The sequence below is a fragment of the Panthera uncia genome, chromosome A2, assembly GCF_023721935.1.
Source record: "Panthera uncia isolate 11264 chromosome A2, Puncia_PCG_1.0, whole genome shotgun sequence".
In the NCBI taxonomy this organism is placed as follows: domain Eukaryota; kingdom Metazoa; phylum Chordata; class Mammalia; order Carnivora; family Felidae; genus Panthera; species Panthera uncia.
The window spans coordinates 25,356,872-25,427,378 of NC_064816.1; the positions used below are offsets into that span (position 1 = coordinate 25,356,872).

General features: G+C 48.3%; 2 protein-coding genes across 3 annotated transcripts in view; both read right to left on the reverse strand.

The window, feature by feature from the left end:
• ACOX2 (acyl-CoA oxidase 2) overlaps nt 1–8,622 on the reverse strand; it is a 28,192-nt gene extending 19,570 nt beyond the window's left edge. The window contains exons 1-9 of the mRNA XM_049640826.1: nt 8,436–8,622; nt 7,875–8,037; nt 7,509–7,660; nt 6,987–7,094; nt 4,862–4,981; nt 4,433–4,548; nt 3,591–3,763; nt 1,199–1,361; nt 1–42 (exon numbers count right to left, since the gene is read on the reverse strand). The exon at nt 1–42 is cut by the window's left edge and continues 149 nt beyond it. Coding sequence (XP_049496783.1) covers nt 1–42; nt 1,199–1,361; nt 3,591–3,763; nt 4,433–4,548; nt 4,862–4,981; nt 6,987–7,094; nt 7,509–7,660; nt 7,875–8,037; nt 8,436–8,595 — 1,197 coding nt within the window. The 5' untranslated portion in view covers nt 8,596–8,622. The remainder of the gene's footprint in view (nt 43–1,198; nt 1,362–3,590; nt 3,764–4,432; nt 4,549–4,861; nt 4,982–6,986; nt 7,095–7,508; nt 7,661–7,874; nt 8,038–8,435) is intronic.
• A 14,058-nt stretch (nt 8,623–22,680) lies between these two features.
• Nucleotides 22,681–43,566, reverse strand: FAM107A (family with sequence similarity 107 member A). 2 transcript variants are annotated; one of them, XM_049640828.1, is made up of 4 exons: nt 43,311–43,566; nt 26,487–26,661; nt 24,762–24,918; nt 22,681–24,241 (listed from the first exon to the last, which is right to left on the reverse strand). In XM_049640828.1, exons 1-4 carry the CDS (start codon nt 43,387–43,389, stop codon nt 24,134–24,136), a joined length of 519 nt encoding a protein of 172 aa, XP_049496785.1. In that variant the 5' UTR covers nt 43,390–43,566; the 3' UTR covers nt 22,681–24,133. The 2 variants fall into 2 exon arrangements, with proteins under 2 accessions (XP_049496785.1, XP_049496784.1); XM_049640827.1 differs by lacking the exon at nt 43,311–43,566 and adding an exon at nt 34,911–35,096.
• Between the last annotated feature and the right edge of the window lie 26,941 nt (nt 43,567–70,507).

Below are 70,507 nucleotides of genomic sequence, written 5' to 3' on the forward strand. Positions count from 1 at the left end.
GTCTGACACCATGGCCTTGATTCCTGAGCTCAGTGCGTGAAGCTGTGAGAACAGGGGGTCAGGGCAAGTAAGGGGGCCCTCCGGTAACAACCATGCTTACCGCTCATACAACCTGCTATATGTCCATGACAACCCCGTGACATAAGATTGTTTCCTCAGCTCTCAACTTTATGACTGAGAAGGCTGAGACTCAGGGATGTTATGTGACTTGCCCAAGATCACACAATGACGCAATGTAGCTGTAGTAAAGACAAAGGAAAACTGTCCAGGCCAGTGTCTCCAGGATCCCTGGAAGAGGGTGCTTCCAGGACTGGGCTCACCATCATCCAGGAGTTGCAGATTTTGCTGGTCAAGTGGGGTTGTTGGAGAGCTGTCCTGTGAGAGTGGAGGTCCACCACCAGCCCACTGGCCTGGGTTGTACGAGGAGCTTCCAGGCTGCAGACCTGGTTTGAGCTTTTGGTTCTTGAAAGCCTTTAACCTATCTTTCAGACTTTTAAGTCCTTGGGAGGAAGGTTATGTTCCTTAACCTCTCTGTGCTTCACTTTCCTAATCTGTAAAATGGGAATATAAAATGCTGCCTGCTCTACAATTGAGAATTAATGAAGCTATGCTTATGAAGCCCAGGGTCTGGTGGACTAAATGTTACAGTATATCTAAGTCCTTGGTCCTTTATCTGAGACCCTTGGGGCCGGATGTATTTTGGAATCAATGTTTTTTGAATTTTAGAAAGCTAAAGCAGGGCATTTAAGGTAGATTATATATAATACCCAGAAGAGTCTGGGGCAGCCTTAGTGATCAAACTCATTAATATTTCTGCTGCAAAATGTATATACGTCCAGTGGGATAAATCAGATCAATTCAGGTCAAATTGTGCCACCAAATGTGTTCTCAATGACTGTAATTTTGGGGGGCTTTTTAGATTTCAAATACACACCAGGGATTGTGCTCCTGTGTTGTATGTATTATGTGTGATTATTCCCTCTAACATTTTTGGAGCTTTCTGGAGGCCAGATGTAGGTGGATTTATATGTCGAGGTACAGTTCACCCTGGGTGCCCTGGGATGTTGGAAGGCTGAGAGGAGATAGTAGAAGGAGCCTGTGGGAACAGGGCTGTGGCTGCATCCCAGTGATGAGAACAATTTCAGCCATTTCCCAGCTCCTGCACCCCACCCCTCCACCCCCAGCAGACAGCAGGTACCTCAGGCAGGACGCTGAAGTCTCTGTTCAGAATGGCATCATAGGAGCTGTGGAAGAATTCCAAGAGGTTGTTTGTCAGGAAATGGAATGCATAGACTGTGGCCAGCTGAGGAAAGAGTTTCTGCTGCTGTGTCTGGTGGTCCAGGACTTTTGCCTCTGGGTCACTGAGTGGAAGAAAAGAAGAAGGTTTAGAAGATTGCTACATGCCACCTCCCCACTTCCCATATCCCCAGTCCCATAAAATACTTAAAAACTGATAGCTTTTGTGGGGGGGCACCTGTTGGTTAAACATCTGATTCTTGATTTCAGCTCAGGTCATGATCTCATGGTTCAAGCCCCACATGTGGCTGACAGTGCAGAGCCTGCTTGAGGTTTTCTCTCTCCTACTCCCTCCCTGCCTCTCTCCCTCGCTCGCTTTTGCTCTCTCAAATAAATTTTAAAAACCTGATAGTTTTTTATAACTCACTGCAAAACTTGACCTGAACTGACATGAAGTTATTAATGATCTTAAAATTCTATCTAACATGAATATCCACAAAATTCTCTGCAGAAATATTGACATGTTTGCTTATGGATGTTGCCCCTTATGGGGGAAGTTTACAAAATTACAGCATATGCACCATATTATCCTGCTAAAATCTGAAAGTTATGAATTCCAACATATTTGGTCCCAAGGATTTCAAGTAAAGGGTTGTGGTCTTGTACCCCTGATGATTTGAAACTTGACCTTTCAAAGTCCAGGTACACATTGTATGTGCTGGGAGGTACATCGAGCCTAATCAGTAACTCTGAGGATGTGAACTTGGGTCTGATGGAATCCTAAGGTAGGGACTGTATTTGCCTTGTCTGTTGCTGTGTCTTCAGTGCCCGAGACTGTATCCAGCATGAAGGGGCCTGGAGTAACTATTTTGTGGATTAAAAGAAAGCATGAATGTGAGGAGCCTCCCATGGCTCTCTGGGAGGAACCCAGGTCAGCAACCCCTCACTTAGACACATACTATTATAACCATACTTGGGACACTTCTGCAACCCAGAAAACTGAAGTCTGGATGGGACGGCAGCAGCACCTTTCCCTGGCACCCCTGTCCTCCAGAGAAGACTCCCTAACCCCAGGAATCTGAAGCCCGGGCCAGCACAGGGACCCTGGGTTTGCCAGAGGAAAGGGTCCTGGGCTACGGGCCTGGCATGCTTTGTTGCTTTTTACTCTTAGCACTGCCCTGAAAGATTGCTCTTGTCACCCTGTGTCGTAGGTGAGGAAGTTGAGGGACAAAGAGGTGGGGTGACTAGCATAAGCTCCCACAGCTGGCAAGTGGCCTAGCTGTGGTCCACCCAGGTCTGCCTGGCATCTGACCTGCAGTCCATTTTGCTTAGACTGCTGGATCCTTCAGTCCATGGCATGAAACATCGCCAGGTTCTTGGGCTGGAAGTTCTCTCATCTTCACATTACAGGTGAAAAAAATGAGGCCCAGAGAGGGCAAAGGACTTGCCCAGGGTCACTTGGCAGAGTTGGGACAAGAACTGGCAGGTTGAAGCCCATCCCTCAGCACCACTAGTTGAATCAGTTATGGCTGTACCTCCCCTGCCATGCTCACTGGGGCACCATATGCTCAGCTCCATGTTGCCACATCCTGGGTGCATGTCCCCATGTGGGACATAGTGGTTGTATATTATTTTCTGTTTACAGCAAAATTGTTTGCCGTTTACAGGCAGTCCTGTATTTTCTTTTGCTGAATCTGGCAATTGTGTGCATTTCCACAGGCATGCATATGCATGGGTACACATACACATGTTAAAAAACAGAGAGTAGTTGGCTATTTGGTCCCATAGGGCAGAGGGAGGATTAGCTTGACACAGTCACATACAACAAAATGGATCCAGACTTGGACATACCACAGGATGCTGACAGTTCCAGCCAGACAGAACCGACTTCAGCCGTATACTGTCTGGTATGACAGTTGGGCTTTTCCAGACACAATCACTCACATCCTGACAGAACAAACTCAGGAGCCACAGTCACCTGCAGTTTGGCAAGCAGCTGACCCAGACACACTCAGCTGGTCATAGCCGGGTAGGACCCAGTTGGACTTGGACAGACAGACTGAGTTAGATCTGATGGTCCAGGCCAAAGACAAATGATCTCACAGAAACCCCATGGGGTCAGACACTGACAGACACAGGATGGGCAGCCAATCAGCCAGGGGTTAGAGGGAGCCAACAGAGACCCTACAGACATGGCCAGATGGGCTAGGTCTGGGCAGGTGTTGCGTGTGTGTTACGGGGGTGATGTGTATTCCCAGCACCCCACTCTGGCAGAGGGGTGGCAGCAGGGGGCAGGTGCTGTGGGAATCAGAGCTAGTTCTGTCTGTAGTGGTCAGCCTGTGGGTGCATCTTGCCTGGGCCGGAGGCAGGACTGCCGGCGGATGACCGAGTAGCGAATGGCGATGACACAGGCCTTCTGCAGAATGGGTAGTACCTCGCCCCAGAGCAGATTCACCCGTGTTATCACCATGGAAAGGTAGTTGATCTGCAATTTTCCGAGCTTGAGGTAGGTGCCATCTGGCAAGACCTGGTGGGCCAAAGGCAGGTGTTGAGTCTGAGCCAAGACTCCCCAGACTGTCCTATACCCATAACTATGGGCTGCATGCCCTGCAGGCACCACAGTCCTCAAACCGCTCACCTGGGACAGATGGCCGACTACCAGCCAGAGCGTGCTGGTGTGGCCGCGCTGATTGTTAAACACACCCGTGCTTTTTGCGAAACAGCCACTGCCCTAAGTGCCTTGGTTCACAGCTCCTCACCTTGGACACCTAGGACCTCCCCCACATCCACAGCTTAAAGGTAATGCCTGGCAAGATGGGGACCTCCAGAACTTCCTCTAACACCTGGCCAGTGTCCGGTCTGTGATTGGCTGTGTCTAGGCCTCACTGCAGGTAAATACGCTTTCACTCTCAGCCCTTCCCTCTTCCCACATTGCTTTGCCACCCTACCCCATGACTGCTCTACCTTCCCATTTACCCGTGGTAACTCTGAGGCTCAGGTAGGCCAAGTGACTTGCCCAATATCACACTGCTTCTAAACTGGGTTTTTACACAGATCTGTGGGATACCAGAGCCTCTCTGAGGTGGGGTCTGCTTCTCTGCCCTATGGGGGAGGACCCAGAGACAGCAGCAATCTGCAGGGGGCCACCATCCCCTCTCCAGGCAGCATAAGTTTGCAGCATCTCCAGGACCCCCACCTGTGTAAAGCGACTCAGCATGTTGTCTCTGGGGATCCGCACATGGTCCAGTCGCAAGAAGCCATGGTCTGTATAGTCAAAGCCCATCTTGGGCCCGATGTCTCCAACAGTGATTCCTAGAAGGAGATGGAGACGGGAACATCTATCAGCCAAGTACTTTGTGTGGGGTACCACACACACGTTCCAGTTCCTCTGAGCCTCACGGCAGCCTGTGACATTGGGGTTTTATACCTGTTTTGCAGGGGACCACGCTGAGGTCAGATTGGGTGCTGATTCTTGCTTAAGTTCACCCAGCCAGTTAGCATGAGGGCTGTCCAACCGGACTCCTCCCTGACCAAGGGAGACATGTTCTAGCTTCTCCCATGACCTCTGGGGCCTTAGGACAGGGAGGCCGTCCTGGCAGGGGTCCTGGGAGTCACATGGGCTTACCTGGCAGTGGGGTGTGGTCCTCAAGGCTCCGGATGGGCACAATAAAGGCGTGCATTCCCTGCCGGGCTCCTGAGCAGATCAGCTGGGCCTGGACCAAGGCGTGGGTGGCTGACCGTCCCACTGAGGGCAGAAACACGAGAGGCCCAGCATGATCTCTGGTGTAGGAGGACTTGGTGTACAGAGCAGGCAGGCTGACTCTCCTCATCAGGAGCCTGGATGTGGGTCCAGTCTGTAATGGGTTAGGAGGACCAGTGTGGTGGCATGGGGCAGGGCAGGGCACTCTATGAGGCCAGGATAGGGTTTGATCTGCCTTCACAAATGGTGTGGGTCAGAGGAGGATGCACAAGGAGCCTGAAGGGTAAGGGGTATTTTCCAGGGGAGGAGGGCACACAGGGCAGGGAGGGCAAGGCAAAGGGAGCGGTGTGCTCAGAAGCTTGAGGGCTGGCTTGGCTTTGTGGGGCCAGGAAGAGGAAGAGATAGCATCTAGGGTAGCAAAGCAATGCTTTTTTGGGATATCCCTTGACTCACCCTGACTCCTCCTTGGAAGTGACTGGAACAGTCCAGAGCACTTTAATGGGATTGTCTGGCTCTAGAGTGCACTGGGTTGGACAGCCATTCGGTGGCTGGAGGTTCAGGGGTTCTAAGTGTCAGGTTTGTGGAGCAACCACCCCACAGTACACAGGCACAGTACACAGGGTCGGGAGGCTCAAGGAGGCTGCTGGAGATATTGAGTCATTTTCTTGGGAATCTGGGAGATAGGGTCTATACATCAGAGCTGCAGGAGTGCGCATGTCAGGATCCGTGGTGAGAAAACTGGTCCCTTACCACAGGGAGAGGTGTGCTCTGTTTCCCTCTCCCCATCCCAGCCGATGGGCGCCTTTGTGGCCTCAAAAAGTCACTGATCCCAGAGAAGGGGAACTGCCCCCCAAAGAGCCAGATAAATCCAGCAGTGTTTTGCAAAAGGCACTGTGGAATGAGCAAGCTTTTTGTTTTTTCTGTCCTCAAAAGTCTATAAATGAATCTATCATCCACCTAATAATAATGAATACAGATAATTGCCATTTCTCAATATCCAGGTGGTGCCGGACCCTGTGCTGATGCTTTCCAGTTCTTGCAGGGCAGGTATTACCGATGAGCCCCATTTTCCAGGTCAGGAAACTGAAGCTCAGAGAGGAGAGTGATGTGCTCAAGGTCACTGGCCAGGAGGGGGCAGAATTGGGATTTCAACCTAGCCTGATTGCAAATGTGGTTTCTTTTTTTCTGTGGCTCTGACATCAGACATCTGACATCCATTCCCTCCCTCTCTCTCATTGCGCTCTCCTGTAGCTCCCTTATTTCTCGGAATTCTCTCTGTCTCAATCTTTCTCCCTCTCTGCTGATCTCTCACCTGTCTCTTTGTGTTTAGTTGTATTCCTCATATTCATTGTGTTTTCTTCCCCATGTAAGTGTTCATCAAATGGGTCTGGAAGTGCCATCGGAGGTGTGTTGTCACATCTGGGGAAGAGGGCTTTGGTGGTGCCCCCTCTCAGGAAATCAGAGCTTCAGGGAAGCAAGGTGTGGTCGCCACCTGGTGGCCACCGGGGGCAGTGTGGTGCCAGTGACCCGGCTCTGAGCCTGCCTTCCTCCGTGTCTGGAGCAGCGGCAGGGAGCGATGTTTTTCTCTCTAACTGTGTGATCGAATGGAAGCCTAATCATTAACCTGGGCGATGAGAGGACCTGGGGTTGTGGAGAGTGCCTGGGACTAGGCTGTGGTTCTGTGATGTGTGTGTGTGTGTGTGTGTGTGTGTGTGTGTGTGTGCGCGCGCATGCGTGGCGTCTGTGTGGGGGCAGCATGCTTGTGAGAGAGGCCTTAGCCCTCATTCCCCACAGTTGAGTTGGTTTCCTCAGCTACTTCAAAGTTCCCTTGGAGGCCTCTCAGCTGCTCGCTGATGAAATTATTCACATCCCACCTGTTTAAAGTGAGACCCTGAAGTTCAAGAAAGTGAATTGATTTGCTCAAGGTCACTAGCCTAGACCAGGGCATCAATCCAAGGTGCACTGGAATCAGAGCCAGTGCTATTCTGCTGTCCAACTTTGTTCTCACTGGGGACGGATGGGGCTGGCGGGGGGGGCGATGGATACTCACGGTCCCCAGGCCACCATTTGGTGGCAGTCATCGTGGGGCTGTGTATCACAAACTCCTGGGTGGCTGCATCATAGGTGGCTTCAGTCTCCAGGCCCTGAAGATATGTCCCTTGGAATCAAGGAGGGGAGTTAGACATGGGGCCAGGGTAGGCATCTCACCTGGGGAGGAGTGTCCTGGTGGGCCTGGAACTGCCAGGCACCCGCCTAGTCTGGGGTGGGGGGAGCTCCCCGCTGTACCCTCAGGCATCTCTCCTCTTTCACCCGTGGGCTGTGAGGGGGACACATGGCCAGCCCATGACAAGGGATGGTCGCTGACATTTCCAGAAGGAATGACTTGCCCATTGCTAGCTCATACAACCTGTTTGTGTAAATTAGAAAAAGGTACCTCCTCCTTCAAGACCCTTGCCTGCCACCCGCTGGAATGTTTTCACATGAAATCTGTACAATGTCTGACCACTGAGATGTGAATGGGCTCTCTGGAACCTTGCACAACCTGTACACGGCGTCAGGAGCCCTGGCTCACCGTGTCCCAGTTCTGTCTGGGCGTATGTTGTGATGATCTGGAAATTATTGCAGAGTGGGGCCCATTTGGCAATCTGCTCCTCTGAGCCCAGGCTCCTGAGGGCTTTCAGGAAAAGGCTGTGTATATTTAAGGCCACTTCTCCAGAAACGGCTCTGTTGGGGAGAGATGCAGTGGTTGAGTAGTGCCTTGGAGACAGGGACCCGGTACCATCAGCCTGGCAGCATGCAGGAGGGAAGGGGCACCTGCCATCCTGCTTTCCTGACAGCCACTGCCTTTAAAGTAGGGGAAAATCACTCATGGGGTTAAGGGTTTCCAGGTGATCCCAGGTAGATTCCTCTCTGGTGGGGCTACCCTGGGAGTGAGTACCTGTAAGCGTAAAATAATTCAGGACTGTTTTCCGACCAGCCCAGGCACTTTGCTATTGTCTGGATGTGGAATTTCCTCTGAACGGCGGCCTCATAACATTCATTCTGGGTCATGAAATAATTATCCTTCAGGCTGCATTTTGGATCACTGTGGATGATGCTCTCTTCCAAAAAACAAAGAACAGAAGGCTTAGAGATCTGGGTGAGGTTCCTGGCACCTTCAGATCTTCCCACCCGCTTGCCTCATGGACGTGGAAAGGAAGTCAGACATTACTATCATTTTACAGACACAATGACCAAGCACCCAAGGAGGGAAAGTGACTTGCCCAAGATTACAAAGCTATGCAGTGGCAGAATAAGGACCAGCACCCAGGTCTTCTGCTGCCTAGGACTCTTCTATCCTTCAGGTGGGCTCAGGGAATACGAACAGGTTTAAGACGTCTTTAGAGCCCAAAGGAATGAATCTCTAACGGTGAGATTTTGAGATCAAATTTGTTATTTGAAGTTGGGACTGCTAGCGAAGGGCTCTTCTTCCAAGAAAAGCATCCCAGCCTCTTCTTACCAACTTTCCTCCGGAGTGCAGTGTTCTCGGCTCCGCCATCAAGGATGTTGGTGAGCCGTTCCACGTTGAAAGACTGTATGTTCCTCTCACACTCTATGTCGGGGTGCACTTGCCTGCTCCAGGTATCCCCCAGGGACACTCGGTGCACTGGGCTGCCCATCCTAGCTGGGATCTGCTTGGTGCCTGAGGAGAGATACTTCTGGCCTCGCTGCTCTGAGCCTTGGTGGTTGTGGAGGCGGTGGGGGGGGGGGGGGTTGCTAAGAATGTGTGCAGGGTTTGCTGCGAAGAATACAGGTTCAGCCTGGCTGTGGGGGATGCACAGGGGTCCCAGGGGGAACACAGGAAGTGTCCAGAGCTTAGTGTCCGTCAGGGGCTGCTTAGCATAGGGAACTAACCCCCCTTAAGTATTTGAGTGCCACCGTACCCTACTGTGCTGCATGCGAGCACTTGGCTGGAATTGCATGCAATAATTGCTCAGTAAATGGTAGTTCAGTACCTGTTTGTCGAGATTTGGGCAAGATCTGATCACAGAGCTCATGCTCTATCCACTGCAATGTGTGTTCACAAGAATTGGCTGGGGGAGTTCTCACAAAAAGTCAGTTAACTTCACACATGTAAAAAATATTTTGGTGAGCTTGAGCGTGTGGCCTCTAGCCACACAGCGGGAGGTGGCCAAGAGTTGGACAGGGTCTGACCACAGAGCACATGCTCTGTCTGTGCTATGGCCCTGCCAAGGGGACTCACTGTAGGGAGGGACCTGTGGTCGTATAAGTCTTGGGCTCATTTGGCCCATTTCTGTGAGTTTTGAGGGGAGGAAGCTTGCCTCTGACCTGGGAAGTGTTCCCCCTGGGACCCTGTGCGTCCCCCACAGCCAGGCTGAACCTGTATTCTTTGCAGCAAACCCTCAGACTCTCAGAAGCTCCTCTCACCCCACTGTAAGACAACCACCGGATATGGTCCATTCTGCTTCTTAGGTATCTCAAATCCATTTGTTCCATCCCCATGTCTATCCCCCAGGCCGCCATCACCTCTCACCTGGCCTCAGTGTCTTGACTGTCTGTTCTCCTGGCTGCCAGGCTGAGCTCTTAAACTGTAGTCACGTTGTTTCCCTCTGCTGCTTGGAATTTGTCCCTTAGTGTCTACTGCTTGTAGAAGAGAGTCCATGCTCCCTGGACTGCCCTTTGTCCTGTTTCAGCTTACCTCCACACCTGGGTGGGGACTACCCCTCTCCTCCTGCCCTGTGCCTCTGCTATTTCCCCCAGTGTTTTTTTTTTAAAGGACTATTTTGTTTTTTAAATAATTTTTAATGTTTATTTAGTTTTGAGAGAGAGACAGAGTGTGAACAGGGGAGGGCAGAGAGAGAGCGAGATAAAGAATCTGAATCAGGCTCCAGGCTCTGAGCTGTGAGCACAGAGCCCAATGGGGGCCTCAAACTCACAAACTGAACCCTGAGATCATGACCTGAGCCAAAGTTGGTGGCTTAACGGACTGAGCCACCCAGGCATCCTCCCCCTGGTGTTCCTGGTGAGACCCAGCCTCTAAGGACCCTTCCTCTAAGAAGTCTTCCTGGTGACAGCAGCACCCCTGGAAGAACTGAGTGCCCCTTTGCTGTCCCCTGGGGGCTATTAGAGTAGACAATATGGCTTATTTACTCGAATGTCCCCCTTCCAAGGCAGGGAGTGCCTGGGTGACCACTTCTGCTTTTCCTTGGATCCCATGAGCTTAGCTCTCATGTGGCTTGCTGTAACTCCTTCCTGCAGGCAGCCACTATTTTGATTCCCTTTCTTCTTCACCACAACCCTACAGATAAGGTATTGTTTTTACCATTTTACAGAGAGGTCAGGAAGGGAAGGAAGGAGACCCTGTAAGGTCACGCAGCACATACGGCAAATGGGATTCGTATGCAGGCTTCCAAATCAAAACTCCTGAGTAGATGGCAGGGCCATGGGGGGTCTGACAGGGGGCCTGGAGGGTTCAAGGAGCCCCTATCATCTGCCCCCACAGAACCCCTGCAAGGTTGCCTCAATGGTCTCCTGTCTTCCTGCTCTACACCCTAACGGCTGCTCTCTCTTCGCTGTGCTTGAACAGCCCAGGCCTCCCCAAAACCAGCCTCTGCCAGGCTGTATCCTCTGCCTGGAACTCTTCTTCTGGAACACTCTTTCCACAAATGTCCTCTTGGCTCTCTCATTACATCCTTCAAGTCTTTGCTCAATATCACCTTCTCAGTGGGGCCCACCTGACTGCCCTCTTTAAAATCCCACGCCTCCTCTCCCTGCTCTACTTTTTCTTCTAACATACAAGGTAATTTACTCACTTATGTTCTTGTTTATTGCTGCCTTCCCTATTACAGGGTCAAGTCCAAGGGGGCAGGGGCCATTGTCACATTACCCTAGCATCCTAGGGCCTGGCCTACAGGCAGGGTCTAGGAAATAGGGGTAGAAATGAAATGAAAGCAGTGCTCAGAGTCATTAGGAGTGCGGGAAGGGTCATTACTCAGGTGGGACAGTCCTTAGTCCCCAGTACTCAGGCTCCCAGTCCCTCCCCTGTCTCTCGGCCCAGCTCACCTGTGTCCTGTGTCTGTCCTTCAGGCTTGACCTGGCCTCTCTAGCGAAAGGCCTAGGTTTCCTATGGGTGGCCCAGCCCCTTTCTCCTCCCCTAGGATGAGCTGGAACAGGAAACACTGAAGGCAACACTTGGCAGGCTGTCCACTCTCAGTTGCCCCGGGTTCACTGTTGCCAAGCTCAAGTTTTTCCCCTGCCCCTCTGTCTTCAAGTGGGTGTGACCATGCTGTGCCAGAGCCAGAGCTGTCCAGGAGGATTTCTCCATGGAGCATCAGCCGCTGAGCCTCATCTTCCTCTTCCTCTCTCCACCTGCCTGGCCCTATGTCTCAGAGCCAGTTCCCAGGAACATGCAGAGATTTGCATTCTGTGCAAGGAAACACCACCGCCCTCCGCTGGAGTCCAGAGGCCTGGGTTCAAATCCTGAAGATTTGACTCTGAGTTACTTCACCTCTCTGAGCTTCCCTTCCCTCGTCTATAATTCACGGGGTATAAAGGAAAGCTCTTGGTAAACTGTGAAGCACCAGGATTTGTAACTTGAGACTATTACTGTTTTCTTGGTTCCCCAGGAGAGAATTTCTTAATTTCCAGGAGTGATGTTGAATGGTGGAACTTCTGATTCGCTGGCAGTCTGCTGGTGAGATATTCCATGGGCAGGCGTGTGAGCGCTTGGGTTGTACCAGAAGCATTGAGTTGATTTATTATCTATACATCTTTTTAAGTGCCCACAGTGATCTAAGCACTGGAGCATGGCAGGAAGCAAAAACAAAACAAAACAAACCTGTACCCGTCCCCTGACCTTGTGAAAACTTGGGACTAGGGGGCTGTTGGGAGACAGTAATCACAGTAGGAATGAGCAGGAAAACCTACATGGGACGCACACAGTCACTTCTAATGAGTTTATAACTTTTTTGAACTTAAAGCTTTATCGCCCTCTCCTCCTGCTCCCGCTGTTCCCCAGGCCTGTCCAGCACTACCTGTCTGGCTCCTCTTTATCTTTTCATCTCACCACACTGTTTTAGGAAGTCACCCTGGTCTGGATTAGAAGTTCCTGGACCTGCTTTCTTACCTCCAAGTTTTGGGTCTTTGTGATATATGTATATATTCGGTCTTTGTCCCCAGTTCCTGGCACAGAGCCCCCCAAACCCTTGCAGTCTCCTGAGTGATAAGGACTGTCTTTTGTGTCTATGGATGGGGGCCCATAGGCAGCTTCAGGGTGGGGCCTGGTTGCTGGAAAGAGCAAATCTTAAAATTACAGCATTGGAATTTTTAGTCCTCCCCAGCACACCCTCCCCACCCAAACTCCAGGGAGGGGAGAGGATGCAGATTGAGCTAATCGCCAGTGGCCAATGACCCAATCGATTATGCCTGTGTAATGAAACCTTGGTAAAAATCCCTAAGCAACATGGTTTGGGGAGAGTTGGTGGACACGGAGGTGTTGGGAGGTGGCCCAGAAAGCTCTGTGCTGCCTCCCTTCCAAGACCTCGTCCTCTGCATCCCTTCCAATAGGCTGTTCCCAAGTTGCATCCTTTATAACCAACCAATAACCGTAAGTAAAGTGCTTCCCTGAGTTCTGTGAGTCATTCTAGCAAATTACTGAACCCGGGGTGGGGGGTTGTGGGAACCCCTGAATTTATAGCCAGCAGGTCAAAAGTACAGGTGGCCCCTGGGATTTGCACTTGTTGTCTGACATGGGAGCAGTCTTGTGGGACTGATCCTTAAACCTGTGGGGCCTACACTAACCCCAGGAGTTGGTGTCAGAATTGAACTGAATTGTCGAACACACAATTGTGTTGGAGGATTGGTTGTTGGTGTGGAAAAACCACATGTTGGTGTTAGAAAAAGACACCACACCCTTGGTACACCCACTACAGTGGTGGGTATTTTGTCTTTAGCTATTGGTTTTTGTGTAAATCACTAATGAAAGCAAGCACTATGTTGTTCTTGGTCACCAATACAGTCCCAGCCCCAGGGACCCAGACCAGGTCTAGCCCAGGGTAGGTGCTCAACAAATATTTGGTAGGTGAATGAATGAACAAAAGTTGACAGAAGCCATCCAGATTCTCTACCCCAAAGGCACAGCCAAACTTAGTGAAGGACTTTGGAGCTTTGACGTTTTTGGTTTTTTTTTAAGGTGGAAATGGGTGTGTGTGTGTGTGTGTGTGTGTGTCCACCCTATTTGTACACAATTGTACACTTTGACCTGAGATCCAGCCCTGCAATCTCAAAGCTGGGGATTCTTCTGGGACTACTTGTACCAAAAATCTGTGTACCCAGCTGGGTTCCCAAGGTGATCCTAGTCTTTCTGCAGCCTTTCCTGATCTTTCCTGATGGACCTTTATCCTATGTGCTTCAGGAGCATAGTTGTTAATATCCAAGGAGCTCCCCACAGGTGGTCCTTATGTGAAAGGGTAGCTCTGCAAGGTGAATGATTTTTCTCTTTCCCTATGTTTCTGCCCTAAAATTTGGCTTCTCTTATGCTTAGCATTAATATTAGTATTCATTAGTATTCATACACCTCTGACCATCATTCCCTGAACGAATATTTTTGGAGCATGGGGCACTGCTTGTGGTGGGACCCAGAGTGGAGCCAGGTCTCTGTGAGTGGGGTGGGATGTTTACAGGTTCCCTCACTTCCACTGCATAGACAACCCTGGAAAGTGAGATGACTCTTTTCATTTTGCAGAAGTGGAGACAAGCCCAGAGAGGTGTTGTCATTTGACCAGGTTTGCATAGTAAGTAGGATGCAGAACTGGAATTTGGACCAGCTTTGCTGGCTCTTTATATTTTCACAAGGTTGGGAAAGAAGTCAAGAGACCCAAGTACCTGTTCTGGCAGGACTTCTGAGGTGTAGTGACTCTGGACAGGTGCCCTCTTCTTCTGGATCTTGGCTTCCCCCCCTGTGGTGTGCGGTATCTTCTCTTTGAGGGGTCTCATCCCTCCCCACCATGTACTCGAGGTAGTGTCAAGCTTGTGTCTTGAGGAAGAGACTGACCCCAAGCTTTGAGATGTTACTCAGCAGATCCTGCTGGGACTGGGAGGCCTGGACGCTGGATTCCCTGTTGCTGTTAGCAGTGGCTTTACACAAGGTAGTGGCTCCAGGGAAGGTGGCCTTGACCCTACTATTTGGAGGTGAAAGTTCTGGGTCCCAAACTGGCCTCTGCCAAGAACTTGTGCTGGCTCTTTTTTTTTTTTTTTTTTTTTAATGTTGATTTATTTATTTTTGAGAGTGGGGAGGGGCAGAAAGAGGGAGAGAGAGAATCTCAAGCAGGCTCTGTGCCGACACAAACAGTGAGATCATGACCCGAAATCAAGAGGTGGATGCTTAACTGACTTAAGCCACCCAGGTGCCCCTGGGCTGCCTCTTATGATGGGCAGTTACTTATTTTTTCTTGGCCATAGTTTCCACATCTTGATTGTTTTGAGATTAAACTCAATGTTCTTTTAAGATTTGATAAATTCCATGTTTAAAAAGTTTCTTCATCAACCTTGGAGCTGACCCTGCTCTAAATGTTTTGGATGTGATTATTTTATTTTATTTTTTAAAGTTTTAAAATTTATTTTGACAAAGAGAGAGAGAGCACACGCACAGCAAGCTGGAGAGGGGCAGCGAGAGAGAGAGAGAGAGAGAGAGAGAGAGATAGAGAGAGATCGGAATCCCAAGCAGGCTCTGTGCTGTCAGCATAGATGGGCCCAACTTGGGCCTTGAAGCAGCGCTCTAGGGAGGACTTGAACTCACAAACTGTGAGATCATAACCTGAGCTGAAATCAAGAGTCTGACACTTAATTGACTAAGCCACCCAGGTGCCCCATGATGTGATTATTTTAATTTGTTGCACCAAACTATTCAATTCTCTAGCTAAAATTTTTTTATTTTGAAAAATTTCAAACCCATATAAAACAATATAACGAATCCATATGTACTTAACACCCAGCTTTAACAATTATCATCTCATCTTTCCCTATTCTTTGTGTTTTAACTTTTATTTTGAAATAACTTTAAGCGTGCCTGGGTGGCTCAATTGGTTAAGCATCCAACACTTGATATCAGCTCAGGTCATGATCTCATGGTTGGTGAGTTTAAGCCCTGCATCAGGCTCTGTGCTGAAAGTGTGGAGTCTGCTTGGGATTCTGTCTTTTCCCTCTCAAAATAAATAAACTTACTTTTTTTTTTTAAAAAAGAAATAACTTTAGACTTTCAGAAAGTTGCAAAAAAATAGTAGTTTCCATATAACTTCCCTCAGCCTCCTCCAGTGTTAAATCTTACATAACCATAGTGTAGTTATTGAACCCAATAAATTAACACTGATCCAATACTATTAACTAATCTTCAAAAGTTATTTGAGTGTATTGGAGGGTCCCCAAGATCAATCTCAGGTTCAATGCTTTGCAAGAAGGACTCTCAGAACTCAGGAAAACTTTTATACTCGTGGTTATGGCTTAGTACAGCAAAATGATACAGATTAAAATCAGCAAAGGAAAAAAAGTATGTAAGGTAGAGTCCAGGAGGGACCAGATATGAGGTCCCAGTTATCCTCTCCCAGTGGTGTTGTAGGGATAGTTTTTAATTCTCCCTCCATGAGAGCACACATGAAATGCTGATAACCAGGGAAGCTCATCCCAGACTCAATGTCCATGGTTATGGGCATCGGTCACAGAGGAATGGAATGCTGGTTACTCAGTCACTTAGTTACTTAGTACCTCAGTTACTCAACCCCTAGCCCTCCAGAGGTCAGACTGACATAGCGTGGCCCCATGAATCACATTGTTAGTGTAAACTGCCTGGCAAGGCCCAAGGCCCTGGGTAGACAGAGACACTGTTCAGACAGGCCATTCCAAGAGCATAGAGCTTATCTCACGGGGGCTGTGAAGGGTCAGTCCCTTCTTTGGAATGTGCAGGGTTTGAAGTCCTGCTGAGCTAGCCATTTACTGTACATTGAGTTTTACCACTTTTGCCACTAATGTCCTTTTTCTGGTTCAGGATCCAGTCCAGGATCTTTCATTGCCTTTAATTGTCTTATCTTCTCCAACTTGTACAGCTCCTCAATCTTTGTCTTTTATGACCTTGACATTTGATGAGTACTGGTCAGGTCTTTCCTTAGAATATCCCTCAATTTGGACTGGGGTGTGAGAAGGTATGGGGTGACACCTCCCCAAAAAGGGGGGTACTGGGAGAAGCAACGGCACTTTGGTTAGCCAGCCACGAGGGAGGGATGGATGCTAGACACGCTTAGGGACTAAGAGAAATGAATGAGTGGAGACATGGCTCGAAGATCAGTGACAGATATGACCAAGTAAGCTAGCAGGGAAATGGAAGATGAAAATGAACTTTTATTTTTTATTTTATTTTATTTTATTTCATTTCATTTTATTTTATTTTATTTTTACCAATGGAATTTATTGTTATTTTTGTTATTTTCAGCAATATAAGTAGCTTTGATATTTTCTGACAAACAGATCACACTTCAAGTGTCTCCTTTTGATAAAGCTCTTCTGTATCTTTCTTTTTTTTTCTTTTTAATATAACTTATGGTCAAATTGGTTTACATACAACACCCAGTGCTCATCCCAACAAGTGCCCTCCTCCATGCCCATCACCCATTTTCCCCTCTCCCCCACCCTCCCATCAACCCTCAGTTTGTTCTCTGTATTTAAGAGTCTCCTATGGTTTGCCTCCTTCTCTGTTTGTAACTATTTTTTTCCCTTCCCTTCCCCCGTGGTCTTCTGAAGTTTCTCAAGATCCACATATGAGTGAAAACATATGGTATCTGTCTTTCTCTGACTGTCTTATTTCACTTAGCATGATACCCTCCAGTTCCATCCATGAATACCTTCCAGTATTCCATTGTATATATAAACCACATCTTCTTTATCCATTCATCAGTTGATGGACAGAAAATGAACTTTTATTGAGTGCTGGCCATGTGCCTGCACTTGCCAAATATTTTTTAAAATTTTTATTTATTTATTTACTCATTCATACAGTCATTCATTCATTCATTTAGTAATCTCCGCACTCAATGTGGGGCTCAAACTCATGACTGTAAGATCAAGAGTCACATGCTCTATCGACTGAGGCAGCCAGGTGCCCCGTCAGACATCTTATATTTGTTAACCCAGTCCTGTCAGCGACCCATGAGGCTGGCACTATTGGAACCCTTGTTTAACAGACAAGAAACTCAGAGATGTTAAATAACTTGTCCAAGGTCACCCATCTGGCAAGTGGCAGACATGGATCCCCCACGTGCCAATTTGAAGTCTGACTTTGTAGCTTGGACTCTTAACCAGTCATGCTGTGCCACCTGTCAAGATATCCTTAACGGGGAGAGTGAGAGAGAGGAAGAAGGAACTTCCATCCCTTGAAATGAGCCAGGCCCTGGGCTAGGCACTTTGTGTCTGGTCTCTCACATTTTAGGACCTGCCGGGCATACGGTCAATGCTCAATGCGTGTTTCTCTCTTTCCTGCTCCTTCACTGAACTTCTTGGGCCAAAGGCAGGCATGTGAGCCCCTGTATCCCATTGGCCACTGTCTTTTCTCTGAGCTGTGAGTGGGGTAGGCCTGGATTCTTGTTCCTGGGGCCCTGTCTGCCAGATTGGTGCGGGCTGGGCTACCTGCTGTCAGGGAAGGAGAAGGAGGAAGGCCACAGGGCCTCAGCATGCTTGCAGAATGTTTCTAGCGACAGATGGGAAAACTTGAACGTGGGTGCTTTGCAAAACATCCTCTGCAGCCTCCACCAGAAAATGCTGCCAAGATAAATGTGCAGACTCTGGTCAGGCAGACGTGGGTTCACATCTCGCTTCCACCACCCGCTGATTGTGCGCCTTTGGGAGGTGGTTTTGCCTCTCTAAATTGTGGGATTCTTCACCTGTAAAATGGAGTAATGACAGTCCTGGGGGATTAAATGAGAGAATTTATATGAAGTACTTATCCTACTCCCTGGCACAGACACTGAGTATTCAAGAAGTGTAGATACCATTACCTTTGTCACAGATGTGGAAAATGTGGTCCAGCAAGTTGTCCAGGCTTGTGACAAGTAGGGATTGTCACAGCTGGGGCTTGAATATGGGTCTGGGCACAGGATTAACCTTTTTTTTTTTTTTTAATTTTTTTTAGTGTTTATTTTTGAAACAGAGAGACAGAGCATGTGTGGGGAAGGGCAGAGAGAGAGGGAGACACAGGATCTGAAGCAGGCTCCAGGCTCTGAGCTGTCAGCAGAGAGACCGATGCGGGGCTTAAACCCACAGATCATGAGATCATCAGCTGAGCCAAAGTTGGACGCTTAACTGACTGAGCCACCCAGGTGCCCCAGGATTAACCTTCTTTACAGGGCAAGCCTGGGTCCATCCTGGGAGGGGGAGCCCTAGCTCGCTTGACTGTTGCTAGGCAGCCCAGGAGAGTTATCAGGGTCCTTCATTAGGAAATCCTGCTCATCTCTCTATGAGTCCTTTCTGAGAAGCAGGTGGGCACTCAGTGACCTTTCTGGGTAAATGCCCCCTAATTGTCAACTCAGATCATCATTTGACAGCTGAGATGAGGGCAAGTAGCCATTGGGAGGTACAGGCTTCTGTTCTTACAATGCCAGCAAAAGGGGCACTGTGAGGCAAGGTCCAGGTGGGAGCAGGGCAGCTGGGGGTTAATGGGTCTGGGGTCGGGTCAGGGACACTGAAATTGGCTACTCCTCAACCATTGGTCCGGTCCTGCAAGGGGGCAGGACTCCCATCACAATGGTAGGTTCTAGCATGTTGGTTGGCCACTGAGACTGGTTGGCTTTGGAGGTGGGGGCATGACATGTAGGCATTCCTCACCTCAGAACTCACATCAGTCTATGTTAGCCTGAGTCTGTTTTTATTTTATTTATTTTTGAGAGAGTGCAAGTTGGGGGGTGCACAGAGAGCGGGACAGAGGATCCAAAGTGGGCTCTGCTCTGATAGCAGAGAGCCCGATGTGGGGCTTGAACTCATGAACAGTGAGATCATAACCTGAGCTGAAGTCGGATGCTCAACCGACTGAACCACCCAGGGTCTGTTTTTATAGGTGGAGATCAGATCCCTCAAGTTCAGACAGAAAGTCTGAAAGTGAAGGTGAAAATAGGTCCTTGTATCTCATGGCAAAATGTCAGAATGGCATAGGGGCTCTTTCTAAGAGCAAAGTCTAGCTATATTGGAGAAAAGGCAGACTTTGCTGACAGACAGCTCTGTGGGAATCTCATCTTTCCCCAGGTATTGTTTTGTGACTTCTGGCAAGTCTTTTAATTTACCCTTTTAATTTACCTAAACCTTGGTTCGTTAGTCTGCAAAATAGAATGATACTGAATTGTCATGGGGGGTAACACTGCTGGCCTTCCATAAATGCAGATATCGTAACTGACACCCATTCACAACTTTTTTGTTCTAAGTTTATTTTTGAGAGAGAGAGAGAGAGAGAGAGAGCGTGTGTGTGGATGTGTGCATACCAGCAAGGAAGGGGCAGAGAGAGAGGGAGAGAGAGAGAATCCCAAGCAGGCTCTGCACTGTCAGCGCAGAGTTCGACATGGGGCTCAATCTCATGAACCGTGAGATCATGACCTGAGCCAAAGTCAAGTGTCGGACACTTAGCTGACTGAGCCACCCAGGCGTCCCAGCATTCACAATTTGGTTGGTACTGTACTGTAAAGGTACTGTAAAGGTAAGCACAGACAGGGTCCTGCCCTCATGGAGCTTAGAGTGAATATAATCTCAAGTGTGGTGAGGCTGCCCAGTGAAAACTCCTGGGTTCTTAGTGCTCCCCTGGAGTACATAATCAGGGAAGAATCAGGGAAGGAGAATCAGGGAAGGAGGGTCCCTTCACCTCCTGAGGTCTTCTGTCTGTCCCCCAGGTTCTGTATTTAGCACTGGTCTGCCACTGCAGAGGGCTCTTTCCAAACCCAGACTGGGACTTGTGATCTGGCGGGCGTGGGAGAGGGCGGCCTCCTGTGAGAATGGGTTTGCTGCTCTTGGCTCTCCATTTAGGGCAGGGTCTGATGTCAGAGCTACTGCAGCAGTGCTTTCCTTCTCCAGGGTCCCCAGGACTGGGTGATGGCCTGATCTCGGCCTTCAGGGATGATCTAACCCTCTGGAAGTCCAGTGGAAGTCCAGAAAGTCGTGTGTCCGGGCCACACAGCTCCAGTGTTGGTCTTGTAGGCACAAAGGCGAGTAAGGCCCAGGAGTACTGTCAAAAGCCCCAGAGGCCAAAGGAAAGCTTCTGGACTGAACTGACATCTCTGGGCTAGGGTCAAAACTGTGGAGGAAGGCGGCAGGCAGGTGATGGGGGGTGGGGTGCTGAACCTGGGAGGAGGCTGGATGTATCGCTGTGGGAGAAGGGGTTTCCCACTTATTCATTCATTCAACAAACCTTTATTGAGCACCTACTCTGTGCCCTATGCTCCATGCCCTATTTTTTAAAAAAATGTTTATTTATTCTGAGAGAGGGAACACGAGCATGAGCAGGAGAGGGAGAGAGAGAATCTCAAGCAGGCTGTGCACAGTCAGTGCAGAGCCTGATGCGGGGCTTGAACTTAGGAACCGTGAGATCATGACCTGAGCTGAAATCAAGAGTCGGATGCTTAATCCACTGAGCCACCCAGGAGCCCCACCCCATACCCTATTTGGCCACGGCCTTTTCTCAAAGCCATAAGTGGGATGGGGCTGGATTCTTGTCTGTGGGGCCCGTTCTGCCAGATTGGCACAGGCCGGGCCACCTTCTGTCAGGGAGAGAGGAGGAAGGATGGCCATTTGGGATGCAGCAGTAAACAAGACAGAAAAAATCTGTGTCCTCATGGAGCTGACGTTATTGCTAGGAGAGACACATAAGCTAAACAAGTAAAATATGTGTTTGATGGTGACAAATGGTGAGGAGGAAAACTCAGGCAGGGAAGGAAGGGATAGGAGGGGTGTAGGAGATGTTGAAATTCAAATGGGTTGACCAAGGAGGACCTCATTTAGAAAGAGCATTAAAAAAAAAAAAAAAAAAAAAAAGACCTGAAGACAGGGAGAAGACTGTATGACTCTCTGAGGAAAGAACACTCCTGGCTGGGGAACAGGAGGTGAAAAGGCACTGTGGTGGGGTGTGTGTGGTGGGTATGAGGAGGCCAGGCAGGCTGGGGCAACATGAGTGAGGTGGAGGGCAGAGGGAAGTAGGTCAGAGGTCACAAGGAGCTGGACAGGCAGGGCCTTCTAGATGGCAGGAGGAACTCTACTGAGGGCCAAGGGAGGGCTCTGTGCAGAGGCGTGGTAAGACCTGCCTTAGATTTTAGCAGGATCATTTTGGCTGCTCTCTCGAGACTAGGCTGTAGGGGAAGGGCAGAAGCAGGGAGACCAGTAAGGAGGAGGCCACTGCAGTAATCCAAACGTTTTGTTTCCCACCGTGCTCCTGGCACACAGCATACTTCCTGGCACAGAGCAGGCACTCAGCAAATCCTTACTGAATGATGTGTGAATTAATGATGCCCAAATGGTGCGTGGGCTATGTGGAGAAGATATAGAAAAACAGATCTCAGGCATTGATTGCTGCTGGAGATCCTAATCTAATTGGTTTCTAATGGGAAAGAGGAATCTGGATTTTCAGTACAGTCTGTTGGTAATGCTGGGCATCGGGGCTGGCCTTCTGTGTCAGGAATATTCTAGCTGCAAGTAACAGAGACTGACCAACAATGGCTCAAACCAAGAGTTTTCTTTTTATTTACAGTTATATTCTGGAGGAGGATGGCTGCTGGCATCGGCTTGGTCAAATGATAGGGTCAGTGTCTCTGACATTGTCTTGGCTTTTCTCTCATTGTAGCAAGATGGCTGTTGTGGCTCCAGGCATCACATCCTCAATCAAGGCAGGAAGAATGGAGGGGCGGGGAGGTGTTACCCATGTCTGCCTCTTTTATCAGAGAAACATAAGCTTTCCCAGAAGCTCCTGTAGACTTCCTCTTAAATTTCACTGGCGCACCTGGTCACATGTCATCCCCAGCTGCAAAGGAGGCTGGAACAGTGGGAATTGGGATTTACAACCTCTACAGTGGGAGGAAGCTAGGGAGAAGGGGTTGGGACTGACCACTGGGGAGTGGACGAGGGTGTCTGCCATGGCTCCGCCGGATGACGTGGTGCTCGAGGTCCTTCTACTTCCGGGACTTTGTCTCCATGCAGCACCTCTGGGGACCAGTGAGTGGTCTCTCAGTGGACCACTGAGAGAATCCAAGCATTATCCCCAGAGGGGCCTACTCCATCCTAGATGCTCTGTCTTTTCTTCATATGTCTGAACGGCACATAGACCACTGGTGGAGACTTCTTTGGGGAAAATGGTGGTCTTTATTTGGGGGTTTTGCTTTAGCATAGCTCTCACCTGGCAGGCATCTAAAATAGCATCACCATGTTCTCACTAAGACACTCACATTCAAGACCCTTTTAGAGCCCAGCTTACACACACGCAGACAGCATGTCTGTATTTACACTGGCCCTGGCACCCCACCCAGGAAGAAGGCTGCATCTTTGGTCATCCTTAAACTACTCAGGTAGGAGTAAGACCAGGATGACCCCTTTCCCCCCAAATGTCCCACTTTTGGTCCAAGAATGAAATAGCATTCCTGTGGCAGCTTTTTCTGGCAGTTTTGGGGGGGGGAGGTGAAAGGAAATGCTTTTTTAGCACTGCCCTAGCACCTTAAATGATGGGTCTGCAAAGCCAGAGGCAGGGAAAAGCAGGGCTGGTTTATTCTATAAATCTTTCAGAATGGGATAGAGGCAAAAGGTTAAAACATTTGGTCTCGTGTGGGGAGGGATTTTTAGGAAGAACGGGTGAGTTCATTGAGGGCGGTTTGGGTGGTAGAGACCACGTAGAGAGTGGGTGCAGAGGCTGGAAATGGGGACTCAAAGGAGCCAGTCTGTAAGGGTAGCAGTGGGGTCTTCAAACCACGGTTTGTATTTCCAGAAGCCCACTGGAAATCACTGTATATTTGCTCTCCATAGGCTTCAGGAAAAGGTAAAACAGAAACAATCTTTTTTTTTTTTTTTGGCCAGAATTACATCAAAACAATGTGGTAAGAAAATGCAGATTGGCAATTATATACATCTCCAGTGACGACAGTTATATAACTGACACAGTTTGCTAGGCAAATGTCTTCCCAGGCCTGGGGTCCCTGGAATGGGGTGGGCAATAAGGAGCCCTTGGGGCTCCACAGTCAGGGTAGGGAACCCCCAGGGCAAAGGTTCATGGCAATTGGGGGGGCAGAGGTGGCTTCAGGGATGATGTTTCCAGTATTTACCAGCCCCTGGCTGCTCGAGCCTGCAGCCTAGGGGTCAGACCAGCAGCCTCAGAGCTTGTGAGACATGTAGAGTCCCAGCCCCCACCCCAGATCTACTGAGTCGGAAGCCGTATTGTAACAAGATCCCCAGTGATTTGTAGGCACAATAAAGTTTGAGAAGCACTGTTCTAGACTTCTGGGAGCAGGAAGGCTGCAGTCCTGGTTAGATGTGGTTACAAGGCCCAGGCAGGGAGGCTGCGGAGAGGAGAAAACAAAAGCATGGGTGTGGGGGAAGCTGGCAGACTCTAAGAAGCCGTCCTGGTTAGTACTCTTGCAACCTGGCATCACATGACCCCCAAGGCCACCTTGTGGGTTACCCTGCCCTTCATCACCGAGGACAGCTACCCTTGAACCATATTCCCCTCAGCTGGCTTTCAAGGCAGGTGTTCTGAGATGCTCTACTTAGCTGCCCCACACCTGGCTAGGACGTTTTCTGAGACCTGGGAGCTGGGCTGCCCAGAGAAGCAGGGCCCCATGGGGCCTGGGCAAAATGGAGGGATGGTCAGGCCAAAGAGGTGCCTGTCTCTCCTTATTCAATTCTGCCAGAAAGATCTCCCTAGAGCTCAGAAGCCCCTTCAAGGAGAAGTGCCTTGGGAAAGTTTCCCCCGCAGTAGCTTCCTCTTGGAGCAGAAGCAGTGAGTGCTGAGAAGGAAAAGCCTGGGTCCCAGCTTTTGGTGGGCGGGAAGGAGGGCCCAGGCTCTCTGGGGCATTTTTACAAGAGCAAGCATGAACATCGCAGAAGTCCCCAGGCTTGGGGCCAGGAATGCTAGATACAGAAGGGCTGGAGGAGGGTGTGGGGGCCAGGGGTGGGCGGCGCGGGCTGGAGTTTCAACAGCCTGCTCTACAGCGCTCTCTCTTCACTGGTCAGCGTGGCGATTCTCCGCAGGTTTTCCCTGACTTTGATAAATTCGGGGGCGTGTTCCTCTTCCTTTTCCGGTGGTTTTTCCAGCTGAAGGAGAGAAGAAGCAGACGTGTGAAGTGAGTGGGGCTAGGGGAATTTCTGTTCCCCAAAACCAGTGTTTGGGCCAAGGATCCTCTCTGGGGAAACAGAACCCGGGGATCAGTCTTGCCACCAGCCTAGTAGCTGGAGCGACAGAGCCTGAGACTGCATTCTCCCTGTGAAGCCCAGTGCAAACTGTTTGCCTCACCTGGGCCTCAGGATGCTCATCTCTAAAATGGGAATGCTACCTGGCTCACAGGCCGGTATGAGAGTGAAATCAGGATCCGGCATGCACTAGATTGGGCTGATCAAGAAACTGAGGTTCAGAGAAGGGAAGCCACTGGCTCAAAGCCACACAGCAAAGTGCATGGCAGAGTGAGGACTCAGGCCAGCGGTGGACTGCTGGTTTAGTCCTCATTTTGTTTCATCTCCTCCCTCTCGCCAGCGGTGGCCACATGCAGACGTCCTCCCTGGGCCAGGAGACAGTCTTATAGGAGGCTTGGGCCAGGGCTGGGTGCTCCCCACCCACCTGGTTCAGCCTCTGCTGCCGTCTCAGCAACTCCTGCTCAAAGGGGCACTGCAGCCGCTTGGCTTCTAGCTCTTCCTTCTTCTTCTTGATGAGCTGGTTCCGCCTGCGGTGCTCCAGGACTCGCTGCAGCTCCGGCTTGCTGTCCACGCCCAGGCCCCTGGTGCGGAGCAGGGGACCTGTCAGGAGACCTCAACTCCACACTCCCCCTGCCCCCAACCAGTCTCAGGGTTGCACCCGCTAATGACACCAACCTATACCCTCCTGGCAGCCTGGGAGGTGGAACCATTCCTGGCCCATTATACAGAGATGGGAAATGAGGCTCCTAGAACTTAAGACACCTGTCCAAGTCACAGCCACAAAGGGGCTGAGCGATGAGCCCACAAAGGGGCACCCAGGCCTGTCTGACTGCAGAGACCAAGTTTTATATTATTTCTGGTTATGTTCTCAGGATAAGTGTTCTAGAGGTGGAATTGCTGGGTCAGACCCTTTTAAAAGATTTTTAAATCTTTTCCATCTGCCCGTTAGGAAAGGTTATTCAATTTATACTCTGTCATCAGTGTCCGAGAGCATCTATCTCTCCCCACCATCACTCTCCAGTCTTTTTGTATTTGAGAATCTGGTAGGCAAGAAATAATATCTGGTTTTCATTTGTGTGTCTCTGATTATTAGTTCTTTTGTGAACTAACTATACCTATATTTTGTTCATTTTACCCTTATGGATTTATAAGTAATATGTACATATTAATTTTTTATCTGTATTTATATTGCAGGTGTTTCCTTGATCTGTCTTTAGGCTTTTAAAAAATTGTGGTGGTGTTTGTTGACATTAAAAGGTATGACTCTAAGAAAAACATCTGGAGAAAATGCACAAGATATACTAAGGAGGAAAAAAAGAATCCACGGAGGATACACACAGCTGTAAATAGAATGAAAATCATAGCCCTAGCCAATCCCATAACAGGCCAGTAGAGGGAGCTGCAGAGACGCCGCTGCCTTCCTCCTGGTGCTAGTGAGCTGGGAGGTATTTCCCAGGCCGCCTCCGTTCCCTCAGTTACTGAGTCCTGGCCCTGCCACCTCGAGCCTGTCTGTTTCATTGCATCCCTGGCCTCCCTGCTCCACTCATGCCCCCTCTGTGGTTGTGACACCCCTGCTTGAGACCCTTTCCAGGTCAACACATCTTCTCTGACCAACCTCAAAATCTATGCTCCAAACACCCTGAGCTACTTGTGTTTCCTGTCTATTTGCACATGCCCTTCCCTTTCCTAGGAACAGACTTCCTTCCACTAGCAGATTCCCACCTCCTAGTCTGGCTGACTCCTGCCCACCCTTCAGGCTTTAGCTGAGGCATCCTCTCCTCTCTGGGGCCACCCTGGACCTCTCCTAGTTGCCTCCTCTGAGGTTCCGGGCCCATTTATGCCCCCCTCATACCACCTGGTTATGCATAAGGGCAGGACTGGGCTCTGGATGCAGTGTCTGGCACATAGTAGGTGCTCAGTAAATATAGGTGGAGGGCAGGCATGAAGTGGGTAGCTGGGAGGGAAAGCAGGGCTTTTGGGGATTACTGGGGACTAGAACTTCACGGTTTCTGCAGTGACTGTGGGGTACCCTCTGCCCTCCTCAGCCTCTAGGAGACCCAGCACTACCATTAGCCATGCCTTCCACAAGGGGCACCTCCTCAAGCCGCAGCAGGCCCACTGGGCTGAGGCAGCCGAGCTCCGTTCCTACCTTCTGTGGTTCATGAGCAGCTCTCGGTGCAGCTCCTGGTGGCTCCGGGATGCCTTCACAGGGTTCAGCAGCTTCTTGGGCTTGATGAGCTCTGGGTTCCACTCTCTGTACTCGGGCCGGGCCATCAGGCCCCCGATGTCTGCCCGCTCCCTCTGGATCTCCGAGTACATTGACGCTGTAGAGACAGGCAAGGAGGCTGGTCAGAAGGGGGTCCCCAGTCTCACGCATCCCCGTGGGGCACAGTTGGAGGGCAAAGGTTTCCATGCTAGATGGACTTCAGTCATCTGCTGCTATACCGTGACGGGCAGACTACCTGACCTTCTGAGCCTTGGTGTCCTCATTTTCAAGATGGAAATAATTGAACCTAGGCACAGGGTTGTTGGAAGGATTGGAGGTGATGTTTGCAAAGCGGGCTGTAGGGGTAAAATGATACTGGGTTACAAAATACAGGTTGACACATGCATATGTTTTTAGCCTGACTTTGGAGAAAACAATATCCTATAAAAAGAATTAGGAGTTTCTGTTTTTCAGGGAGCTTTTATCAGAAAAAGAAAAAATATTTAAAAAGAGCAGTATATATTTGTTAAATTTCGATAAAGGGTAGTGATCAAAAGAACACATCGCCCCTTATTGTCCAGTTTCCCTATTCCTACTTCCAAATTCTCTGTGGAAGTGTCCATCTGTGCACGTTCTCCAGATCAAAGAGGAGAGTATGAAATCCCAGGATGGCTGTGTCTCTAATTACAAAGTGATGGTTGTCACCTTCAATGCAGGTATCTGGTTTCTTGATGGCCTTACTTCTACCACAGCAGCTTAAAATTTGTCAGTTTACCTGAAATTCAGGCAGAGGGGCTCCCTCCTCTACAAGCTGGCTCTGTATCCTTGAAATGCCCAAAACCAAGCAAGCATGTGTGCATGTGTGTGCGTGTGTGTGCATGTGGGGGGGGGGGGACAGAGACAGAGACAGAGAGACAGAGAAATACTTCGTAAGGAAAAGTCTCAACAGGGGGCACCTGGGTGGCTCAGTTGGTTAAGCGACCAACTCTTGGTTTCAGCTCAGGTCATTCATTACCTCACAGTTCATGAGTTTGAGCCTCTCATCGGGCTCTGTGCTGTTAGCACAGATCCCGCTTGGGATTCTCTCTCTCTTTCTCTCTCTGCCCCTCCCCGGCTTGTTATCCCCTCCACCACCAAATAAATAAACTTTAAAAAGCTTAAAAAAATGTCTCAATGGGATGACACATCCTGGCATGGACATCAGCTTCTTGTAGTAATTAAAGTGAAAATTGAGGCATTGGCTCTGCTCCCTTCATGAATCCTGCTTTCCTGAGATTGGGCCTCTACTATATGCCAAGCCCTAGTAGTGTCTGGTCTGGTACGTACTAGGTACTCAGTAAATATGTTGGTAATTGACAATTAAACTTTTGAGATTGTACAGATGAGGAAACTGAGTCTCAGAGACGTTGGTCCTGGGGACACAGTGCCTTAAGTCATGTGGTTTTCATGTGGCAATTAAGGGGAGTGTGTTCCCTCTTCACGCACAAGGCTCAGTCCCCTCTCTTGAGGACCACCATGTTGCTTAGGGATAGACCCTCAGTTCTCTCTCACTGTCCCTCCCACTGGGAAGTGGATGAAAGCCATTCTCTGGTGAGTGGGGTTTTATGGACAAACAGGAGTTCTCCAAGTGAATTAGATAGCGATGGTGGTTTGTGCATATTACCTACCTGGAAGTAGGTAATAGCTCAGTGGGGTTGGAAAATACAGGAGGAGGGGGTTTTATAGGGTGCAAATTGCAAGGCGACATGTCTGGGAACATAGGCATCAAAGGGGAAATTATGTTTTGTGAATGGTGGCTTGCCAGACACGTTTGGCATTTCTATTATTACCCATTTCAGGGTGCTATTCAGAGGATTAAGTGAGACCACGTTTGTTAAGGTGCCGTGTAAACTGGAAAAAGTGTTAATTGTTACAAGATATTTTGGAAGTAGCCAGATGAAGTGTCAGAGCATAAAAACATATCTGCTAATTTTTTTTCTTGGATTCACATTCTCAGAACTGTTTCTAAAATGAGAATGCTAATTAATTCCCCTTCTTCTCTTTTTTTCATAAGGCTGTTTGTTTTCAGGTTATATCCTTCCCAACTCTTTGGTTTTTGAAAGTTGTGGTAGTATTGAAAGTTAGTTAAAAATAGATACGTGACAAAATAAACAGTTGGCTGTATTAACTCCCTCATCTTTTAAAAATGTGGATGTTTTCCTTTTTTTTTTTTAAGTAAACTCTGTGCCCAATGTGGGGCTTGAGCTCACGACCCCAAGATCAAGAATCGTATGCTGTACAGACTGAGCCAGCCAGACACCCCTAAAAGACGTGGATATTTTCTCAGTCTGTGAGTTTCAGTTGTCTGGGAGCTGATGCTTTAGAACACCTTGCTCCAGATTGCAATTTGAGGAATTTTTTCCCCTTCTGCTGCCACTCCTGTTCCCAAGTCCCACCAATCCTTTATCTGAGCGGTTTTCAGCTTTACTCTTTACTTCCTGTGTCCTCAGCTCTCAGCCTATACAGTAGGCTGTTATCACACCACACTGCTGTAGGTCCTTGACTATTCATCCTGCCTCTGTCCCTTTGTGTGCCAAGCCTTCCAGAACTCCACAATTTTCATCAGTCACACCATCTCTAAAATAACGAACTCTATTGTCTGTTACCAAAGCCATAAAGCAGGAAACAAATAAGTTGTATAACTTTAGGAAAGGAGAGGGCAAATTAATTTGCTTAAGATATCACTATTGACCCGGAATTCCCAAGTGGATTAACAGAAAAGCATTTGGAACCAATGAGAGCATTCAATAATGTGGCCAGATACAAAGTAAGTACACAAAACCAAGAGCTCCTGCATAACAGGAATGACCAGGGAGTAAGGACACAATAAAAGCATTCATTTATTCTACAATATATTTTGAGTTCCTACAATTTTCCAGGTATGGTGATAGACACTGGACACACAGAGGTGAACTAAGCAAACACCAGTTCCTGCTTTCCCAGAGTGGACATTCTATTAGGGAGGCACACAGTAAACACATACACAAACCAGTAAAAATAAATGATTGCAAATTGCCAGGAGCCCACTGAAGGAACCAGGGGGCCTGGATAGAGACTAACAGGAAAACCCATCTTCAGTCAGGTGCACAGGGAGGGTCTCTCTGAGGAGGTGACATTTAAGATCTGAGGGTTGAGAAGAAGGAGGGGGGCTGTTTGGGGCAGAGGGAACAGCATGTGTGACTCATGTACCTTGAACAAGCTTGGTCTGTTCGGGGAACAAAAAAGCATAGTGTGTATGGAGTGGTGTGAGTGAGCGACAGGGAGAGTGTTTGGTGTGAGGGTGGACGGGTGGGTTCAAGTCAGGGAAAGATCGCATCTCATTCGATTTTTGAAAAGGTCATTCTCTCTGGTGTCGGGGCGGGGGGAAACTGTCAGCAGGTTTTGGGAAATTTTTGTACGACTTTGGTTTATTTCACTTCCAACAGGCACTCTCTGCCTTTCCCTCCTGTTAAATTCCAGAGGAAAAACATCTTATTAGCTAGGCTGAGAATCTTCACCCCATAGGTCATCAGCCAGCCAATGGGCTGGCTGCCCCCGGCTAGGCCCTACCGCAACAGCAAGGCTCTTTTAGGTTGAGTCTTGCTTAGAAGAGGGGGTCCTGCATATTTTTATAGCCAGTCTTGCACCCAGGTCCAACCAGTGACCAGCCCTGGCTCCAGGCTTTTTTTTTTTTTTAAGTGAAATCAGCATTTAGCTGTGGGGGATGGTGTTTTCCTGAGGCTAGAGTAGTGTGGTGGTTCAGGCAGGGGATCCTGAAGGATGTGGCTGGTTCTTCAGACGGGAATGCAGGCTGGGAAAACAGCTGCCTTTTCCAGTTAGTGTGCCCAGCTCCAGAAATGACACGTGTGAGATCTGTGGACACACGTGTGAGGGCCCTCCAGGGCTTAGAGAGCTGCTGAGATAGCCTGCCTGCCTTTTAGTTTAATTAAAAGAGGTCCCCCGTGTAGAAGAGCTTCACATAGGTGCTGGAACAACAGAGGCTGCTTGACAAAGCCCAGATGCTAGGCCAAGAAAGTACTGGCCGCCCTGGGGGTCAGGTGGGCCTCCGGAGCAGAGGTGGGGGTCCAATCCCACGGCTGCTCTGGCCAGATCTCTCAGGTAGCTGGGATCCTGAGAGATCAGAGACTTTCAGGGAAGTGGCCATGATGGGGCAGAGTGTTAGGTGGTCTCTGAAAAGACAGAGATGAATGCCCAAAGGAAGAGGAACAAGCTAATGGAGAAGAAAGTTAAATGGCTAGTGAATATCTTTCAGTGGTTGTCAAAGAAATGCAGAATGAAGCTTAGGTGTATGGACACTGAAGCGTTGTGGACCTGGATTTGGATGTTGGCTCTACCTCTTCTTAGCCTTGGACGAGTTTACCTCTCCTCTGCAGCAGGAGTCCACAAACTAAGCGTTTGGACCAAATTCAACCGCTGGAACACAGCCATGCCCACTCGATACTTACTGTCTATATGGCTGCTTTCTGCGACAAGAGCAGAGTCCAGAAGGTGCAACAGCTGCTCTTGTTTAGCACCCTTCTTCATGACGTTGTTGCAAGATAAATGAGGGGATACATGCATGGTGCTTGGCGAGTGCCTAGCACAGAGTTGAAGATTCAGTAAGTGCTGCTTATCTGGGCAGCCAAATACAGCAAGGCAGGTTGTGCACTGTGCGACTCTAGGGCCTCACTCCTGTAAATTAAACTAGGAATGGAGCCCCCAGAATTGCACAGGGTGGCCATCCCATTAGTTGTTATCAACGATTACTACTAATAAATCCCAGTCCAAGTCTTGGATGGAGCTTTCTCATCCTCTTTAAAAACTGTACTGATTCAATCAGTGGCTCTTACCCCTGGCTGCATATGGGCATCACTAGAGGAAGTTATATATATAGTGATGAAGTTTATATATATATATATACAATAAACTTAAATATATATATTTATTTTGTTTTATTTATTATATTATAATATATATAATATAAAAAATATTATATTTTTGTATTTATTATAAGTTTATTTATTTTGAAACAGAGAGAAGGGGGAGAGAGAATTCCAAGCAGGGCCCACGCTGTCAGTGCAGAGCCTGATGCAGGGCTCATCTCACAAACCGTGAGATCATGATCTGAGCCAAAAATCAAGAGTTGGACGCTTAACCAACTGAGCCACCCAGGCACCCTCATCAGGGGAAATTTTAAAGATACCAATGCCTGGGGGCACCTGGGTGGCTTAGTTGGGTTAAACATCTGACTTCGGCTCAGGTCATGATCTCACAGTTTGTGAGTTCAAGCCCCGCATCGGGCTCTGTGCTATCATTTCAGAGCCTGGAGCCAGCTTCAGATTCTGTGTCTCCTTCTCTCTCTTCCCCTTCCCCACTCATGCTCTGTCTCTCTCTGTCTCCCCAAAAATGAATAAATGTTAAAAAAAAAGATACCAATGCATGAGTTGCACCCCAGGGATTCCAATTTAATTGGCCTGGGAGGCAGCTTGGCCTGTGGTATTATAAAAAGCTCCCCAAGTGATTCCAGTAGTCAACCATCTTTGTAAACTGTGGAGTTAAAAAAAAAAAAAATCAATGTTTGCTTTGGAGTGAATGATTTCAGCTGACTGACTGACCTGGTTATCAAGGGTAGGTCTGGTTAAGGTCATAGTTCTTAGCAGCTGTGTGACCTTGGATGGGTCTTTAAACTCGAGGACCCTCCTCCTCTGTAAAATCATGATGCTGTGAAGACTGGCTGAGCTGGGCAGGGGCAGATGCACCCAGTAGGTGACAGTTAAATTGAGTGTCTTGCATGACCACAAGATGGGCAAGTAATTCTTGCTTACTCCTCAGACTATGGGACTGACTTCATCCCTGGGGGCAGGGTGGAGCGGGTAGTAATAGGTCAGGGGAGAGATGGGGAGCTTCTCCCTGGTTCTTCCCTGGTTCTGCTGATAACCCAAGAGGTCCCACAGCTTTCCCCCAGGGGCTCTGTGGACACCAGCCCCACACCAGGCAAGGCTCAACTGGCATCACTCACTACTCCCAGGGTGAGCTCAGCAACCGCTGGGGCGTGCCTGGCTAATGTTAGCGTGGTGGCTTTGAAATCAAGCAATGGTGCCCACCCTGACCACGGAAGAGCAATGAGGAGAGACTGAAGGGAAGTGACAGCGATGGAGACTCAGTTCCTAGGTCATCCTGAGACCTGCAGCACACTAAACTGTTGAAGGCTTTAATGTCCTCTTCTTCTGCCTCTCTGCCCTGGTGGCTCTGGTTCTGTCTCTGATGGCATCAGTTATAACAAATGACATGTGAGCCACTAAAGCAGCATGGTTAAGGCAATGTTTTGGTGGAGACAGACTGGGTTTGAATCACGGAGGCTCCCCTTACTTGCTGTGTGACCTTGGGAAAATACCTTAACCTCTCTGAGCCTCTGTTCAGTGGGGGAGAATGGCAATACCTACTTGTGGGGCTGTTTGGAGGGTGAAGTGATGTCATGTGCATGATGTGGTTGGCCCACGTCTGGCAGAGGGATGCTCACAGAAGGCAAACTGTGGCTCTCCTTTCCTGAGGGGAGCTGTGATCAGCAAACATTTGGTGAGGGCTCATTCATCTGCATCTGGACCACATCATTGCCCTGGGAGGCAGTCAGCGGTACTGTGCTATTGTTCCCATTTTGTAGATAGGAAAACTGAGGCTGAAAGAGGCCAAGCTATTTGTCTCAAGATACACAGAATAAATGGCAAAGATGGGACCTTTAGACTCCAAATTCAGTGCTTTTTCTCCCATGCTCTTGTGTTGTCATCCAGGTACAAAGTGTCTTTCAGTTAACAAAGCAGGTTTACATCCCTTTTCCCTTTCTGGATACTCAAGAAACCCAATGAAGAGGCAGTGTGAGCCCACTTTATAGATGAGAAAATGGAGGCCTGCTAACTGGAGAACTCCTAGCCCAAATGGAATACAAACTTACTGGGGGAGCCCCAGCCCAGTCCTAGCAGCTTTGAGCTGGAGCCAGAATGCACAGGTCTGTCTGCCCAGGGGCTGGTCTTTGTTTAGGAGGGGACTAGGGGTGTTGGTCAGTCTTCACTCCTCCACCCGCCCTCCCCGCACTCTGGTTCCTCATTACCATTCAGAACACACCTGGGGCCTTCTTGGTTCAACATTTCAAGAGGTGGAAGGACAGAGGAGAACTTTTTAAATAACCACTGGCAAAGGAGAAAGAGGCATTCAGTGAGAATGATAAGCCTGGCCACTAGATTTCCCAGCCCTTCTTGCTCTTTTCCCTCCCAAGAGGGAAAGTGCCCATTTGTATTTCACCAGTCAGCGACCAAAGAACAGTGTTTATGGGAGCCACCTCCAGATCCACCAGAAGCCTGTGGCCGATGCCTAGAATCAGAGCTACTTGTCCATTCGGATGCAATCTCCCCACCCCACGGGAAAATGGCTCAAAAGTCCTAAACATTTTGCCTTGGGTCCACTGTGACCTCCTAGTTTGCGAGAAGATCTGGGTGGGCATTCAGGGTTTTGAGTCAATTCCATAGTGGAGTCTAGAGCTGGCCATGGGAGGTCCTTAGCAAGGTTGGTGCAGTGTGTTATGCAAGGAAAAAGTATCAGCAGACCAGATATTCCTGCTAGCCCATCAGTGCATGACACCAGCCATTCCACTTGGAATACGCCTCCAGGGGGACGATCCGGCAGGTACTTACCATCAGCGGAGCTAAGAGTCACTCAGGATCCAAGCCACTGAAGACACAGGTACCCCGTGCTGCCTCACAGCAGCCGTGTGGGGCGGGGGGACCAGCCAGGTTTGGCAGCATTTCCAAAAACTGATACACTGTAGCCCCTGATTTCCAGCAATCTCAGACTTGCCTCTTTTGCAAAGTGCTGAAGCCAAGTTCCCCGGAAAGGCAGGCAGTTCACATGTTAACGTGCACCATGTGTCACATACCCTGCTAAGCCCCTCACAGCCATATCTCATAACATTCTCACCACAGACTGAGGAGGTGGGTACTATTGTTACCCCTTTTCATAGATGAAGAAATTGAGGCTGGGAGGGGCCATCTAATTTCCCCAAATCACACAGCCAGTAAACGAAGGAGCTAGAATCTAAGCCTAGAGTGTCTGATGCCAAGACGTGTCTTCTCTCACTTGTGCCCTGCAGCACTCTGGCCTTTTGTCTTTCAGTAATGAGGAGGATTAAAACCGCTCTACCAAGTGGTAGTGGACTTGGGTGGGGGACACAGGCCGGGACCCAAGCTCAGACAGCTCAGCTCCCCTGACAGGCTGCTCCACAGCTCTCCTTCCCTTGCACCTCCTCCCACAACTGCACCCAGCTCGACAGCCCGTGAAACAGAAGAGAGATGGTCTTACTTCTCAGTTGCGTCTTCAGGAAGGGACCTCGGGAGCAGTGTGGCTGGGTCCCTCGCTCCACTGGGAAGTCCCAGGCTAGCACGGAGGGCCGCCTCTGAAGGGCGGTTCTTAAACCCCTGGGGATCGCAGGCGACTGCAACGTGCCAACGAGAGTGAGGCAGCTTTGCATTCCTGTTTATTCTGGTATCAATAAAAAGGAACTGTTACTATAGTAACAGATATTTCACTTGGTGCGTGGCCACTTCCACAATGCGGAACACCGTGGCCAAGCCACACGCTCCAGAGGCACAAATAAATACCTATTTTGTCAGACTGCTGAGGAGTAAGGGACATGCCAAGCTTTGTCTGAGCTAGGCGGCTCTCAGAGAGGCATTTCCCTTGTTCCTGATGGGAGGGTCAGCAAGAATGCATTCCAGCACTTGGCCCCGGGAGGGAGGGAGGGCCAAGCTTCCTGCTGCAGTGGCCAGAGAGCACGGGCTCTGAGGTGTGAAGGGAGGGGGAGACTACACTGGGTCAGCTCGGGGTCTTTCACTGATGGGTCAGAATCTCCAGACGCGTCCTGTACTCCTTACTCTGAGCTCCATCTGAGCCTCAGAGAGGAGCAACAGGGCCACCGTGCACAGTTGCGAGTGTGTGGATAACGGACGTTGATGGGCTCTGGGCCGGAGCAGCCCCTTCTGTCAGCCCCGCTGGGCTCAGGCACCAGCCCTGTCGGCAGCCACTCAGTGGACCTCATTCATTTCTGTGTTTGTCAGATGTGGAGAATAGCCTCGTGGTTGGGAGATAAGGTAGTGAAATAACATTAGTGAAACCATGTAGTCAGTGCTCAGGAGACAGGACTTTTCCTGCAGAGATGGCTGGGCCCTATGTGACCCGAGGCCAGGGCCCCAGCATGTGGCATCATGCCTGGCCGAAGCTGTGCTCCGTAGATCTTGGCTCAGTGTGTGAACGTGGGAATGTTCTGCCTACCTAGAACACATGGAAATGCTGAAGGCTGCCCCGGGTGCATACAGATAATGGAAACATTCTCCTGATTTCAGAACTGGTGTTCACTTGAACATTTGGAAGTGTTTTCTAGTTTTATCATCATCCTTAGTCCCCTAGTGAGGAAGCTGGCACGTGCCAGTTAAACTCGGCTCTCTTCCCACATTTACCTCCTCGGGAAGGGTCTTGGTTGGCTGGAAGGCCATAAGGCCCAGGACGTACATCAACCACGGACAGGAACATTCAGAAGACAACCTGTGTCTTTTTTGGCCTATGTTAGTAATTTAACCGACATTTATTGAGTGCCTACTGTGTTCCTGGCAGTGTTCCAAGTGCTGGAGCTATGGTGTGAATGATATCCTAGGGCTTAGGTAACCTGCATTCACGGGTGTGGGGAGCCAGACAAAAAATAAGGAGACAAACAAGAAACCTTGACCTGTAATGAATGCCAGGCTGAAAGTAAGACTGGGTGAAGTGAAAGGGAGGGGCTGAGCTGGGGAAGGGTGGACACTGAGGAGGTGACCTTTTAGGGAGGCTGGGTGATGAGAAGGAGTCAGCAACATGATGTCTGTTCCCATACAAGAGCATTCCAGGGAGTGGGAAGAGCCAGTGGAAAGGCCCCAGGGTGGGAATGAACCCGATATGGTGGAGGAAGGCCGTTGGGGATGGAGTGTTGGCATGAGGGGGGACATGGGGCTGGACAGGGAGGCAGGGGGTGGGCCGTGCCTGGCCTGGGAGCCTTGAGCAAGCCGGCCATCCTGGAGCCTCTTCAACTTGGAGGGTCACCAATTCTTGGGTGTAAAACAATTTTCTAGAAACAACATGTGTTCCTTTTTGTTCCTTCTTCCTAAATTCTGCTTCTCTTGAGGTACTTTGAATGGTAGCCTCCCCCAGCTTCCCATCCTGCCTTGGCTTAATTTCACTAAATTCTGATGGGTGAAAGACTACCACTAAATTCTTGCCAAACCACTCTTGGCTGCCACATGGTGTTCTGCTGTGCAAAAGACTCTTCTGGGCATTTCCCAGGGCCCACAGTGGATTATTTGAACCAATCTCAGTGCCCTCTGACAGTGGGGAAATAGGAGGGATCCTGGGGAGCTGACAGCTTCTGTTTACCCCTTGGAGAAGACAGAACCCCCTCATCCAGCTTACTCCAGAGGAGCAGACTCTGAGAGTCCCCGTGCCAGTAATGACCTTCATCTCCACTTTCTTTCCCCTTTATTGGAAGACTCTGATGGCAGCCCCAGAGCAATGGAAAGCCAAGGAGAGCTGGGCAGGCATTGGCTGAGGTTGGGCACTATTTTCCCCAGGCCACTTTCCGCCATTCTTATACATCTTCCAGTAAAGCTCTTCTCACAATCCAGCCTGTGTAAAAACCCATCAGGCTCACCCACCAGACTGCCAGGCTGATGGCTGAGGCCTCACCTTATCCTTCTTAGTATTCCTGTCTTAGTACCAAGGTGCTCAATAACTATTGTTGACTTATAGATACCAAAGACATTGATACTTCCGAGCTTGTTGTAGTACCATCTTGATGTGTGTGTGTGTGTGTGTTACTGTTTATGAGATCAACAGCTACCATTTCCCAAGCCACACCCATCAGTAAGAAATGATGCTATACTGCATAACAGGATGCAGTCAATAGCATGTCTATTTATTGACTTAAAAAGATGTCTGGTACATGTTTGGTGAAAAATCAAACTTCAAAATCACATATAGAATGATTCTTCCCCTCCCTTTTTTTTTTCAAGATAAAAAAGTTAGTATAGTACCTTTTAGTAGAGGACCAATCTGGAGGCATATATCCTGAACTGTTAAAAGTGGTCAGTTCTAGGGGCGCCAGGGTGGCTCAGTCGGTTAAGCGGCCGAATTTGGCTCAGGTCATGATCTCGCAGTCCGTGAGTTCGAGCCCCACGTCGGGCTCTGTGCTGACCACTCAGAGCCTGGAGCCTGTTTCAGATTTTGTGTCTCCCTCTCTCTGACCCTCCCCTGTTCATGCTCTGTCTCTTTCTGTCTCAAAAATAAATAAACGTTAAAAAAAATTAAAAAAAAAAAGTGGTCAGTTCTAGATCAATGTATCTCAAATGTCATTACTAGCCATTATTTGTCAAATGAGTGTTAAAATGGAATCAAAATGGGCCACGCTCCTGGATTGATGTATTAGAACCTATGAGAGAGGGGCCCACTAAAATCTGGATTTTTAACATGTCCCCCTGGGGATTTGTTTATAGCTGGGAGTTTGAGAACCATTATCCTACAGCATAATATTACAGGCCCTTCTCCTTTAGTCACAATATTTCTGTGATGTTTGTGGCTTAAAAACAAAACTAAACTTGGGGTGCCTGAGTGGCTCAGTCGGTTAAGCGCCTGCCTCTTGGCTGTGGCTCAGGTCATGATCTCACGGTTTGACAGCCGCACTAACAGCATGGAGCCTACTTGAGATTCTCTCTCTCTCCCTCTCTCTCTGCCCCTCCCCCTCTTGCTCTCTATCTCTCTCTCAAAATAAATAAAAATGAACTTAAAAATAAAAACAAAAACAAAGCTGGCATTGCATTTGCTATCAGAAAACAATAAAGATTAAAAATTTGAGAAAGAGCAACCTTTGCCAACCAACTATAGTTATGGTTCCCATCTGGTTCAATCATGTCCATTGCGCATATTGGAAAACAGAGGCCTTCTGGGCAAATGAGCCTTTTAGGAGTTTACTCCAGGTAATGCCCAAATTCAGCCCCACTTGCTGCCTCCTGCCTTGGTTGGTGGAGCTTTCCCTGGGGACCTTCCCATTCTCCCAAAAGGATGGACTCTGGAACGCCAGGGGCCTGGAGGTCAGAGTTCTTGTTTGGCCCCATTAGAGCTGAAGGGGGATCCCAGAGGTTGAACACACCCCTCCCACACTCCCTTCTTGTCCCTTTGAAGTTTGTCTTCTTGGGAACTTAGAGGAGCCAAAAGGAAGGGAGATGGTGAAGACCTGGAGAGGCAGTCAGGAGTGGGAGCTGGGGAATGTTCCTGCATCCATAGTGGGCTACGGCTGCAGCTTGCATTAAAAAAAAAAAGAAGAAGAAGAAGCCGCCTCCAAAAACATCTTTCATTTCATTTTTTCTCCCCTTTCTCCAAGCTCACAGGCGCCTGGAGCAGCTTATCTGGGCGCACAAACATCAGACAAGAAGTTCCCATGGCAACTCAAAACTTCCTCCTCGGCCCTGTATTCAGTCTAAATCTCCAGGGTCCCTTTTCAAGGCCTCAATGAGGTTTCTGAGAAGCCACCCACAAAACAACCTTAGGATCCAACCTCTTCCCCACCCCAACGCTCGGCTGAAAGGACACAGAGTGGGGGGAGAGACTGTATTGGCAGAAAAACTTGTCATGGGATCCACGGAGAGATTATAAAAGGAATGAGAGTTGCCTTTACAACAAGTTTAAACCAGGAAGAATTTACCCGGTGGAGGGATTTCAAGTGTGCAAACAGGAAAGCACCAGGGAGTGGGGAAAAACTAAGTTTTGTTTCAAAAAGCTGGCTCTCCACTCAGCTGCGGTTAGGCATGGCGAATCTGGTCTCTTAGCTGCAGAGGGGTCCTGGGGTGCCCCCCATCTCCATTTTCACTCACTTGTAGCCAGATAAAAGAAGGACAGCATATCTAGGGATGGGGAGAGGAGTGTGTGTGTGTGTGTGTGTGTGTGTGTGTGTGTGTGTAGAGAGAGGTCCTTGGGCAGACGATAGCTTGTCAAGCCAAGCAAACTTCTATGACTGCTGGTTTGGGGTTCCCAGATGTAGCAAATAAAAATGCAGTATGCTCAGTGAGATTTGAATTTCAGATAAGCAACGAATAAGGTTTTAGTATAAGCATATCCATACAATCGTTGGATTATATTTACACTAAAATATTATTCATTGGGTATGTGAGGTTTAAATGTAACTGGGAATCCTGTATTTTAGTTTGTAACTCTGCCTGGCAGGCAGGGACGGAGGCTATGGCTGCCCTCTCTGGCTGCAGGGAAGAAGCACAGTGGCTGATGTCCATAGGCACCTGGAGTAGTGTCCCTCTGTCCCTGCTGCAGAGAGATGCCTCCCTTCCTGCTAGGAACCTGGCCTGAGCTCCAGGTAGGATGTAGGTAATGAACCTCAAGTGGGCCTTTACTACAGCACTGCGCAGCTTACCAGGTATGGCCAAGCGTGAGTTATTCCCCAAAGGTGACTCTTCCAGCTCAGTGGTTAAGAGCATGGGCTGTGGTGTCGATACAGACACTGTTCCTCGCTCTACTGTTGGGACAGCTAGGTGATCTTCAGCTTCTTGTTTCCTCATCTCTGATATGGGGCAGACAGTCTTGTGAGGAATAAAGGAGCTACAACATGGGAGGTCCTTCACACTGACTGTCACAGAGTCTGGGCTCCAAAGTGATAGCTGTTACTTTGATAATCCATTTAGAAGCAAAAAGATTTTGGGTGCCTGGGTGGCTCAGTCGGTTAAGTGTAGACTCTTGATTTTGGCTCAGGTCCTGATCTCATGGTTCAGTTCATGAGATGGAGTCCCACAATGGGTTTGCACGGACGGCACAGAGCCTCCTTGGGATTCTCTCTCTCTCCCTCTCTCTCTGCTCCTCCCCCCCACCCCCAAATAAATAAACATTAAAAAATAAAAACAAAAGGATTTTAATCCACGTGAAAAAAGTGGGATTGAAGACTAGAGTTGGCAGGGGTGCCTGGGTGGCTCAGTTGGTTAAGTGACCAATTTCAGTCATGATCTCATGGTTTGTGAGTTCGAGCCCCGCATCGGGCTCTGTGCTGACAGCTCAGAGCCTGGAGCCTGCTTCGGATTCTGTGTCTCCCTCTTTCTCCGCCCCTCCCCCACTCACTCTCTGTCTCTCTCTCTACAAATAAATAACCATCAAAAAATAAGAAAAAAAAAGACTATAGTTGGTACAACCTCAGTGATGTAAAACAATGTAAGACAGGCACAAACTATGCATAGCAAAGATAGGAAGGAGACATCTCCAAATGTTATCAGTAGCTGCTTATGGTTAGTGGGATTGTGGATAAAACTTCCCCTTTGTTATTCTCAATTTCTCAAAATATTAATGGTGAACATGTATTACTTTACCATTAAAAATTATTTTAAATAATTTGTGATAAAAATTTTCTAAAAGCGTTATATTACTTGGTGCATAGGACTTGAGGCTACTGTAAACGAAGATGGCTACCATCTTGGGTTTGACTCTATGATCCCATCCGTGGGGACGTCTAAAGGAGGGGAGCTCTTCTTGCCTATCACTAAATGCTCCAGTTAGATCCTCACCCCAACTCTTACTTCTTACTTTTCCTTGTACGAGACAACGAGAGTAGTGCTTCTACAGGCACATGGCCCTGGGGTTGAATCTCAGCTCCACCCCTGATTGGCTGTGTGACTTCAGACAAGTCATGATATCTTCTGAGCCTAAGTTTCCTCACGTTTAAAACAGGAGTTAATACTATGTACCTCCCTGAGAGGAGGGACATATCTGTTGCATTTATGAGTACATCCCTGTGCCTTGCATAGGGCTGGTGCGTAATAGTGGTCAGTAAATATTGGTTGGAGGAATAAATGAATCAAGTTGACGAGATGACAGATATACAGCATTTGGCAAAGAGAGTGGCAATAACAAGTGGCCAACATCATTTGCTATCATTGTTACTAGTCTCAGGAGGTGTGCAAACTGTGGCATAGATGGGACTAGGGTCGCATGTGTTTTCTACCCCGTAGTGGGACGGAAAAGTTCTCTTAGGACCGTGGGCAAGCTGCTTAACCTCTTTGAGGCTCAGTCTCCTCATCTGTTAAGTGGGGATGACAATCAGCAGTGACCTTATAGGATTTATTAAGACGGAATGAGCCAGCAGTGTTTAGCACAAAATAAATGCTCCCTCCATGAGGCCCCAGTCCAAGGCCTTGCTCCCTCCCTGGCTTGTAGCTGTGTGTGGCTTGGGCAAGCATGTGGCCCCTGAAATGACTCTGATATGCCTGCTATTCTGAATAGGTTGCAGGTGAAAGATGTTGCTTTTGGAATGAGGCTAATGGCTGCGGCTCCAGGTTAGAGGGAACACAGGGTCTTCAGATTAGACAGCCCCTCCTCATCTTTGTGAGAAGACAGGAACTGGCTGGGAACACTTCGGAGGAGTGCTCTGATTTGCAATCAGATTGATCTCTTCACAGAGCTCCTCCCTTTCCGCCTGCCCCAGCTCAGCCAGATTTAAGACGCTCCCCCCAGGAAGGCGCCGCTAGTCCTGAAGTCTTGGCCAGTTCTTGCTTTTGGACTTAAGAGAACCGTTGTTTCAGTGTCCCCAGCAGTAGCTCCTCAGTGGGGAACTCCCGGGGGCGGAGCCAGGCTGAGTAAGAAAGGCAGTCAGTCCCAGAACGGACGTCGGGCTGGGGCAGAAGCTCCCGCCAACGGCTCGCCTCGCACCTTCGGCTCCAGGGGTCTGCGGGCAGGACTGCTGGGTGGGGGCGTGCTCCTTGCCCATGGCCCATCGTGGCTGTCCCGTGGGCCCGAGTCCCTTGACACTTTCTATTCCCGTACCCCCAGCTGGCAGGGACCACGTTCGGGCCCGATTTTCACCTTCCCTAAAACTCTTTCCAAGCACAAATCTGGAAGGAAACGCTCCGAACGCTCACTGCAGGCATTGCTTTTCTTTTTTCTACATCTGTGGTTTTCCAAATTATTTTTACAATGACCGTATACCACGTTTGTTTCATTTTCCTAAATAACAAAAACCTCTTATCGTCCTGGGCAGGAAAGTAGTATGTGCTTATTGCAAATAAGTAAACAAAAAGACAAATAGGAGAAAGAGGAAAAAAAAAAACCAAAACAACCCAAAGCCTTGTCATCCAACGTTTATCCTTGAAAATAACCACCCGTGTGTTTCCTTCTACATGTTTTTCTCTTTACGCGCATATATAGAGAAAACCGCTTTCTCACCTTCCCCTCCCTTGGCTCTCTCCTGCCCTTCGCCCGCCAGTGGGATACCTCGCTGGACGTCACCAGCGGCTATGCCTCTGTGCTTCTTCATGCGGGGCGGCGGGCCACCCGGGTCTCACTCATTTTCCACTCTCCCACGCCTCCACACCCTTCGCGCGCTTAAGAGACCCGCCAGGGGGTGGAACGTTGCGGGACTTAAACAGTTGGGAAAACGAGTGAGTGTGTATGGGCGGGCGCGCGCGCGTGCTCACACATAGGAATGAATCTACGCGTAGGTCCCAAAGGGAAGAATGTGGGAGGGAATGAAAGACTGAAAGGAAAACAAAAGTAATTTAAACGAATGAAACAAGGGAGGAAGGCAGAGAAGTGAAGAAGGACGGAGGTGCCCGGCGGCGGGATGGCCAGGCTGGGCGCCCGACTGTCCTCGCTGAGTGCACGAGGTGGGGGCCGGGTGGCCTTGCCCTCACTTACCCGACCTGAGCAGCACGGCCCGGTAGAGCCCGGTGGCCTCGGCGGGGCCCCGTGCCCGCTCGCCCAGCCTCTGCGCCATGCGCCCGCGCGCCCGACTGCGGTGCCGGCACTGCGCGGCCGCAGCGTAGCGGCGGATACTACTCCGGGGGCCGGAGTGTCTCCGCGCCGGTGACGCGAACCGAGGCCCAAACCCAGCCGCGGATCGAGTTACCACGGCGGCCGCAGCGTCCGGCGAGGAGGCGCCGCCGAGGGAGGGACAGGGCTCTGGGGCAAGGGCAGGTATCCCGCGCGCGCAGTGGGCAGGGCGTGGGTCAGGGTCTGGGGCCCAAGGAGAGCCTATATCCTGATTTCTAGCCTTGGTCTCCCACTCAGGCTTCTCCATTTCCCTGGCCGCTGGCCTCCTGGAACACTACAAGCAGGTGTGCGTTTCTGAAGTGGCACCCTGGGATCACGTCCTAGCGCCACCAGTTTATAACTGTGTGACCCCACCATTTAATTACCTACCCTCGCAGAGCCACAGTTTTCTCACCTGTAAAATGGGAATAGCCACAGTACTTATCTCACAAGGTTGTGAGATATGAGATTATACATCTACAGTATATGATTATATGTATTATATATAATCTTAGAACAGTGGCTGGCAAAGAAAAACACTATATACTGATATATATATATATATATATATATATACTTTTAAAATATATATACTGGCACTGGTGAGTGGCACTGAGAAGCAGGGGCCTTTACTGTAGGAGGAAGGTTGTGGTAGGGCTCCACAAGATTGATTTTCCCCAATTTGTACAATCCCTTTAACAGCCAGAGATGGGAGGACCAACCAAAGGAGTCCAAAAGTGGAGATTTGGAAGATATAAGAAACTGACAATTTTAATTATCTACTCTGTCTGGTGCTGTGCTAAGTTCCTTCTAAAATAAAAACTGTTTATTGTGTGCTTCATGTCCTCTTTCATTCTATCCTCACAACCCTGTGAATTAGGGTCTATTAGCCTTCCAAGTTTACAGATGAGGATACTGAGGCTCAGAGAGGTTAAGCAATTTATCTGGGATCACACAGTGTGGAGCTGGAACACAGACTCAGGTATTTTGACCCCAGACATGGGCTACCCTGCTCTACTACCCCTCTGTTATCTCATTTACTCTTCACAAAAGTACTGAAAGGTAGGTATTATCTCCAGTTTGGAGATGAAGACATTGGGGCTCTGGAAGGTGAGGTGGCTTGCTCGTGCTCACACAGCTAGTTGGAGGAACCAGACTCAATCCAGTTCTCCACCTGCAAAACCAGTGCTCCTGAAATCTACAGACCCCTGGAGCTGTCCAGAGTACCAGATGGCCTCTGTTCAAAGCTGTGCCTGTGTGGGCCAGGGAATCTTGAGCTGGCTGTCGGAGCCTCTATCACATGGTACCGTCTCCCTGTGCCCCTGTGTCCTCTCTAGCCTTGGTGCCTGCCCCCTAGACCAGCTGCCAGCCAAGTGCTCTCTGGCCGGTCCTTTGCCACTTCCCAAGCCCAGCTTCTGTTGGGACTTGGAGATTTCTGTACTTCTCTGCTCCTTTGTCACCACACGGGGTCCCAAGGATCCAAGTGACGCACTTTGATCTTTGGGGACGTCACTGATTGGTCAGATTGGTCATATGCCTCATCCACAACCAACCACCATGAGTGCCAAGGCACGATTACAGATATTTACTATTGACTATTCCATATCCATTCTTTAGAGGATGAAATTATATACAAGTTATTATTCATCTCCTTTAATCCACTCTTTGATCAAGTATGGTTATGCTCCTTTTAGAGATAAGAAAAATAAGTCTCAAGTGACTTGCCCACAATCACATAACTAGTTAGTAATGGAGCTGGAATTGGAACCCAGGGGATGACAAAACTTTGCTGTGGAGGGGAAGCAAAGACAGCCGTTGAATAAGGTGAGGATTCAGGAAAATTGTGATGAAGTAATGTGATTTTAAAGAGCAGAAAGAAGGATTAATTTTGGTTGTACCCCTGAGGAATTCTAGGTGGGTCTGACTTACCTTGGCCATTTAGTCTCTGCTTCTCATTTTCATGATGAAATATGGCCTGAGGAGAGTATTCTTTCTGTGAACAGAAAGAAAGTAGGTAGAGGTGAGGACCCTCTCTTCCCTGGCAGGGGAGGAATGAAGTGATATTCACAGGGTTGCTGAGTTCCCACAGGAGGGACTGATCAAGGTTGAAGTCCTCTCCAGAGAAACAAATTACTATAGTCCTTGGAGTGTGTGTGTGCGTGTGCGTGTGCGAATGTGTGTGTGTCCACACACATGTTGAGGGACATTTATAAGACATGCTCTTTTAAAAAAGTTAACTTTTTGAAGAACAGCTATAGATTTAGGGAAAAACTGAGAAGATAGTATAGAGAGTTCCTTACATCATGCATCCAATCATTCTGTTAACATCTTATATGTATGTCGATGTACATGTATGTAGGGTGGCAGGTGTGTTACAATTATTGAGTTAATATCAATATATTATTATCAACTGAAGTCCATACATTATTCAGATTTCCTTAGTTTTTACCTAATGTCCTTTTTCTGTTCCAGGATCCTATCCAAGAAACCACGTTATATTGAGTTGTCATGTCTCCTTAGGCTCCTCTTGGCTCTAATAGCTTTTCAGACTTTCTTTGTTTTTGATGACCTTGACAGTTCTGAAGAGTACTGAGATCCATATTCTTTTATGTTGAAGTCTTATCCATGCTGTTGCCTCTACCTGAACTACCTTCTCCCTACCTTCCTGGCAAACACCTCTTCCTTCAAGGGCCAATTAAGACTTCAGGGTTTGGTCCTCAAGGTCAGTTCTTAGACATCTTTTCTTCTCTCTCTAAACTCTCATGACTTTTTTTTTAATGTTTATTTATTTTTGAGAGAGAGAGACAAAGCATGAGTGGGAGAGGGGCAGAGAGAGAGGGAGACAGAATTCGAAGCAGGCTACAGGCTCTGAGCTGTCAGCACAGAGCCCGACATGGGGCTGGAACTCACAAACTGCGAGATCATGACCTGAGTCGAAGTCAGATGCTCAACCGACTGAGCCACCCAGGTGTCCTTAAACTCTCATGACTTTAAGAACAACTCTAAGCTGAAGATCCCCACATGCATATTTCCAAACCAGACTTTCACTCTGAGCTTAAACTTTGGCTAACACGCTGCTTGACGTATCCACTTGAAAGTCTAATAGGCCCTACTCACCATGGCCCAAACAGAACTGTTGATCACTCCAACTTCCAACATGTTCCTCCCCTGTCCCCCCTCTTGTCAAGTGACTCCACTCGGCTCTATGGCTCAGGCAAGATCCTGGGGGGTCCACTTTGCCCTGTGTTCCCACAAGTGCACAGTCCTCAGATCACCAAGGCATGATGAATCCACCTGCTGACATCTCTTCAATCCATCCAGTTCCAATGCCCCAATCCTACCCCAGGCACCACCGCCCTGTGCCTGAATGCCTGCAGTAGCTTCTCTTCTTTCAAGCTGTTCACCACACAGATTCCAGGGCAAGCTTTTAAAATGTAACTCAGACTCCACTCCTGCCCTACTGAAAACCCTTTGGTGCCTTCCCTTTGCATTTCGGGACACGCCTTCTTCTAGCCTATAAGGCCTTCTCAACCCAGACCCTCCCTGCCACCCTTTCAAATCCCAACAATCTGTTCCTTCAAAGGTTCAAGGGCTTGTGATGGTTCAGGTCCTGACACACAAAGGTCCTGACCTTGTGAAGCTGGCATTCTAGTGGGGGAGCTAGACAATAAGCATAATGAATAAGTAAAGTAGATAGTATGTTCCAAGGTGACGGATACTGTGGAAAAGAGAAATGAGAATAGGCGGGGAGAAGGTTAGTGGTAAGTGGGGGAGTAGGGGTAATAGGTGGCTGCCCAGAGGGTCTCATTGAGAAGGGGAGGTGTGAACACAAACTTGAAGGAAGTGGGGGAGTTAGCCAGACAGATATTTTGGGCAAGAGAGTTGCAGACGGAGGGAACAGCTGGAGCTAGGGTCCTGAGGCTGGAGTGTGCCAGAAGGTTCAGGGAAGAGCAGGGTGCCAGGGTGGCTGGAGTGGAGGGATGCAGGAGTGGTCACATGAGGGAAAGTCAGCGGAGAACGGGGGCCACCTTCCTCCACACCTCACACTCCAGCCACTGAGAATTCTGCTTGGGTTCCTGAAAGCCCTGCTGTTTCTCACCTCCTGCTTCTGCACAAGACATTGCCTCCACCTGTGCACATTCCCCAGCTCTGCCCAGTTCCTCCTGCTTATCCATTAAATCTCAGCTGAAATGCCATTTCCCCAAGGAGGCCCCCTTCGATCATGTGCTCCAGTACCCCAGACTTCACTTATATGACTCCTCACCACTGAGTTATGATTGTTCGAGCCCCACTTCCTCCACCAGACTATACAAGACTTAAGGGGGAAGACCAGGTTCACAGCTGTCTCCCCAGGGCCTACTCCAGAGCTGGGCTTGGCTTGGATGTGGGATAATGATTTGTTGAAAGAATGAATGAAGTGAATGAATGAATGAATGAATGAGTGCATCCACACAGGGAGCTCTGGTCTGTATGGAGAAAGTGGGCAATTCCAGAGAGTAAGCCAGGACCAGAACCCAGGGAAGTCCTCTGCTGTCTGCTCAAGGATTATTCAGGGTGCACAGAAGGGGCTGGGGTCCTGATATTTCCCCAGGGTGCTCCCATTTTGAACTCTGCCACCCAGGAGGGCATAAAAAAGGGAGGGTGTCTGGGATTTGGCCAAGCTTCTTTTGTGGTTTTTAACAAAGGGATTAAGAAAACAAGTAACTTCATCCATGGAAGAAAACTCCAGAGGGCTTGAAGGGGATCTGAGCTTCTTCCCACATCTTCCTACAGACCTGGGAAGTGGGGCTGGGGCCCAAGGGCAACCTTAGACTTACACAGCCAGGATTTTATCAGCAGAAGCTCTAAGACCTGGAGTTCAAAGAGTTGTCCCTTGCATACTCTCCAACCTCCCTTGCACGAAAGACTTGTTGGAAAATCAGGCCATCACGTGTCCAGTAACACGTGATGTGATCCAGGCAGATTCCTCTCTCCCTTCAATGACTAGAGTTCAGTGAGCAAGAAAACACTCCACTTGCATGCAACCCCTTGCAAAGGCAAAGCTGAATCGAAAAGCTGCTTGGATCTTTTGCTGATGCATTACTGGTAACTAAGAGTCTTTCCCAAGGACTGTGCTCATAAATACAGCCAGTTCTCATTTGCTCACACAATTTAGGGACTGGAAGATGCTGGCTTAGTTATAATTTTGGTTAGTGAACATCAACATACATGATTGCCAGAGGAAATACTATTGTGTATGGAAAAACATACCCAACTGTGGCTGGGCAAACTCAGTGTGTTTGCATTTGTACTTCTCCTGACTTCTCCGTTATCCCCACCTGCTTCTTTTTCATGTCTCAATTGTTGAGAGAGTTTTTTGGGGTTGGTCCCTGGGGACGTTCAATGAGCCTATCCTCCAAAGTTTCCTCTTCTCCACTTTGCTCTGCTACTTTCCCTGAAGGCTGATTCCTCTATTTGAGAAGTGCCAAGGAGACTATGGACCCATCACACATCCTGCTTAGTGTTCCCCATAGGATACATGCACCAGGTAACACTTAAGTGACCTTGCTTTGTTTGTTAAAAATCGAAGTGTAGGGACTCCTGGATGGCCCCGTCGGTTAAGTGTCTGACTCTTGGTATTGGCTCAGGTTGTGATCTCGTAGTTCGTGGGTTCCAGCCCTGCACTGGGCTTTGCCAGCACAGAGACTGCTTGGGATTCTCTCTCCCTTCCCCTCTCTCTGCCCCATCCCTGATTTCTGTCTCAAAATAAATAAACAAACATTTTTAAATAAATTGAAGTATAGCACACATACATAAAATGCACTAATTTCAATTGTGTGGCTCAACAAAGTGTTATATATGTACATGTTCACCCACAGAGCCACTCCAAGATTGAGATATGAAACATTCCCTGCACTGTAGAAGACTCACTTGTTCCCCTTCTCAGTCAATGCCCACCTTTTCCCAGAGTAAGCACTAATTCTGACCAATATCACCGTAGATTTCTCTTATTCTAGAACTTCATATGAATGGAACCATAAAATTTAGTCTTTGGGACCTGGCTTCTTTCACTTACCAGCATGCTTGAGATTCACTAATGTTGTTGCCTGTATCAACATCTCATCTGTGATGGACATTTGGGTGGTTTTCAGTTTAGGCTATGACTAATAAAGCTGCTCTGAACAACTTTCTATGACTTTTTGGGTAAACACAGTGCTTGTTTCTGTTGGGGAAATACCCAGCAGTGGAATGGCAGGTCATAAGATGGGTGAATGTTTACCTCTTGTAGATGCTGTCAACCGTGATTGTATCAGTTTCTGTGTTGTGCTTTTGACATCTTCACGACATAGATTTTTTTTTTTTAAACACCTTGAGATCACTTCTGTGCACAATCTTTGGGATCGATGGGGGAGCGGAAGGAGGTATCAACAAAATTGCATCTTAGATGAACATAGATGGACCTAAATTTTGCCTTTGGAAGAGATGAGGGTAGGACCTCAGAGTATTTGTCCTTGTAACCTGGAGTGTATCAGGTGTGTGTGTGTGTGTGTGTGTGTGTGTGTGTGCCTGTGGGCATCCTTTTTCATCCCCCCACTCCACACCATTAAACTCTAAACACCCTGAGAAACAGGAATGTGACTTATTCAGGAATATGTCTTCAGTGTCTAGCATACCCTGGCACATAGATAGGTGCTTAGTTAAAAAAAACAGTTTAATAATTGTTGCAAATATTTATTGAGCATGTCCTAGAGCTGAATGCTGTGATAAGACTTTACCAATATGGCTTCACTTAAGCCTCATAATAGTCCTCTGAGATTCGGTAAGAGTGGGGCTCTTGTTTTATGGATGAGGAAGGAAGCTGGGGCCTTCAGCAGCTAGGATACAAAGCTGGCAAGTGGCAGTTCTGCGGTTAGCCTGGAGGCAGTGTGAGTCTGTGGTCTTTGCCACATTCACAAACTGAATGTGTGTGTGCTTGCGTGTGTGTAATGGCAAGAGCCTGCACCTCATTGTGCAGAAGAGGAAACTGAGGTTCAGAGAGGTTAAGGAACCCTTCTGCATGGAGTCAGCTGGGCCTGCCTCCCTGCCACGCTTTTTTTAAAATATGTTTTTTAATGTTTAGTTATTTATTTTGAGAGAGAGGGAGTGCAAGCTGGGGAGGGGCAGAGAGAGAGAGGGAGAAAGAGAGAATCCCAAGCAGTCTCCACACTGTCAGTGCAGAGCTTGGTGTGGGCTCAAACTCACGAACCCTGAGATCATGACCTGAGCCAAAATCAAGAGTCGGATGCTTGATCGACTGAGCCACCCAGGCACCCCTGCCATGCTAACTCTTAAAGGTGGAATTTTTTTTAATGTTTATTTATTTTTGAGAGAGAGAGAGAGAGAGAGAGAGAATGAATGAGCAGGGAAGGGACAGAGAGAGAGGGAGACAGAATCTGAAGCAGGTTCCAGGCTCTGAGCTGTCAGCACAGAGCCTGACGCAGGGCTCGAACTCACAAACCGCGAGATCATGACCTGAGCTGAAGTTGGAAGCTTAACCGACTGAGCCACCCAGGCGCCCCAAAGGTGGAATGTTCTTAACATGGACCTTTGGCTTCTGCCCCCGACTCCCATTCCCCACTCCTGAGCTCATGGCCACTGGTTGTCACAGGACCCTCTGTGAGCCTCTGCCTTAGTGCCTCACTCTCACAAAGTCACTGTGCTGTGTGAGGCAACACTGGCCTCCTCCTTGTCCTTCATCCCCAGAGACCAAGAGAATCAAACCTGGCAATCCTTCCTTTAAAGTGCTGGGCACTGCTTGGAGAGGGCCAAACCCTGGGACTCGCTCCTTTCCAGGGGTCCACTTACATCACACTGGTGTTGGGTTCTCAGCTGAGTGCGGTAACCAGGGCACTGTCTTCCATCAAAGGAAGCCTCCGTGGTTCCGGTCTCCAGGGTCTTCTCACTGCTCCATTCATTTCAACCCCTCAGGCCTCGGAGGCCTGGAACTCTGCCGCTCCCGGAACCCAAGCTAAGGCATTGGGCCAGGAGCACCCCCTCCCCAGCCGCCAGAAGAGCCTTCCTCTCCTGGCCTGAACTTGGTGGCTGGGCTGCTTAATTATCATTGAAAGCTCTTAATGTATTTAAACATTTGGAATAACCTAATTGCACACGAGTTTAAAAGTAGCATTTCTCCTTACTCCCCCTTCTCAAGCCCCATCTCACCCCTTCCCGAGAGTTATTACTGGTTTTGTTTTTGTTTTTGTTTTTGTTTTTTTTTTTGATGCTGTGTGTGTCTGTTTTGGTCATTTTCCTGCAGATTGCTTTTTAAACTCTATCATATGTCTTCTAGATATTTCTATGTCAATACACATAGATCCTCTCGACTATTTTGATCCACTGCAGTGTATAATACAGGGTGATGCCTACAGTTGTTTGTTTGTTTGCTTGTTTTTCCCCAACAAATCCCTTTAGTTGGACATGTAAGTTGTTTCTAATTTATCACCATTACAAACAATTCTGCTCCAAACATCCATGTGTTTACCGCTCCATGCAGGGATGTGGGCGTTTCTCTAGGGCAGACACTGAAGTGTAAATGCCAGGCCAATGCTAAATTTTAGCAGGTGCTACCAAATCACCTTCCAGAATGGCTGTACCATTTCACACGCCCACCGTCAGTGTCTCAGATTACTGGGTTGTCTACACCCTCACTAAGTCTGGGTGTTATGAATCTTTAAGTTTGTCTACTGAAAATGAGTCTATGATATTAGTGGTTACTGTTGTGGGAGGAGATAGTGGTTGAGAAGGGGCACGAGGGGGCTTTTGGGGTGCTATTGATGTTCTGTTTCTCGATCTCAGTAGCAGCTACACAGATATTTTAAATTTCTCAAAATTCATTGAGTGGTACACCTATGATGGGTTCACTTTTCTGTATGTATGTTATTCTCCAATAAAATGCTCAAACTGTTTCCTCCCTCCCCCAGTCTGATTGGTGACAAACAGCATCCCACAATCATTTTTTTGGAGGTTGTACCTTCTTTTGTTGGTACATGGGCCTTCTGGATCCCTTCTGGAATATTTTAGTTCTGGGTCTTAGAGAATGGTTTTTCTGACAGAAGAAAACCCCTTTAAGAAAGGGGAAAAGATACTTGACCCTCCCTGAGCACCAACCATATGTTTTAATACTCACAGCAGACTTTCAGGATAGATGCCATATACCCCAGGAGGCTGGGGCTCAGAGCAGTGAGGTGACATGCCCAAGGTCATGAAATTGTCTGACTGCAGAGTCCTACCCTCCTTGTTACCCTTTAAACTGCCTAGGTGACAGGCATTGGGCTAATCATACAACAGGCATGATCGCAAGTAATCCCTGCAACAGCCCAGTGAGGTATCTATATTGTCATCCCATTTTACAGATGAGAACACAGAGGCTCAGAAAGGTTAAATAACTTGCTCAGTTCATCCTGTTAGTAAGTGGAGGAGCGGGGTGAGCCCAGGTCTGCCTGGCTCTAATGCTGCGATAAGGCAGTTCTATCCAATAGAATGTTCTGAAATGATGGAAATGTTTGATATCTGTGCTGATGATATGGTATCCATGAACCACAACTGGCTATTTAGCACTTGAAATGTGGTTCATGCTTCTGTGGAATCGAAATTTTAGTCTTATTTAAATGTCATTAATTTAAGTAGCCTGTGTTGGACAGTGCAACTTTAGAGTCAGGTCAGGAGAAGGAGAAAAACTGTAGGGTGTAAGTGCAGATGACCAAGCAGCTGCCCTTGTGGGAAGCCAGCCAGCCCACCGGGAGGGACCCCCTCCTAGTGGTCCTCACAAAGCCCACACACAGCTACTTCTCTTTTCAGGCACCAGAATCATGCTCTGCAGCAAGGGCCAAAGCTTTGTAATCAGAAGTGGCTGTAACACAATGGAAAACAATGAAATCTTGCCATTTGCAACTACATGGATGGAACTGGAGGGTATTACGCTAAGTGAAATTAGTCAGAGAAAGACAAATATCATATGACTTCACTCATATGAGGACTTTAAGATACAAAACAGATGAACATAAGGGAAGCAAAAGTAATATAAAAACAGGAACGGGGACAAAACATAAGGGACTCTTAAATATAGAGAACAAACAGAGGATTGCTAGAGAGGTTGTGGGAAGGGGGATGGGCTAAATCGGTAAGGGGCTTAAAGAATCTACTCCTGAAATCATTGTTGCACCATGTGCTAACTAACTTGGATGTAAGTTATAAAAAAATAAATAAATTATAGAAAAAAAACCAGAAGTGGCCATAACAAACCTCTCAACCTAAGACTCCATTTCCTCATGTATTAGATGGCTATCAGAATAGGGCTAGTTTTAAGATTAAATGAGAGAATACATAGTGCCTGGCACATATGTGACATTCAATAAGCTATTTAACAGTTATGCTATTATCATAATTATTGATCACAGGCTCACTTGTAAGGTTTTTCATTATATAATGGTAAAGCATGGGGCGCCTGGGTGGCTCAGTCGGTTAAGCGTCTGACTTTGGCTCAGGTCATAATCTCATGGTTTTTGAGTTCCAGCCCCGCGTTGGGCTCTGTGCTGACAGCTCAGAACCTGGAGCCTGTTTCAGATTCTGTGTCTCCCCCTCTCTCTGCCCCTTCCCTGCTCATGTTCTGTCTCTCTGTCTCTCAATAATAGATAAACGATAAAAAAAAATAAAAAATAATGGTAAAGCATATTCATGCTAATAATTTAAATAATGCAGATGGGTATAAAGTGGGACCTAAAAATCCCCAAATACTTTAACCCCAAATCCCCCTCCCAGATGAAACCACTGTAAGCAGTTTCTTACGTGCCCATCCAGGAATTATTTCCACTTTCATAAACATCTAGAATAATTCTGATCTATCCTTTTGAAAAGTACAAAAGGGATCACATGAAATGCACTATTCCATTACTTGCTTTTTTTATCACTTTATGATATCTCAAGGGCATTTTTCCACACGTGTAATTCAGATTCACAGCATTATTTCACTGTCTGCACAATGTTTCCCGGTAAATGTCGTTCGTAACTTATTTTGCAGGTCCTTACTGATGGACATTTAGGCTGTTAGCATTTATTTTGCTATTGTGAGCAATATTTCAATAAGTACTTTACACATGTCTTTCTGTATATGGGTAAGTGCACCCACCAGAGGGAAAATTCTTACCAGTGGTATCCCTGGGTCAATGGTTGGGATATTTTCAACTATGATAGATCTTGGCATATGTAAAATCTCTTTTTAAACCTCTCAGGAGCACTGGTATTTAAAAGGAATGTTCTAGTAGTTTCTTCTGAAAAGATTCCTTAAGCCAGGCTAATAATCACCCCTGGAATGTATTTGCTGGGTGGGTTTTGAATTTTGGAGAAATGTTTTCTTTAAGTAGATCTAGTTTGTATGGTCTCTGTGATGTAGGACCATGGACAAGGCAGGAGAGGGGACTTGGCCAGGGGGCATCCGGAAGTCAGGGAACTGGATCCCCACTAATCCCACCCCCATCCTCTGGCTGGCTGCTGGAGCCTGAGGGCAAAAACTCTGCCTTCCTGTGAGACCAATCCTATAAGAAGCAGGGCTTTGCTGCTTCTGAACTGACACTCTAGGGGAGCCACTGAGCCTGTGGGTCTGGTGGGGCAGGGGGAGGAGAGGAGACACCTGAAGGGCCTTGCCAAAGATTGGACAATGGTGATTCTCAGCAGGTGAAATCCAAACAGCCCACAAGTGTAAGAAAAGATACTTGGCCTCCCCAGAAACCAAAGAAATGCACACTTGGGGCAACAATGCAGTATTTTTCACCTATCAGATTGGCAAAAATTAAAAAAAAAAATGATACCTAGTATTGGAGACTGTTGGGATACCTAGTGTGGGGAAACGGACACTGCTGCACTCCTGGAGGGAGTGTTGGTAGTACAGTCTTCCTGCAGGGAAATGTGCATATCCCAATATCTATACTTTTCCATTTCTAGAGATTTGTTTTCAGGAAGTAACTGAACATATGCACAAGGATATGTGCTCAAGGATTTACTTTAACCAGCATTATTTATTCATAATAGTAAAAAGATTGGCAATAGGGTGACTGTCTAGAGATAGGGGATTGATTAAACAGTGTTATCTCCATAAAAAGTAAAACAATCTTTGGCCAGAACTGATGCTGCAGACTTGTGTTTACTAACATGGAAGATGCCCACTACCTCTATATGAAAATCAAGTGGAAAAAAAACAGGTTACAAAATAGTATTTGTAATTCCATTTTTCCTGGTAACAAAATTGGTTATATGTATATTATTACATATGCAGTATTATGCTATGGAGATAGCATATTAGATATACACATATGTTACACATATCAATTATATATATGTTTACATGTATAGATATGTGTGTAAATGTGTCTACATATGTACATTATGTGAATTTATGTAGGAAATGTTTAGAAGGATATGAATGAAAATGTCCCCAGTGATCATACTAAAGGGGTGGGAAATTTTATTCATTCATTCATTCACTCATTTTTGTCATTCTCTGCATTTCCTGAGGGGTTTATTCATTTTTTGGCAATGAGCTTGTATTGTTTTTATAATAGGAAAAATTATATGTTAATATTAACTTATTACTATTAATTAATCAGCAAAGTAAGATGATAAATTTGTCTCAACTGTGTTAGCCAGTCTAAGTGCAACTATCCTCTCATACCAAGACAGTCCACAACTCTTCTCCACTTTAGAATCCCTCTCTGATCCCAGGACTGTCTTTAATTACAATAATAATAATGAGGAAGAGGAGGATCATGATGTCCATTTATTGGGCACACACTGCATGCCAGACATTGGCTGGTACTTCACATGTATTCTTTCATTAGAGATATAGATACTCTCATGTCTTTGGATTTCCTAGGAGAGCCTGAAATGGGGACTTTGTGCAAGTGATTTATTGAGGGAGGGCTCTCCTAGGAGGTCTCCGTGAAGGAGTAAGGGAGGGAAGAGGATGGGGCAGGGTAAGTTCGGCAAAGATGGGGGTTCAGCTGAAGTCTAGTCTCAGTCTGACCCCACGAGGAGGTCTGGACTATATGTGGTACTACGTTGTCCTGCTTTGAGGCAAGAGGACTGGCCTTTTATCCCTCTACATTAGTTGGTCATTGGTTGTAGGACAATGGGAAGGGATAACCAGGCAGAAGGGCTCAAGTTCCCAAATACCTCAGGGAGAGGCACCTTCCATCAGCCAATCGTTCTAAGAGTGCAGCTGTTAGCTGCCAACGCTCACAGTACCTGGCGGCTGGGTGTGCTGGACTACTACAGGGCACCTGGGTAGAGCACTGACCTACATATTATTATCCCCATTTTACAGATGGGGAAACAGACTCAGAGAGGTTGAATGACTTGCCCAAGGTTACTCAGTTGGTAAGAGATGGAGCCTGGTTTTGAACTCCGGTCCAAAGCTCTTGCTCTGAGCCCTGAAGCCAGACTGCTGGTAATTTCACTACCCCACCATGGGCCCCCTCCACTGGCTCTCCGTGCCTCACATTAGCGTCTCTGCCGATAAGCAGTTCCAACCTGGGCTTTTGAAGGAGGGAGCCACAAAAAGCCTTTGTGTTTCTGCAGAGGTCCTTGAAGGTTGTATGTTGGTGGAGCTGGTTGCTAGGAGACATTTCTCAAGAAAGTTTCCTTTGGAAAATGAGCTCAGGCTTTGCCCATAGCCTCACACTGTTATATCTGGGAGAGAGACATCTCAGCCTGTGTTTCCTCTATGGTATTAGCTGTGGATCCGATTCCTTCTCCAACTGGTTTTTCCAGGCCCCAGCTCAGAGTGTATCCTGGCTGAAAACGGCTCCTTGGCCAGACAAACTCAGAATCATGGAGAGAAAGAGCCCTTTGAGATGACCTGCCTGCCCTCCCCATTATGCAAATGGAGAAACTGAGGCACAGGGAGTTGAGGAGCTCACCTTGTGAGCTAGTGGCAGGGTCATGATTTGTGTCTGATTATGGCACGAGGCAGCCCCCCCGGTGTCTGAACCCTGTATGGTGAAGACAGCAGGAACTCTGTATGTGAGGACAGGGTGCATTTCTCTTCATTAATCCTTGGGTTTCAAAGCCTTCTGTGGACAAACGATTACTTTGCTCAAATGGAGATGAGCAGCTGGCATTAACTGGGCATCTACTCTGTGCCAAAGCCTAGAGTAAGTAAGTGCTTTAAGGTCTTTATCTGCTAAATCTGACCTCTAGACCACCTTGGGGTTCATTTCTACTGGCTGTTTTTTCCTTGACTAGAGATCATGTTTTCCTGTTTCTTTGCATGTCTAGAAAATTTTGATGGTATGCTGGATATTGTGTGTGTGTGTGTGATGTGTTATAGAGACTCTTGATTCTGTTTCCTATTGAAGTGTTAAGTTTTGTTTAAGTAGACAACACAATCACTAGCTGATCCTTTTGAAATCCCATGCCCTTCATTTTATACTTTATTAAGGGAGATTCGTGCAAAGCTCGAGCTGTTTCCCAAGCCTCCCTAACTTGGCAGGACTCACCTTTAAACTCTGGCCTCTGAGGATATTGAAGGATTTGGCTTTAGCTTTTGTTAGGGCAGGTCTAGAGGGGTCCTTACACTAGAGCATGGTCCTCACTGCGAGGGCACAGCCTTTCTGGTGTCTCAGCTCAAAGCCTGCAGTGAAGGTCTCTCCAATGTCTGCCAGCACTGCTTGACCGGCAGGATCTGTTTGCTCTCCACTCCCGTAACAGCTGGTCTCTGCTAAACCTTGGATGGTTTCATGCTGTGCACGCACAGCCCAGCCTTTGGGCAAGGACTTGTGGGGTGTGGGGGACCCCCACATAGACTTCTGGGGCCCTGCAGCTATGCAGCTCCTTCCTCTCCAGTCCTATGATTCCTTCTTTTTTTATTGTCTCAGTTGCCCAAACTCGAATCCCTGCCTCCTGAGCTCAGAGGGACTGTTGCATTCTGTTTAAGCTCCACTGCCCTGTGCCATGCCTGGGAGATTGTCCTAGGATGAGAGCCCAGGTGATGAGGGGCTCACCTTGTAAACCCCACTCCCTCAGAATCACAGTGTCTATCGTCCACTGCCTGCTCTCTGAAGACAACTGCCTCTGATTTTGAAGTGTTGTTTTTGGTGGGAGGGCTGGTCTGGCACCGGGTCCTTCATTATGGCTGGAAAAGGAAGTCTACCTCATAGCTGGACACTCTCTCTCTACATTTGTCTTGGAATGTTTACTAGGAGCCTGAGAAAAAGGGCTAATTAGCATCATTTAATAAGCAAGGAAATTGAGATTCAGAAGGGTGCAGTAACTTACCCCAATAGCAAAACAGGCCAAGTTACTGAAAAGAGTTTGCTAGGGGCACCTGGGTGGCTCAGTCTGTTAAGCAGCCGACTCTTGGTTTCGGCTCAGGCCATGATCTCAGTTTCGTGAGTTTGAGCCCCACATCAGGCTCTGTGCTGACAGTGCAGAGCCTGCTTTGTATTCTCTCTGTCTCCCTCTTTCTCTCTCTGCCCCTCCCCTACCCATGGTATCTCTGCTTCTCTCAAAATAAATAAATAAGCCTAAAAAAAAAAGAGTTGGCTAGATTTCAGAGCCCATATTTTGTCCTTGTACTTTCAGTGGAAAAGATAAAATAAAAACTAAATTTCACAATTACCATCACCAAAACAGCAGCGCTTTCTGAGCCAGTTCACCTATTTTCCTATATCCCATCTCTCACCATGTACCTTTATTCCTGTTTCTGCCACTGGCCCCTGTTCTGGCTGTTGTCCCCTTTCACAGGGAGGATTCTAGTTGTCTCCTACGGGGCTTCCATTGTATTCTTCCTAGAACACTTTTGCTGTCTTACTCTCTTGCTCCACTGACTTCAGTGGCTCCCTATGACTCATGGCCCTTCCCAAAGTGTAGAATTGGGACCTGCACCTTAGGGAATGCTACACCTCACAGCTCTCCTCTTGGAGATTCACGGCTGGAAGTGTGAACATGAAGAGGCTCTGTAGGAAAGAAACCTGTTTAATTGGGCTTCACCCAGTCTGTTGATCCTGAAACCTTTAGCTCATCTAACCCCTATTAAAATCTTGTGGAACATATTAGAAAACTTTGGACCACAGAGTAAAGGCTAGTATTTTCTGTCTGCATTCCAGTCCTACATTTCAACCTACTCTTTCAATTTCATTTTCCGTGACTTCTTGTCACAAGTCACCCTCCCCCCGTACCTATTTCCCCCTCCAGTCTTCATACCCCTCTAGCTGTAAGAATGATATAAGCCTGCAGCTGCTGGGAGTTTCCCTGGAGGGGGACTGGTCCAGCAATGAGGTCAACCAGAGGAAAGTGGAACCATGAGGAAGAGAGGGACCAGGTCCATTTAAGACCCTGGATGCAGCCTTGCCTGAAGCCATTTCTCCTAGACTTTCAGTTATAAGAACTGATGAATTATTTTTCTTTCCCTCTTGACTCCAGACTCCTGCAACCAAAAGAGCAAACAACACCCTGAGAATCTTATGCAGGGCTCTTTCCAGAACAGCTCCTTCCTCATGCCTTAAATAACAACTAACCTAAGAGCCAGGCACCTCACCTGTACCAAACCTGCAAGGTGATAAAAATATCCCCAATTTACAGATGAAGAAATTGGGGCTCAGGGAGGTTGAGCCACTTGCCCAAAGTCCCACAGCTGGCAGGTGGGAGAGCTGAGATTTGCTTCCTGCATCTGGAATGAACCACCTAGTCCACAGCATGCAAACCTGGCCTGGATTCTACCTCCCCAGACTCTCACGGAAGTGGCATGGGAGACACCTGGGCTTTCTGGAACGGGGCAAAGGCAAGGAAATCAGCAGTGAGACCTGGCCTCAGATCCCATTACGCCAGGGGAGATCACGTTTCCCCTGTTCTGGCGCCATGAGCAGGGCAGAGAAGCGGGCAGGCAGCCACTTCCCTGGTTATTCAAGTAGAAAATTACAGGTGCCCAAAATAGCCTGGGCATTCTTTTATTTATGAATAAGCAGCAACTCTGTGAAGCTGGAATGGGGGCTTATATGTATTTCTTTCCTTTGACCACCTTCCTGAGATCTGCGAGATCCCTAGTTCTTTCGGGGGGCTCTCTCAGGAGTTGGGGGAGCTGGCAGGATTGGGGTGGAGGTGTTTTCAGGGTACGGTGATGAAAAAAGGAGAAATGAGGCCTCACCGTGCAGGGGCTGGGGTTGCCCCAGTCCTGAGGCTTGAGTTCCCAGAGGGTGCAGGGGATGGGATAGCAGACCTAGGTCTGTCCCAGCTATCCTCATCTTGCTGTGTGGCCTTAGGCAAATGGCTTATCCCCTCTGGGCCTCTATTTCTTCTTCTGTAAAATTGAATGAGTCCTAAATGCACAGAAAAGTGTATTTTCTTTTGAGCATAAAATTAATACTTGCTCATTGTAGACAATGTAGAAAGTGCAAAAAAAAAAAAAACAAAAAACACCAAAAAACAAAAAAAACCCAAACCAACACAACCCCACACAAAAATGACCATTATATCCCCCATTGTCTCTCCCTAATTAAGATAATCAGGATTAACCTTTGGTATATATCCTTCCAGTCTTTCTTTCCATGCATGCATTTAAAAAACGGTTGGTAGAGCACAATACCTGAGCCACTGTGCTCTGAAAATGGAACCCTCACTTATATTACAGTCAACAAATATTAGTCAACAGACATTGTTGAGCACCGTCCTTGGCCCTGGGTGGCTTGGAGACAGTTTTACTCCAACATCCCTTACATCCTCTTTCTGTTTGTCCAGCCCTCTGGCAACAACCCCAACCCTGGGTCCTCACTCAGAAGCACCTGAGGGGTTGGTGAGGCGGGAAAGTCATTTTGCAGGTCTCAGACATGGATGTGGGGCCCAAGCTGGGGCCTACAACCTGCTGGTGCGGACATCTGTGACCTTGCCCTCCGGCAGGCCTGTGCACAGAAGGGCTGGCCTGGCCATGGCGTCTGGACCTCTGACTGTCCTCCCTGCTACCCTCTCCCGGGGCTGTGTGTTGACTAGTTGATATGTAAAGGGTGCCTGGCACATAGTGTACAATCAATAAGTCTCAGCTGCTGATAGGACTGTTACATCATTACTATTCCTAGTGGGGTCTAGGCAGCCTGAGGCCATTCCCTCTCAGAGACTCTGGTTGGTAATGAATCTGAGGAGACAGCTGAGTCACTTGCAGGATGGAAATAACAAGAGCATTAATGACGACCGCTTCCATTTATCGGGGCAGCACCTCGCTGAATCATTCCATTTGCTGCTTACAGCCACCCGAGTAAATGAGTGTCATCAGTGCCCACGCACAGGTGAGGAAACCGAGGCTCAGAGATTTCAGTTAACTCTCCCAAGGCCACACAGCTGGCAGGTGGCAAACAGGGACTTTATGCCAGATTTGTCCTGTGCAGGATCCCTGGTCCCTGAGGCTCAGCCTGTCGGGATGAGGAAAGCCTGGTCTCTGCCCCTGGGGCACTCACCTGCTGGTGGCAGACGCCCTGATTTGGAACTTTAAGTTCCCTGTGTTTGCTGAGGGGTAGAGGGAGCTCCGGGGTCAGAGGGAGCTCTGGAGCCCAGCTCTGGCTGGGGGCTCCGGGGTCAGATGGCCTTCGTATAGATTCCTACTCTGACACCTTTGAGCTTTGTCACCTGCCTAACTTCTCCCCGCCTCAGTTTCTCACCTGGAAATTGTGGATAATCAAAGTGTTGGCAGAGGCTGGAGCTGGATGACATGAAGCTCTTAGCACAGGTGTGGGGCGTAGTAAGTGCTCAATAAATACAGCTGTTAATCACTTTCTCACTGATGTTATTCCCAGGGGACTTACTGAATTTCCAAAGGCTACCTTCCTTTGCACCAGAGTGGTGGGCAGGGCTGTGGCTGGTGTAGTTCAAGGAAACCCCAGCCTCCCGCCGGCACTTGGGGTTGGCTGCTTTGTGCCAGATGCTGCCCTCGGGCTGGGCTGCTGCAGACACGAGCCCCAGTGTGAGAGGAGGTGGCAGGAAAGAGGGGTTCCTGCCCAAAGGCTCCCCTTCACCCACTCTACTTCCCCCTCCCAACCTGGGATCAGCAGAATTTTGACAGCCAGCCTTGCCCTCCAGAGATGGTGCTGTTCTGAGCTACGGCGCTCTAGCAGGGCCAGCCACGATCGTGATGTTTGCCCACCCTGGATGGCTCCTTCAGCCCGCAGGCACTCTTGATTTTCTGCAGTGCGTGTTTGTAGGCGGAACCCTGACACGGGCTCAGCCCAGAGAGCCTTGACAACCTGACGGAGAAAAGCGGGGGATCTGCCGCTTCCGGGCTTGATTCCCGGGCTCTGGGTGGCCCACGCATGGCCCTGGGCGGTGATGTTCGGGCAAGTGTGTGGTTCAGACGGTGGGCTCTGAGGCGGCCTCCTGGGTCCGATCCCTAGGTTCACCACTGACCTACTGCGTGGCTTGGAAAGGCCCCTGACCTCTCTGAGCTGTTTCCTGTCTGTAAAATGGGGGTAACTGCAGCACCAACTTAATGGGGTTGTTGTGAGATGGTGCTGTGTAAAGTACTCGGATGGTGCCTGCCACGTGATGATTAACTAAATGGGAAATGATTATTTCCCTGAAATGAAGTTGTTGGAAACCCTGTGGTCCGAGGTGCCAAACTGCTCTGCGTGAGAATGAAGAAATCCAGGAGACAAGTCACACTGTGTGGGTTGTGTTTCCTGCAGCAGTGATTCTCGACTCTGGAAACAACCTCCCATAAGGGTCTGATGGCCACGTTCCCCCTCGCTGGAAAGTCTGTCTGTCCTCACGTACACACAGCGTTTTCCACCCAACTTCATAGAAACCCACCCAGGAGCCTAAATGTGGAATTCATCCCAGGGAAAGGACATAGGATGTCTATCAGGGCGTGGAAGAATAAAAGAATAACTTAAATTCTCTCAAATCAAAGATTGTTCAAGCAGATCGTGGCATGTCTGTATCAGGGGAATACTATGTACCCACGAAGAAGGGATTGACATGAAAGGATGCCCTCCACCCCAGGGTTGAGTGCCCCAGGGCCATTACCTCCCTGTGAATGGGGGAGGGAGGAAACTGGGAGGAGGCCCTGCTCTCTGGAGACCATCTCTATCCAGCCCTCCCAAGGAGCTCAGCCTCCCATGACTGTCGAATCCTCGCTCTGGGGTTGTGGAGCCTTTGCTGGGCAGGTGGCAAAGGCAGGAAAGTTTAGCTCTTACAGCCGGTCTGAGGTCTACATGTCACGCCTGCCGCACACAGCTTGCTGGCTCGGCTCCTGCTGCGCTATGGCCCAGGGAGGCAGCCCGGAGGCTCCTGGCTGCAGCACATCAGGCTGGGGGCAGGCAGAGGGGTGCCCGCAGACCACGGTGCCAGTGGGCAGGACTGGACCCATGAAGTCACCCCAGGATGTCTCTCCCTATCTCCACTGTTAACCTGGCTGAGACTGATGAGACATCCTTGGAAAAACTGCCACTGGAACTTTCCACTAACCTGGCTCTGGAATGACAGGAGTTGGAGGAGAGGGAAGCCCATGGCCATTTCATGGCCAACTTCTTAGCTGACTGTGAGTCAGACGACACTCACAGAGAGATGTTTGTAGTGCACAGGTTAAAAATAATTCCAGTGCCTCCAGGCTGTGGGATCTGGGAGTCCTGCTTAGAATTTTTTTGCACCGATATTTATGAGTGGATTGGACTGTGATTTTCTTTTCTTTAAGTGTCCTTGTTTAATTTTGATATCACAGTTATTTTATCATAGGGGCACCTGGCTGGCTTTCAGTAGAGCATGTGACTCTCGGTCTTGGGATTGTGAGTTTGAGCCCCATGTTGGGTGTAGAGATTACTTAAAAATAAAATCTTTGAAAATAAAATGCAAAAAGTTATTTTATCATAAAAAAGGTGGGAAGTGTTCTCTCATTTTCTGCTGTTTAGAAGACAGAGTATAAAACCAAACTGATGAATTACTTTAAAGCTTAATAGAACACACCTATAAAAATGATGATCTGATGGTTTCTTTATGGGGAGATTAACCCATGGCTCAATTTCTTAAAGTGTTACTAACTACTCAGTTTGCTTATTTCTCCTTAAGCCAGTTGTTCAGCAATGTTTTCTAGATGTTTCTAGAGAGTTTAAAATTTTACAGGCGTAAAGTCAGCTGTATCATTTTCTGCCATCTTCTTCAAAGAACCAACTTTGAGCCATACTGATCTTTGTTATCACATATTTGTTTTCCAGTTCTTTCATTTCTGCTCTAATTTTTATTTTCCAGTTACTTCTGGAAACTACTAGAACTACTTCCTGTTACTAGTTTTTTAGATTGGTCTGCTGTTCTTTTACCAACTGCTTAACTTTGACATTTGGCTCATTAAATCTCAGCCTTCTTTTCTATCTGCTTTTAAGGTTATAAACTTCTCCTTAAATACTGGGTTATCTGTGTTTTGATATACAGTATCTTTATGACCACTGAGGTCTGAAGATTTTCTTGATCTCTTCGTTGATCAATCTAGAAGTGTTTCCTATCTTCCAAATATATTTTAGTTTCTTTTTTGTTTATTATTGTCCTTTAATTATGTTGTTGACCTATACCATGATGGGTAGGATACAGATGCTTTGGTATCCGGATTTGTTTTGTAACCTAGAATGTGGTCAACATTTGTAGATACTCCATGAGTGCTTGAAAACGTTTGGTAGGTTTCTAAATATATCTTTTAAATCAAATCTGCTTTATAAAAAAAAAAAAAGAAAGCAAAATCGTAATGAGACACTAGTATCTATCCATCAGGGTCACAAAAAATTAAAAAGCGTGAAAAGTAGAAAACATTGGCAAAGATGTGGGGTAGTTGAACACTGATACACTGCCTGTGGGTGTGTAGTTTGCTGTAACCGGTCTGCTTTATCTAGAAAAGGTGTGAAGGGCGGCAGCATAGGTGACCCCAAACTATGCCACTTTGGCATAAGGATTATTTTGAGCTAGAGACACTTGAAAAACAGCGGGTACAAGAAGGGTACTCTGCCCCCACCTCGTCTTCATGAAAGCAGGAGATAAGACTCCGGTGTCAAAGATGCCTTCCCTACACCAGGAGGAAAGAAACATTTTTATCACCAGAGACGGGATGGAGCTGAGAGAAATCTATACAAACAGATCTTGTTAAGATAACCCTTGTCTTCCTTTAATCTCTCCATATGTTTCAGTCACTTTCCCACAATTGCTATTTTTTGTTCAACTTGGTGTAGAAGCACTTGGGTCTGTGTGCTTTTGGGGGCTTTGTTTTCCAATGGGGACTCTCATGAACCTGTGAAAATCTCTAAGCTTTTCTCCTATTAACCTGTCTTAGGTTGATTTAATTCTCAGTCCTAGCCAGATACCCTAAGAGGGTAGAGGTAAAATTTGCTCCCTCGGACTTAGTGATCCCACTTCTGGGTCCACAGCTGAGGGACACATGGGTCCCCTGAGACAGAGAGAGAGAAAATTCACAGCAACATTAGCGTAATGGCACTTGATCGCTTTGTGGAATACCAGTGCCAGTTCAAGTCCTGAACCTGTGGTTGGCAGAAACATCTCTATCGTTTTGAGATCTTGTTTTTTCTTCCTCGGCTCTGGGGCTGTTGGGGGTAGAGGGCTTCAGGGGTAGAGGATATTAGGACATCAGGAAGGGGGCTGTTGGTCTGTGGGGACATTTCCATGCTGGCATCTCAGTGTAGTCATTTGTAGATAGCATAATTTGAATTTCTGATTTGCTGGCAGCTAATGGTGAAGCCCTGTGAGGAAGGATGCCTCTTCCTAATTCCTGTCAGTCAGTCACTGTGGCATGTACTCTCTGTCTCCCTGAGCACACTGTGACTGCCTCAGGCCTGACGCAGCATCTGGCTCGGAGCGGATGCTCAGGAAATATTTATGGAATGAAGGAGTGAGTTCCCTCTATGACAGCTATGGATTCATTCATTTATTCACTCATTCACTCATACCTATCGTATGTCCGACCTGCACTAGGTAGTGAGCGTCCAGAATGAGTGACAGGTAAGGTTCCTGCCCTCAGAAAGCTGACAGGCTGGTTGGGAAAGCCAGGTATGAAACAGTTAAAGAAATAACCAATGAAGGTGATTTCAGATGGTGGTAAGTTCTGCGGAGCTCCTACAAGACTGGAGACAAAGATGGGGGTACTTAGCTAGGACGGGGGGTGGGGGGCTGGGGAAGGCCTCTCTGAGCTGAGCCCTGCACAGGCCAGCCCTGGGGAGAGCCAGGGAAGAGTGTACCAGGAAGGAGGAACAGCAGAGGCAATGGCTCTGAGGTGGGGAAGAGCTTGGTGGGTCGGAGAAACACACAGAGTCAGTGTGGCTGGATTAGAGTGAGTGAGAGCCAGTGTCACAGGAGGCCACAGAGGGGGCCACATGGGGGTCACAGAGGGCCTGGTGGTAGTGGATTTCCATGTATCTGCTCTCCAAGGATTTTACCCAGGAGAAGGGAGGACTAGGCCTGGAATCAAAATGACATGTGGGAAGTCACCCCACTGGACAGGAGCTAAAGGGAACTGAGGCCCCAGGAGAGCTGCTGGCAGAGGATGGATGGGTTCCAGCTATGCTAGTGTATAACTTTAGATGCGTAAGAAGAGTAGAGGTCCAGTGGGGTGAGGGTCACAGTTATGGGTTGAATTGTGTCCCCCCAAAGAGATATGTTGGAATCCTAGCCCCTGTACCTGTGGAGGTCACCTTAGTTAGAAGTAGGGTCTTTGAAGACGAAATCAAGTTAAAACGAGGTCATTAGGGTGGGCACTAAGCGAGTATGACCGGTGTCCTTATAAGTAGAGGAGACGAGACACAGACAGACAGGAGAATGCCACGTAATAGTGGCGGTGGCAGAGACTGGAGTGATGTATTTACAAGCCACAGAGCAACAAGGGTGGCTCGCAGCACCAGAACTAAGAGAAAGGCAAACAACAGATTCTCCCCTAGAGGCTTATGGGATCACAGTCCCTCCAACAGCTTGACTTCAGGCTTCTAGGCTCTGGAACAAATTTCTGTTGTTTTCAGCCACCTAATTTATGGCAGGTAGGTGGTCGGGGCGGCCCTAGGAAACAAGTATGTCCCTCCACGGTCCCCGGTTGTGACCACAGCGTCACCATGGGCCCTTCACAAACTGACTGCTTTGGGGCCTGCTGATGGCAGGATTCTCCATGAACATCTCCCACATCGTATACCCCAATATGACCCCGAAGTGTTCCCAAGAGTTCAGGTGCATAAGGAAAAACTCTTGGGTGGGTCCCCCACACAGCATCTCCATCTGGTTTCTGGCCAAGTTCTGTAGGTTCTGGGTATGACATCCCTTGTGGGACACCCCATGCCCTATCTGAAGCTTCCATGGGAGCAAGATGTCACTAAGACCAAGCCAGGCTCTCCCGGCTTCCCTGGGGCACCTTGCTGTTTTCTTTGGTCTTGTCTTAGATTTTAGATGACAGAAGGAAAGTTCCAGCTCCTTGCCCTTTCCCTACCCCCCAGGCCCTGAGATCTGATCGCTCACTTAAACAAAGCCCCTCGTTCATGTCAGCTTAGGAGACACAATGTTCTGAAAGCAGATCCCTGGGGCCCAGGGAGGGAGCTGCCTTTTTGGATTCCTGCCTTCTCAAAAGCCGGCTTTTGATTTGGCCCCTCCTGCCCCACCTCCAAGCCCTTTCATGAAGGAAATTAAATTCTTCTGAACTTTAAGGTCGCTCTTCAACCCAGCTCCCAGTGGGACTGGAGCCACCACCAGCTAGTAACTCTACCCAGCAAGGTGAAGATTTACTCTGGCTTGAGCGTCACGGTTTCATCCAGATACTTGAAAAACAAGTCAATGAGCCGTGGAGCCAGAGGCATCTGGGTTCAAGGCCTGGTTCTGGCCGTTAATGGCTGTGTGATCTTGAGCAGTGAGCTCAACCTCTCTGAGTCTGGGTTTTTACCTTGGTGAAGTGGGGACATACATATGTACGTGGCCGGGTTTGCAGTGAGGATTCTGTGGGAGTTCAATGACTGGAAAGCATTCATATTTTTACCTTCAAGAGATGCCCATTTTACAGATGAGAAGGAAGGAGGTCTGAGAGGCCTGGTGACCCCTGAGACTGCTGAAGCATGTGGAGTGGATTCAGTTCAGCTTATGGGTGTAGGCCAGGGTTGGCTGTGCTGTTCAAGGTCTCTGCAAACCTTTGGCTTCTGGAGCGTGTGGGAGGAGCCTAAGGCCATCTTGCATTACAATGACTTCCTCTGACCCCTTCAGGGCTGTGAAATGGGGGAGACAACCCAGGCCGGCCTGCAGAGAGGGGCTATTGCCATCGTGTACGTGGGGTCCTGGCACTGCATCCTTTGGGAGATGCATGTTCTCACCTCCTCGCTTCTCCCTGCCTCATTTTGCCCCCTAAAGCAGTGAGTTGCACAGCTACCAACCCTGCATTGACAAGGGAGGAGTGTGGAAGCCCAGAAAGGGAGACCATCTCGCCCAGGGTGGCTCAGGGCCTTGAGGTGAAGGTTTTTGCTTGCTGGTGGATGAAAATTGGATTAAGAGGATGTGAGTGATGTAAGGAAGGAATGAAAATAATGTCCTGCCCTCTACTGTCCTGGAAGGATTTGCCCCTCATGGTCTGAGCATGAGGTGAAGCCTGCCATCTTGGGTCCTTCTCCCCTTTTCCTGTCTGGAGGCATGAAAACACATGGGAGTGGAAAAGAGGCCCAGAGGGGCACTCAGAGGGTGTGGGGAGCAGAAGGGCAGAGGTTGGGGAGAACAGGCTTGGGGTCTGCTCATTCGGCTCCCAGCAGAGTTTCTCTTGGTGATTTTCATCACTTGTGTCTTTGTCTCTCTTTCTGCCTCTCTATCTCTCTTTCTCTTGCTTTGTTCTCAGCTGTTTTGAATACTTGAGCAAAATAAAGGAGAGAAAAAAAGAATATTCTGCTTGATCAAAGAGGCTGAGGAAGATCCATAGTTGGTTTTTATGGGGAGGGTGTTACTATAAGGAAGTAGAGGGGTAGGTGGGGCAGTGGTGAGTTAAGGCCTCACTTGACCCAGGCCCATGGCAGGTCCCAACCCCAGAATCAGGGGTCAGGACACTGTGCTAGGCTCAGGAAGAGTGGCTGCAAACCAGAAGATTCTTTCAGTTCCTGGATGCACCATGCCTCTTATACCTCTAGGCCTTGGCAGGTCCTACTGTGTCCCTGGACGTCTCTCCTGGCTCCCAGACCTGCTTATCCCTTCTTCATTCTTTGGATCACAGCTTGGGCCTCTGGGAGCTTCCCTGGCCTCTTCTTGCTTTGTGGACCTCCTTCTGTGCCCCAGCTCCTCTGTGTTTCCCTTATCAGAGCACCTAGTACCTGCTCTGTCATCACCACTGACTTATTTCTCTCTTGCTGGGCTGTGCAGGGACGGGGTCAGAGTCTTGTTCACTGGTCTGTCTCTGGCGCCTGGGATACTGGTACCCAGTGGTGCCCAGTCAGTGCTTGTTGGATGAATGGTGAAAAAAATGGTTGGATGAATGGTGAAAAAGCCCAATGAGGGATTTTGCATTAGGCCAGGAAGTTGTGCAGGTGGAAAATCTGTGTGTGTGGGGGGGGAGGGGGGGCAGCTGGAGGCAAGGTGGTGAATGTGGGAATTTGGGTCAGAGTCTTAAAGCTCTTGGAAGGTAAGAAGGGGATGTGTGGGAGAAATTGAGGGACTCAGTCTATGTCCTTCCTCCCAGCCTGAGTTCTGTGTGGATCCTTCCATGAATTTGGCCTTCAGCCCCACCATGGAGTTACCCCCATGGAGACCCAGCCACCATCTCTCTCTCTCTCTCTCTCTCTCTCTCTCTCTCTTTCTCTCTCCCTGTCTCCCTTCCTCAATCTGTTGGGTACTTATTATCTGCTAGGTGCTGGGGACACAACTGTGAGCCACAAAGTCAAACACAGTCTCCCTCCTTGGGGAAATCACAGAACTAAATCCGAGATTACAGCCTCGATCAGTGTGGTGGGGAGAGCGTGGGGAGCATAATGGGATTTGCCCTAGTCTGGGGAACTCAGGGGGAGTGGTGGTGCCATGGGGTGTCTGAGGGAGCTTTACCCCCTTCTAATCTCTCTGGCCCCTTCCCAGCACCGCTGGTGATCCTCCAGGCTTAGCGAAACCTG

Coding starts and splice junctions, on each gene's coding strand:
- FAM107A (XM_049640827.1), bottom strand. CDS start 35,079: ATGCAAAGCTGCCTCACTCTCGTTGGCACGTTGCAGTCGCCTGCGATC. Junction 26,662..34,910: donor CCTGAAGACGCAACTGAGAA/GTAAGACCATCT, acceptor CTGTCTCTACAG/CGTCAATGTACTCGGAGATC. Junction 24,919..26,486: donor CTGCTCATGAACCACAGAAG/GTAGGAACGGAG, acceptor GCTCCGCACCAG/GGGCCTGGGCGTGGACAGCA.